The 72089-nt window shown below is 45.6% G+C and overlaps 1 protein-coding gene and 1 long non-coding RNA gene across 4 annotated transcripts; one reads left to right on the forward strand and one right to left on the reverse strand.

Moving 5' to 3' along the window:
• Positions 1–1120: 1120 nt before the first annotated feature.
• RAD23B (RAD23 homolog B, nucleotide excision repair protein) lies at positions 1121–46740 on the reverse strand. 3 transcript variants are annotated; one of them, XM_072859800.1, is made up of 10 exons: positions 46390–46740; positions 24769–24850; positions 21886–21965; positions 19511–19758; positions 15943–15998; positions 11953–12074; positions 7256–7382; positions 5979–6106; positions 5390–5566; positions 1121–3547 (listed from the first exon to the last, which is right to left on the reverse strand). In XM_072859800.1, exons 1-10 carry the CDS (start codon positions 46453–46455, stop codon positions 3434–3436), a joined length of 1200 nt encoding a protein of 399 aa, XP_072715901.1. In that variant the 5' UTR covers positions 46456–46740; the 3' UTR covers positions 1121–3433. The 3 variants fall into 3 exon arrangements, with proteins under 3 accessions (XP_072715901.1, XP_072715902.1, XP_072715900.1); XM_072859799.1 differs by having other exon boundaries at positions 1128–3547; positions 11953–12080; XM_072859801.1 differs by lacking the exon at positions 24769–24850 and having other exon boundaries at positions 1124–3547; positions 11953–12080.
• Positions 46741–47066: 326 nt separating this feature from the next.
• LOC140650642 (uncharacterized) lies at positions 47067–56048 on the forward strand. The gene is made up of 3 exons (XR_012042108.1): positions 47067–47123; positions 47450–47578; positions 54988–56048. It is a non-coding gene; the product is annotated as an uncharacterized lncRNA (long non-coding RNA).
• Positions 56049–72089: the final 16041 nt, after the last annotated feature.

Here is a 72089-nt window from a genome sequence, read left to right on the forward strand (position 1 = left end):
TGGCATCCCAAACCAGGTAAGGAAGAAGAACTAAAAATGTTACTGACAAAGATGTTCTCTCTTCACTCCCACCTTATTGTTTGCATTGAATTATACAGTATTTTCAAGTGCAGAAACTCTAGGTTTGTTTTGTGCATAGACAGAGCTGGGCTTGAAAGAAATTAGCAAAAAAATTTAAACATTAACATGCCTGCCTCCAAATCTCTGTAAAACCAACTGAAATATCCAATGAAACCACAGGTGACAGATCTGCTTACATTATTTGAGGACTTGGCTTTTGTGTCTCCCAGCTTCACTCACTCATGTGCATTCTTGAAGGAAAGCTCAATCCAACACTTCAAAATCAGAGCCACAGTTTGACTTCATGAGTGATTTTCTCTCATTCCTAAAAAGTTCTCGTTGTGTGGTAAGAATAAAGCATATCATCAATCCAATCTCTTGGGTTTGAGCTAGATTCATAAGAGGATTCTGGACAAGGTTAATGCACCATAGCACTAAAATGCAGCTGTATAGAGGACATAAGAATAGACAACTACTGAATTAATATGACTTCAGATTAATTCTTTTAATCCCAATTAAAACTGCATCATGAATAGCTTTTCACTAAGCAGATGCTTAGAAGTTTTACAACAAAGGTAAGGACTCCAGTACCAAAACTTAGGAAGAAATACTTGATTTTCTTAGCTACTGTTTCTTAGCTACTGCCTCACAGGCACAAAGCCGTGAGGAGACTGCTCCCCAAATCCCTAAGAGATCTGCAGCAAACAAGCTGAAAAGCACTCGGTGCAGACAATTCCTGGTAGTACTTGGCAGAAAACGAGACACAGCATACCTAGGCAACTTACACAACTTGTTCAGGTCACACTTACCTTCTCAACACCATATGAGTTCCATATATTCTTCCCTTTTGGCAGCAACTACAAAGAGATACATGATTCTCCCTGGCAAGTATCCCACTATTGAACAGATAACAGTTTTTGCTAGCATATAAGGTCAGACACCTGTTATTCATCAGAAGTCACATAAACACTGTTCCACTGCTGAAAAATGGGAACAGAATTACTAGAAAGACTTCAACCACAGCAGCTATAAACCCCTCAGTCACTCAGTCACAAAGTTACAAATGACCAAAGCAAATAGCTTTTTTACAAAGACCAAGCTCAACAGTCTTTAATTCAAATACATTTATAAGTAAACATTTCGGAATCAAAATTGGAGGGAGTAGACTGAAACACCCACAGACATTCTTGCTTTACTCTCCATGCTCCTAGAGAAGGAATAGTTATTTCTGATAGTGGTTTGATCAGTACAGAAGACTCCCACAAACTAAAAGCTTTTGTCTTAGTCAGGTATTAGCTATGTAGTAAAGTACATTCAAGAAGTCCTTGTATCAATTTGGCATTTTTCAAGTACCTGGCAGCTGGTCCTTTTACAGGTAAAAAATAGCCCCTTTTTGCCTGCAGAGTGTTAAATCAAAATTCACTTCTTCCAGTCCCTAAACATACTAAGAATCCTATTTAGCTTAAGTCTACTGGCTGACTTGGATATTAACGTTAGCTTCTCTAAAATGAAAGCATTATGAAAAACTTATTTTCTCTTTAGCAATATCACACCTCCTACTGATAGATTTGGGTTGTGCTACTGATCACTTAGACATTATACACCTATGAAATTTTAAAAGAATAAAATCAGAATAATTAAAATGCACACTATTTGGAAAAACATCACAGATGTCTAAGGATAGAAAGAAAAAGTAAAAGGCTTTAATATGTTTCACTATTTTGTGCAGATAATTATTTAACAGACTATGGTCAACCAATAAGGAAACAAAATACAAACACAAATGTTTCACTTTTTCTTGCTCTCTTTTCTCAAGACACTTGACTTGTACTTTGAGCTTAAGCAGTAGTTAAGTAGTTAATCCACTGATACACAACCTAAGCAGAAAATAATTTTTAGTTGTACCACTAAATCATTAATATCATTAGTGGTACAACAGCTCAGTGCTGTACCACTAATAATATTTTCTTGGTTATTGTAGAGATAAATTTGTAATCCAGGTAACTGGAACACAGCAGTAAAAACTCAAAATATCCCCAAGCTGTGTTCAGGAAATATTGCACATAATAGCTTTAGATTAAATTAGAATCTGGTTTCATTGCTAGCATTACAATGATGGGAATAATTGTCTCTAAAAGTCAATGTATATTAAAAGAGAGATTGTTACATCTTATGACTAAACAAAATAAATGACAAGTAGGTACCAAGAAGTAAGATTCAAAATTCTATAACCAGAGCTCATTTTCAACAGAAAGGTATGAATGCAGATTCCTTTGGGTTGGAATAACTTGATTGTTTGCTTGATATCTGAAGTTATGAACTTCTTTCCTCATAAAGTGAATAAATAAAAAAAAGTCCTTACTGAACAGAAATAGCTTGATTATTACAATCTACTCAAGAGCAACAGAATGCCAGTATCTTCAGATGCTTACAGCTGTATTGTAGAAGCTGGTTCAACAAAGGTGGGAAGGTAAAATGTGATTTGATAAAGTCTCATTGCAGCGGACAAAAATTAAGCTTGCATTTTGTTTGCTGGCAGAAAAAGAATATTTACAAGAGCGCATATAACAAAACCAAACATGCAATCTATTGCTTTTAAAACTTTTACTGCAACATAACATTGAAGTGAACAGTAATTAGATATCTAGATAATTTTTCCCAAAGAGAAAAGATGTAAACAGGATAATAATTTTACCTGTATGTATATAGCTTCTCAGATCATTTGAGGGGGGCAAAGGAGGGGGTGGTGTTTCTCAATCATCAAGACACTTTTAACTGAAATGGGTTTTCATTTTGAAAAAAAAAAAAAAAAGCCAACATTGTTTTAATCCAGCATTAAACAAAATACTGTGCTTCTTGCGCTACTTTAACACATCTGAAAAAGCAAAATAACTACCCATATTTTGGCATTCATGTTAACATTTGCTCAGATCTTTTAGATTTCACAAAGCTGCTATCCAGTGTTGCCATGAGATAGAGATTGTAGAATCTAGATAGCACAGGCTACTTCCAATACCAATACTAAGTAGAAAGGAACATGAAAAGCAGGGCATTACACTACATTTCTGGAACTAGTACAGTAAGAGTGAAAACCTAGAAGAAGTTAACCTACAGTTTATAGAAGGAACTAATTATCTGCAGAAGCTGATTTTTGGTTGAATATTATTTTACACTGTGTGATTTTCTGCATCTGCCAATTTAAAGCAGACGTACTTGCTGCTTTCTTTGCTTTGTTTTCTACATTCTCTTCTTTCCCCCTCCCCATATACCATACACAAAGCATTTTGAATATAAGCCCAAATATCCCAGACAATCCAGTGAACAAAGTTAGTGTAATGCACTGGTGTGAGCTGTGAAATAAAAAAAGTGTCTCTCAATCTTCATCAAAGTTCTGTTGTAGAAGAAAGTTGGCAGCCAAGTTTTCATTCTTCTCACAAGCAAAATATGCCTGTATCACAAGTCCTTCAGGAAATCCTAATGCCTTTAACTGAAGAAAAGAAACAGATTTAGAAAGTACATTTTGTATATTAAGCTTCTTTGTATGTCTAGTATCTTGAGATGCCACTTAAGCAATTACTGCCTTCTTGAAACAAACATTGCTGCCTAGCTCAATACAGCCTTTAGTGAGCAAAGAATAAGAAGGTATTGACTCTGTCTTTAGTAAACAGAATTCTCACTTGAAAAAGTGGTTTGAATGAGTCTAATGAAGCACCATAAACCATGTCACTTTTCTTTCACTGTAAGTCACTAAAACAGACTTGGGTCACAGTAATGTCAAGAAGTAACAGCACATTGCACTGCTGCAGAAACAGACAATGCCCATTTTAAACTATTAATTATACAAAGCTCAGGATTTTTAACAAAAGTTGCCTGGAACAAAAGCTCCCAGCCTGTGATCACTAGTAGGTAGCCCAACACATCACATTAAGCCATACTTTCAATTGTTCCAACTGGACTTTCACTTTTTAAAAAACTGACTACACATTGCAACCATGAGAAGCAAGTTGAGAGCAATCTGTTTTTCAGAAGTCAAGGAACTAATTAATGTCTGGGACACAACGACAACAGGGGATGAGAATACTCGAGCTTATTACTGTCCCAAGGGAAATGGGTTTAGCCTGCACTTGAAGACATACAGCAATCCAATCTTTGTTTTAGCCAAAGGCAAGTACATACAACCATTTGGAGATTTTCTTAAAATCCCCACAGCACCTGCAAGGCATTTGACATATAGGGCAGATCAAATCTCTGTGAGAAACTATGTCCTGTTATCCTTATCAACCATTCTTAGATTTAATTTCATGCTTACAAACAGCATGAATGTGTCAGCTATAATACTAAGACACCTAAATTTTGAGGTGTGTCTTTCATGGAAAGGGGAAGAAGCGTACAGCTCTCTGTTGGGTTTTGGCACAGGTTGCAGAGCTACTGCTCTACTGCATAAAATGGTTTTAAAAGGAAATGCAGCAGACTAGAGAGGATGATCTGTGAACAAGTACATGGACAAACAGTTTTATTAGACTAATTTTATTAATTGTCAATTTCCTTGAGATCTAGAGAATTGAAACCTATATTAAAATTGTTCTTTTCTGATGATCCTTACATAACCTTTTGCTTTGCCAGTTGAAAAACGTTGTCTTTGATATACAAAAACACTACCACAGTATGACACATGTCTTTGCAATTTGTTCTAAGAAAAATCTCTGAGGCATTGCCATCTATGCAAATTTGTATTTAGTCAGTGTTACACACAGTATTTATGAATGCAATATACCACCCCCAAGTATGTTTTATAGACATGTTTACCTATATTTTTAGAAAGTTATAATTAACTAATTCTCATGGATAGACAAATAACTGGGCTAAGTAGCAACTTCAACTCATCTACTTAATTATGAGAGCTCTTACTATCCAAGTACTTTGCAAACAGTGCTCATGCAGACACACCTTTGTACTGGGAAACCTATCACAGCATGATCTAGAGCAGTACCGTCTGAGGCTTCTGCAAGACGAATTACTGCCTGAGTTCCCATTCCTGAGGGAAACCCTTTCAATTGTCAATTATTACAGACAGCCTCTGATCACTTAAAAGGCTCTGCATCTTCTCAGTAAGGCTGATTCAAGAGATTTTAGACTCAATTGCTATAAAGCAAGAAGAGATGTGATTTGAAACAAGACTACAACAGCTATGAAATATCAAATATAAAATATCAAAAATTATGCAGAACTACTGAGCAAGAACAAAGTTTAAGTTAAGGCATGTCTTAAGCATGCACCAGAGTCAACACCCTACAGCAACAGCCAAGCGACATTTCAAAGAAGGGCTCACCCTTTCTATAGCTTCTTTTTCCTGAGGTGTTACTTGAATGTAGTTCATATGACCATTTCCAGCTTCTGCTGCTCCTCCAGTGCTGGCACCATCATCACTGCCACTTAAACCTTGGTGAGACTCTAGAACTGGCTCATTCAACATATGAATAAAATGTTCCTGGTGTTGGCTTATTTGCTGTGATGCATGGGAGAATAAAATAAATAAATAAATTGAAATAAAGCATGTTTAAGCCTGCCAAAAGGCAAGTAAGAATATTTATTTCCAGTGAATTAAGTAGTCAAAATAATGTGTAAAAAGCGCTTAGAGAAAAATGATTAAATCTAACCATTAGAAATGCAATTTCTTGTTTCAGTTCAATTGCAGTGACCCTTCCCTCTTCCCGATGCCCTTTGCACCTCTTATAAAGAGACTCAGACTCATTTCTAATGTCACAGAAAATATGTTCTGTACAGCAACAACTGCTGAAAAGCCAACAATATAATGTTGTAACTGCTAGTAACACACTATCCCAGTTAACATCAACATAGCCCTTTCTTGTAAAGCTAAATAAAAATTAGCAGCATTATTTTATTGTTTTAAGATTCACCTGCAGTAGCTGAGGGTTTTCCCGTCCAATCTGCTGTAGCAAAGCCGGTAGCAGAGAAGGATTTTGCTGAATTATTTGTCTCATCTGCTGGAACTGAGGCTGATTTCGTAAAAACTCAAGTGGATGTCCTGAAAAATCAATGAGATAACATGTTTTTTTAAAAGTTACCAACATTCTTAATAAAATACATACCTACACTATAACTGTAGATAGAAACAGGACATTAAAGTGGACAATACACACTTCACTGACGAACAGAAGAGCCTGCTTCCTCACACTAACTTACTCTAGCTTTAAGCAAGAGTTCTTTATACTAAGGTTAAACTAGGCATTTTCTTTTCACCCAGCCTTCTCTTAAGATCCAACAGCTTTCTGTCCTTGATCTCCAGCACTTTTCTCTTTATGTCTCATCCCTGAGTAACCTCATTCAGAGACACCTACCCAGCCTACTGTCTTGTCTCTATGCCTACAACAGAGTTCTCTACCTCCTGCAATAGGTCAGTTCTGTCCTTCTCAAGAGAGTCTTGCCTTCCCATATATCCTATACTGTTAGATACTGCCTTGAATGCAGCAGTGTCTAAAGTGCTTTGAAATATCCCATTCCCCCCATTCTCTCTTTACGGATGATGTCACGTGTGCCTGTCACTACTACCTATATGTTTAACATTCTGGCCTCTATGAAGGCTTACATCTTGAACGCCATCTCTGCCACAGCCTAAAACAGACCTTTCCTACTCCTTGACTATGCTCTTTTCATGTATTTATTTCCCTTTAAGACAGAGTTCTCTTCAGCAGGCACCAACCGCTCTGTCCATGTGCTGCACTGCTGAGTGAGGAGTCCTAGATCATGGACAGGTCTCTCAGGTGCTACACCTTGCAGCCTTATGGCAGGTTTCTCCCTTGACAGTTCAACTTCCAAGCAGTAAATGCATTAGTATAGTCCCTGTCGACAGTTAGTTAGCCACAGAAGTAGGAAGCCACAGTTGAAGTGAGCGAAAACACAACCCCCTCCACAGTCTTACATTTAAATCCAGAATACTGAATCAAAGGAATTGTGCAAGTTCACAGCATTTTTATAAACTTCATGTTTTATTCCAGATATACCCACATACAACAAGCCACTTGTTCCAAGCAAGTACACTTGGAATTTCCATGTTACAGCTCTTACCCAATTCACTTTGATCAGTTCACAAGCACCAGGAACTTAAAATTCACTGAAGCAGAGAATGCTTAAGTGCATGTGTTTATCTCATCCTCTCAAATATAACCTTTCTTACCTCCTAATGAACTAGTACTCGTAGACACAGTTGCTACTGCTGCTGCCGCCGCTGCTGAAGACTCAGAGGCACCAGTGCTTCCTGCTTGAGGGGGTTCAGCCGCAGCCTGATTATCTCCAGGTATACCCTAAAGCCACAGTTCACATAATTACCTACAGAATGCTAAAGGATACTTGTTTTACTGCATGTATTATTTAGTTTTCAGAACAAAGGAAAACACATTAATGCTTTCGCTGCAAATACAAAGCAAGATGCTGTGGTAGGTATGCATTTACAACTGGAAGAGAATACTGTGAAAACAGTAATTTATTTTTTTACAAGAAAAATATGTGGTTTGTATAGCGAGGTAGTAAAGCATGCACTGCATCAGTTTAAAATACATTTTACTTCATAAACAAATACTTGCTTTGAATGCTGTTCTAAAATATTTTATATGAGTGAAAAAGTTAAACTAAATATACAGTTACAATATGTTATAGTGTTATGCAAATAAAGTTACATTACGGCAACAGAATTGTAGTACACTATGCTAACAGTGAGATTATAGATGCCATACAATCTGGCAAGAAATTAAGAAGAGATAGAAGAGCATGGCTCTTTGGACCTCTATCCTCAATGCAACAGCCTGACAACTGTCATTTACTGTATCTTAAGTATGAAAAGGCCTGTATGTTATCAAATTTTAGCAGCTTAAAAAAACTAGTTAACTTGCATTTTGTTTATTTTCCATGTGCAAACAACTTTATATAGGAACTAATTGCTCAGGGGGATGAAACCAACAAATCTTAAAAAGAACAATTATAGTAAGTTAGAATGTGGGTTATACAACCAAGACAGACCTTACTCTATTACTTTTCCCCTGCATGGGAATCCTTCAAAATTCCCACCCTAACCATGCTTTCCCCACTGCCACTGAACTCCTGCACCAAATTTGTGCTTTCCATCCTCCTCCCTGAAGCCTAGAAACTTAGGCAGCTTGGCATGGGACAGATACCAAGAAAGATTCCTATATGACTACAAGCCCTGGTGGTACAGGCAAGGGAAATTGCCTGACAGGAACCCAAAACAGGTAGACTCCATGGAGCAGTAAACCTCCTGATACACAAAGAGTAACAGTGGGGGGAGCTATGTTAAACCAAACCCCAAAGGGGCAAGACTATACAAGATCCTTTACCTCACAACACTCATTTTCCAGGGCATCAAAAAATTCTGGTTTTCTGCAGTCTTCCAGAATATTCAATCCAGATAAATCTGAGAAGGCAGAAGCACTAGTATAACTGAATGTATTTCACCTGCCTCAAATGAAGAAGGCACCCTTCAGTTTGGGATCCACAAAGCATAAGGAACAGGGTGGGCAGAAAGAATCACAGAACTTCAGTGTAACCAGACAGTGAAGAGGTTTGGCAAACCTACCACAGAAATCACTGGTACGTAATGTAGATTAAAAATCCTGCTATAACATATTCTTCAGATGATACCTTCATGACTACAGATGAACAAAAAGGACAAATAGACAGCTAATATAAAGGCCACATCTAGAAAGGGAGAACTGGACAGAGCTCCAGGCAAAACTTTGCCTTACCTGTGAGATAAGAAGCACATCAAAGTATAAATCACCTAATTATCAAGTCCCCGTTTAAGCCGCTCAGAGGAATAAATGCAAGTTTTCCCTGTCACACACTTCATTACCATTATATGGCTTGGTCAGCTTGCTACACATCCCTCCCTCCACAGAGGGGGAAGAAAATTCCATTCATGACATAATTCTGAGGTAACTCTCTCTTATCAGTGCCTTACAGAGCACTGCTTAATACCTTTTCCCATCAAATCAGTCATTTCTAGGAAGCTAAGTATAATGTAGGAACTTGGGTTGATCTTATGAAATTACTGGTTGATTTCACCTATTTACAGGCATCTGTTGTCACTGCAATCTCTGCCCAGATGAAACAGCATATGCTTGTTTAAACCTTAAGTTTACTCTTGAATGGAAGCACTCTGGAAACTAGTCCAACCAAATTTACTTAGAAATGATTTGCCATCTTGAACATCATTTTAACTTTTAAATACAAGCTTGAAGTATCAGTCTCCAAATAACCAAGACTGTGTGCAATAGTAATCAGACAAAACTAGTGAGGTGTATGCACCTTGTTCATACAGCTATCCAACAGAATAAAGCATGATATCAATTCACATACAATTAATTTTTAATGTAAACATTGCTTGGACAGCAGAAAGGCCATTTTTGCCTTATGGTGGATTAAACAATTGTTTACTGTTTAATTGAGCACCAGAGCAGTTTTTAGCTGACATTGTTCTCCATAGGGTAATAATCACATCAGGCCCAGCCCAAGGAATGTACACATTTAGAACAGAATAGTTCCAGTTGGAAGGGACCTACAACGATAATCTAGTCCAACTGCCTGACCACTCCAGGGCTGACCAAAAGTTAAAGCATGTTATTAAGGGCATCATACAAATGCCTTAAACACTGACAGACATGGGCATCAACCATCTCTCTAAGAAGCCTGTTCAGTGTTTGACTACCCTCACGGTAAAAAAAAGTTTCCTAAAAATTTCCAAACTAAGAAGAGGTCGTAAACAATGGTCTAGTTGTTGGAGGAAAGACAGGACTACTTCCTAATTAAGGGTTAGGAAATCCTTGGGTCAAAAACAGATCTGAATCTGAATGCCTCCAAAGATTAGTCTGAGGCATAGAAAAAGAAACAGCATAATTTAGAATTGAGATCTCCTTCCATGACCACAGCTCAAGTACATAGGATTACATCTAGATCCTCAGCCATGAAGCCATGACAACTGAACAGCTTGTCATCTGAACCATGGACAACAAGTGGAATCTTCAGGGCTCATTTAAGGAACAGCTACACTTTAAGCATAGATACTCTCTTGACATTTTCTTTCCAACACTTTACAGGCACCTTTGGTGTACTGATTCTTTAAACTGGGACAGTGGTATATAAACTTGCAGCTCTCAAAATCCTAATCCTGCCCTGTAGATTATACAAAAGATAACACTGATGATGGTTTGGAGGCAGAGGGTCAAAGAACAGTGTCATCAATGGACCAGTATTAACTAAAGAGAAGCTTTTTTGATGTAGCAGGATGGTAAGGAACGTATTTAGACCCCAGCAGATCAAGAACATTTGAAAAGACCATTTGCAGCAACAGAATTCTTCTAGAAGGACAACAGAAGTCTGCCAGCTAATATGGTCTCTAAGAACAAGACTGCTCCTCCCCACTCCTTTTTCCAGCAGGAAGAAGAGGAAGAACAAAGAACAGATATTCTCAGTGAAGGGTAACATGAAACAGAAAGGGACCAGCTTATATAACAGAAGGACTCATTTGAGCGTACAACCACTGCACACTCTACATGATTGGCACACGCACAGCAAGCCCAATGCTTACAGGCGGCACTGGATTTATGGTATATGTGCAGACAAAATGAACAGTAAAATCAACTTTTTTAAGGCATGAAAACCAAACGTTTGAGATTGCAGACTTATGGCAGATAGATGGGAGCTACTGCATTCGCCCTTAGGGCAAGACGATATTTATCACCTTCCATTGGCCTAATACTAGAAGAGAACTGAACTTTTTACATTCAGGTACCCAAAACATTTGTTATCTGCTTAAAAACTGCAGGTTACAAAGTCTTGGAATCATTAATGTAAGTAGCAAGCACACCAGTGACTTGTAGTTGTAACTACTGAAGAAAAACTTCATTAACAAAAGTAAAGTTTTATAACTGGAGGTAAAGATGACAGTTTTCTTATCAATCTATCAGAAATTCAATCCACATACATTTTGCAAGGACTGGTTCAAGACATCTGGCTTCAAGATTTTAACAAAGTTCATACTGGGAACAAGAGAAACCACATCAGGGATAAAACGGTATGCTAGAGTGAAAACTAAATGCACTGGAAATACTGATTAAGCAACAAGCTCCCAGACAGATTCTCTGGTGGTTACAATTCACCTGTCAGATTAAAGTATACAATGAGAAGTAATACAAAAAGCCCCTAAAACAACTCACAAGTTTTCCATTAAAGTGAACCTCCTCTTCTATTTCCTCTCACACCAATGAAGTTCATTTCACCCTTCAAACTATATTTATTAAATGAGAAATTGTTCCTTCTCCAAAACACTGCTTTAATTAAAACACTAGTTAAATTAAGTACACTTCAAAAAACTCTCAAACCTTTCTGTTTGGAAAGTATATTATTAAGAACACTGTGCATTATTATTAAAACAATGAACTGGAAGTTAAGAAAACCACCTTTGTGATGTTATAGATACTAAGACAAAAATAGAGCTAATGCTGTCACTAAGATGTGACACAAAATCATTCCTTGAGCCAGCCATTGGCAGTTAAAACTATCACCGTAACTGGACATATTTTACGTACATACACACACAAATCAACAAAGAATAAAAGCAAAGAAGTGACAGAGGTAGTTAGGGATGACTTCAGTATTTCCTAGAACACATTATAACCCTCAAAATCTGAATCTCAGCCTTCCAGATGCTCTCCTTAGAGATGTTGTTCCTCTATGAACATGTACTACTCTCACTGATGGGATAATATTCAAAATAACAAGTAAATCAAAGTTAAAATTATTCTTTAGTGAGGACAAAATAAAAAGTGAAAGAACAAGGTGTAGGTAAAATAAACTGCTCACCATTAAAAGGTATTCCACCGCTCTGTCAGGATTGTTGAAGCTGGCCCTCAGCGCCGCGATTACGTGCTCTCGTTCATAGCCCATTGACATGATCTCAGTCACCATATTCTCATAGGACTGACCTGTCACTAGAAGTAACATGACCACCATTTTAAGGGAATAAGGCAAAAAAGGCACAAAATAGTTTCAATGGATAAATTCATTTCTACCCAAATTTGACTCGTTCATTGAAGAGTAAAGAATAGCTCATATTAAACTTGCCATGGTTCTGTTGCTTTAACTCCAAATATATTCTGGTGGTTTCATTATGCATTTGATTGGAATAGTAAATAGGAATGAACACAATGCAAACTTCTACTGAAAAAAGCAGCACTTGTGATACTTCTGTACTCTTAACTGAAATGATATTCCCTCTCTATGCTTTCATCCAAGGTCAAGGGCATCCTCAAAGCTAATATCAATTCCTGATGTAATCAAGAAAATCCTCCTGCAGTGTAAGTTTGGAAATTAAACTTTCTAGGCAGAAATCTGCCTGTCAAACTGTTAGCCATTGAGGTTTTTCCAAATAAAGACTTTACACTATGCTGTGGTTAGAGAGATGACAAATAGTGATGACCAAGTTATAACTGTATATTGCTACATGCTGGTGATGAGGATCAAAGTCATTTAATCAACTTAACATGGACCAACTCAAGTCAGGCAGAAGACTTAAAGTTATATCTAGGAAAGTCACTCAAGACCTCAATGAGGGTGTGTGAGAACAAGTTACCTCATTTAATTAATGTATATTTGACTAGACATCCATCACATCAAATCCCCCCCCACCTCTTACAGTATAAGTGGACTAAAACTGGCCCACACCTGCAGCCATCAAGACAAAAGAGTACACACACTACATATGGAGAATTTTAAGGACAACTGATCACTACACTAATGGTATCGTAGGGAAAATTATTATCTCTTTTCATAATCCATTTTATTTCCCTTCCATAAAAGCAGACAGCAGGTTTAACAATTCAAAAAAAACACTATTATATTATAAATTGTAATTGAGCAATTGTAATTGACCTTAAAGGTTATCTTCCCATGCAAAAACAGAAAAAAAAAACCCCAAACCCAGGCATTACAATACCATTTCCTTCCTTGGATAAAGGTATTCCTAATCTCAGTGGAACCTCACTACTGACTCTGTAACACTACCAAGTTAGTGGCAGGAGAGTTAAATAATTAAGTCACCATAAAAAACAACAGATTAAAAAAAGTAGAGGAAACAAATACTGCTAGAGCTACTATGTTAAGACAAGTAATTCACAATTAAAAGAACCAAAGAGAATATCAAGTTTTATTCCCTTAGGAAGAAGGTGTTCCAACTCAAGCCAACATTAACACAACCACATTGCTTGATTTTTAAAGAATGCTTCTAACTGATCAGTGGATGTATGACTGAGGGCAATATACTCAAGAACAAATAATAAAACAGCCCTAGCCCAAGGATTGTGCATTATCCATAAAGATAAGTAATGGATTTATGACTGTTGACTAATTTGAGCACTTATTGTTCAGATTTCAAAAGAATAGTGCCAACCTGAGTTTAAGGAATGGTAAGTTCATGTCTTCATATACAACTACAAGATCAATCATTTTACATCTGTCTTTATTTTTTTAAAGACATAAAAAAAAAATCACCTAAACTTCGCTCTAAAGATACATATTTCTGTACATATCTCCAGAGAAGCAAAATTCCAAGCCAACAATTGTCCCAACACAATAATTTTGCTAAACTTACTGCTCATGTTCTTTCTTACACAGCACTAGTTTACCCTTACTATTGCTAAAAAACTAATCAAGGTAAACAACAGACAGAACACCTTTTGATCTCATTAGTTACTACTTAAACATTTCTGTAGTACTCTTTCAATATAAGCTAGGTAGAGACTAGAACAGTATGACAGATTTAGTACAGAAAAAAAACCCCATGCAATAAGGTCAACTTGCTCTGGATGGTCTGCTACATAAGCCATAATTAAAAGCCAAAGAAGGAAACAGAATTACTGTGAATTTAGGCACATGTACTCCATATACAGTCTACTGACACAAGTCGTGCAAAAGTAAGACCAAGAATAATAATTCAAGAATTGCACACCAGCAATGTCATGATATAGAATCAGGCCTATCTCTACGTAGTGCTACTGGGAATGTTTGTGAGGTCAATGCTGAAGTGATTCTGATCTTTGCTTTTGTCTTCCACATAACATTTTAAAGCTGGATTAACTTTCAAATCCATTTCATCACATTCCCCACAATAATCCTTGTCCCATGCCCTAAAGAAAGCTTGGGCTGCTCCAGTGAAAGATATGGTTGCACAGGAACTGCAAGACGTGCAGATCTTCACGTAGCACACAAAGCCACATTGGTTTTCAGTCAGCGTATCTAACTGAAAACAAAAGCAATTCAGTAGAAACCAATCCTTGTTTTTAAAGTGAAGTCAATTATCTTCAGACAATGTAACTGAGAAGCCACAGTAAGAACATGCCTAGGATCCTACTTCGGATGTAAAAACATACTATGTGAATTTGGGCAAGCAAATTCCTTTTAAGACCATTTCTAAAGAAAAAGAACCACAGAGTTCATGCCTATTGCCGCTGAAAATTTTTTGGCATATAACCCTTGCAGTATGCTTACCCGGGAAGTTAAAACTCAATGCCTGTTATTTCCAAACTGTTAGGGACATGTGGGTTTACTGTATCAGATACCAATCAAAGAACTTTCACATAAAATGGGTAGTGAGATGATGCTCTACTGCTACACTTAAAGGAGATTTTTGTTTTCAATTCTGAAGATACTGAATCAAGACCACTAGCTTAATTAAACTTGTTGGTCATTACTGTTAACATGAGTATTTGCAAAGACCATCTCTCAGCCACTAAGGTATAATGAATGGTTAATGAAGCCTGCAGCACCTTTGGTAGCAGCAGTCACTTCAAAAATGTAATAGAACTCAACTGGTTGTCTCCTACAGTATCTATCAGCTGTTTCAGCTCATACATTTCTTCAGCCTAAAACAGTAGGTCATAACATAAGACCTAAGCTGCAGTTACACACACTAAACCTGGTGGCTACCACCAATACACATAAAAAATTACTACTGCTCCTAAATCACCTTGGGTTGGTTAATCACAACACCTGCCTCCGATATATCCACACACCCCTACACAAAAATGTCAGTGAAACTCTTTAATTAGTTTAACTTTTTGTACCAAGTTGCAGCTTAATGTTCACAGAGATAAGACAAAATAAAAAACCCACCTCCCCCTTATTTGTGCCTTAATCTGCTACACTCTAAAAAAAAAAAAATCCCCTCCAAAAAATTTAAGTAGGAGTAAGGAGTTGTGGGTTTGCCTAGTAATTTCCTAGCTACCAGAACTTCCTATTGTTTTTACCCTGTTTATTTCACTGAGAAACAAAGATATTTAAACTGTCAAAAGAAAAGTGAATTGACGATAAGTGTATGGAGGCATTCATTCCTCAACCCAGACAGCAGCAGATTTGGTGAATTTATCTAATCTAAATGTGTCAAAAGACAGTACTGTCAAAGCTGGAACATGAGAATAATAAAGGCAGCCATTTTATCAGACCTGCACACTGGGAAGGCAAAGGTGAAAAGAAAAGTGTATACATATTTACGTCCGGTCTTCTATTCAAGCCACTTCAAACTGAATAGTTAGAAGAGAAATTAAGGCAAACAGGGGAAAAAAACAGGAATGATAAGAATCTTCCTTTTACACAATAAAAATATATGAAGTGAAATATTCTTCAGTGAAGAAGTTCTTGATGCTGGTTCTAAGATACCAACTTCAGGTCTTAGAGAAGAGTACTTTGATTATAACTTTAACAATGACAGATACAGAAGAGAATGTCAACATCTGCTAATCCGTCATTTGTTTCTGCTGCACCAAAATAATGTCTACATTAAAAAAACACTCCACTTACCAAGTGCACTTATAGCATCCTCAAAAAGATTTGATCGAGATGTATCACCTGTTGTACTGTAAGATGAAGACAAGTGCAATGGTAATTACAAAACTTTGGAAAACTTCCTGTTTTTCAAAAAAAACAGCAGCAGGTGTAACTCTAATAGCCCCTTATGTTTCTAAAAAACCAACAAAGCTTTCCAAAGAGCTCTCTTTTGGTCTTATAGTGAGACCTGATTTTACAAATTTACAATGCTACCATTTTTAACACAAGGCCAACCTTCCCCCCTACCCCCCAATAGTTTGGCTCTTGCCCATCTGCTCAGGGATTAGCCATCTGCTTGCTTGAATGCTTTAAAGGGTGGGAGAACAAGGTGGATTTTCAAAAGCACGCAACAGTCTCACTAACTGCTTCCCATAGTCACCAGTTTGACCTCAATGAGGACCCAAGGAGGTCAGTGGTAAGCACTTATTAAAATCTCAGTATCCTACTCTCCCAGGAATATAAACTGCTAATATTTGCAGTTACTCCATCTCAAATTATCAAAGCTGTTAAATTACAGGATTAAAGGCTCACCTCCATGAACACCAAGGAACACAGAGGCACACCACCAGGCAGAGGAACACCAGTTAACACAGTCAGAGGCAAGGGTGCCCCTTTCCTGGCTCCTCCCAGAGCTGCAACTTAAAAGCATCAGCCCCTTGGTCTTGGGGTGACACCCCTGATGGGTCAATGGGAGAGGCTCTCCAGGTCTCTTACAGATCAAGGGCATTACTGAATACAGGGTAGTGTGGCTCATCACAGGGTGCCAAGAAAAAGTGTATGGGGATTGTGCAAGACTTACTATGGGATATCTAGGGGAAGAACCAAAGGCAGGGAAAGGGAAGCATCAAGGCACCCTGCAGATGAAGAGCATGGGTAAAGAGAGCGAAGAGAAAAAGGGCCAGTCACATGTAAACAGCACTTGCCTGGCCATGCCCTGCACCTGTTCACCAGTGGATCCTGCCTTCTAATTAAATTCCATTTCTAACTATTTTTCATGCTGGGGGGTCTCTCTATACTACATGCATGTGTGTGTATAGAAGTCTAAGTGCCCACAACTGGACAGGGAACCATGAGTCACAGTGATCCACCCATCTGCAGAGCCAGCAACTGCAGAGACCAGACACTGTGGAAGACTCAGTGCCAGCAACTGGAGAAGGGGCCGCAGGGGTCCATGTGCCTGCGTTGTTGGCAACCGAAGAGACTAGAGTGCATGCATATTCTGTGTGGACACATACATTGGCGTGTATGTAATCACTAGCAAGCATCAAGCTTGACTACAGTGAGTAGGGTAAGATGCTTGAGAGCCGTGTATTGAATGGCTGTAAGTCAGAATCAGCTGCTGGAGACTGGAGGGTCAGAGAGGAGCTGCTGAAAAGACCGTAACATCTGAGGGTCAGCTACCGATAAGGTCATAAGCCTCAATGAGCTAGTGGAGAGACCTGTTCTTGTGTCCACGAATGAGGCAACTGGGAGACCAAGGCATCTAGGGACTAGCTACCAGGTTCAGTGCATGTCTACAGCCAGTTCCTGGATGGCTCCTCTGTGTGTGCACGTGTACGTACACGTGCAAAGGGAATCTGAGTATCAGCAACTGGAGCAAGGTTGCGGGGCTCAGGCAGTCACATGCCCAGGTACCAAAAACTTGGGAGACTGGGAGATCTTAGGGCCAGCTATCGGAATAGACTGTCTACGGCCACCTACTGGAGAAATTCATATTGTTCATTTGTATGTTTGTACATATGTATTTTGCACTAGTAGGCTTTGCCCCGAGTAGCCAGAGGGGAACAGGATGCGACTGCTGGTGTTGTATGGTTGCTTGAGTGCTGTTTTTTTCCTCCCTGTGTTGACCTATGCAGCGAGCCAGGTATATAGGTATATACATATTGTGTGTATATACTGGGAATACATGTTCAGTCTTGACACTTGATAGACCTCGGGACATGGAGCTGCAGCAGCCTTGCATCTATCAGGCTATCAGAGTCAGCAACTCCTATCAAGCCAGTGAAAGATCATCAGATTAATCTGAATCAGTTTTCAGAAGATGCCACTAAAAACCTAACAAGGTATTTACAGTGATGCATTTTTTTATGTAAGAAAAAATTTGTTCCAACAAGAATGCTTCACTAGTATCTATCACTAGTAAGATTTACAACTAAAAAAGATCAAAGGCGAAACAGGACACCAGCTTGCCCGGCCATGGCTCAATAAATCTTCACCAGCCTTAGTAATTTAGCTTCTAAAGCAAATCAGAAACAAGCAGTACTCACTGAAGGCAGGCGGTAACTACAATGTATTTGTTAAATTATTCTCTTGCTTCCTGTTAAGTATATACACTGAGGCTCCCTTACTGCAGTTTTACAACACTGTAATGTGTACATGGAAAACCTGGAAAGTGCTGTTTCAGTATCAAAGATTTAATCTAATCTTTGAACCTACTGGACAAATTGAGCAGCAAAAAACCCCACCCATTAACATTAAAAAAATGTCTAAGTTATTCAACTGATAAATGAAGCTTCATTTGTGTTCCATTTTAAAAAGATGTCCATTTCTCAGAATTGCAAAATTAAATCATCAATTAGGGTATTTAGTGCAAGAAATTTGTGATGACATTTTCAAGATATTAGGCAATTGTTTCCTTATCATCAAATGAATATTTGAAGGTGTTTAAATACAACCACATCAAAAATTAATGTCTTGTGCACCAGTATTCACATAAATAACACACAAATAATTGAAACCAGTGTATGAAAAATGAAGACTCGATGCTATGCAGCACTTCAAGGGTCATTAAATTACAGTTGACAACATTTTTATCCCACACAATAATTAAGCAACTTAAAGTGAGCAAAAAAAGGCCACAGTATACAACAGGGATGAAACCTCTAACTTCCATTTGACTTTCTTAAAATTAGAGAATTGAGGTTAAAAGCTATCCCAGCTCCCACAACTATCTGCAGATGGGCCAAGGAGCATTCAGAACAAATAAGCTTGTAGCTTTAAGACATTACATGATTAAGAGCAATACTATATCCCACATTTTGGAAGAAGAAGTTCTTTCCAGAAATTAAAAGACTCTTACAGCAATAAAGAACTTACAGTTCAAATCTAACCAACATGAATCAAAACACAATCAGAGGTCTATGAACAGGACAGGACACATCCCTCTCAAGTCTTTATGAGCTTTGTGAACAGATGATCCCCACGCAGCTGAATATCCTCAGTCTGTAATTAAACGTGTGCCACAGTAACTCTGAAATGCCTAACGGGAGCACAAACCCTGTGTCATTTAACTCTCCACTCCACACATTTAATCCCAAGACCACGCTTCCCACAGCAGAAGGTGTAAGCGGGGAGGGGCACTTTTTACCATCAGTAACGTTATACTTGAGCCAGAGAGTGAAGTTACAGTTAAGAAAGAAGAAACATTATGTAGAACAGAGAAAATGATTGGACTAACACTGTAATAGAAAATTTAGCTTAAAATCAAAACTAGAAGCAACAGAAATGGACAGGGAAGCCATTTTTGGAGGCTCATTCATACCTGTCAGTTAATGATGGACTGACAGCAGCTGGTTCCTCAGGTGGTTTTTCTGCTGGCTTCTCTTCTTTAGGAGCACCCACAGGTGCAGATTCACAAGCAGCTGCATCTGGTGCCGGTGGTGGAGGGACAGGAGCTGGCACAGGGGCAGCAGCAGGGATTGGTGCAGTGACTGGAGTGGGAGCTGCCGTTGTTGAGCTTATAGCCGTAGTAGTGTTTGACTGCTGAGTCACTCCAGCTGCTGCTTTGGGCTATAGGAGGACAACAGAATTCAGACACAGTAAAAAGCTCCTAAACCCATGCTTTCTATAGTCAACACATCACGTTCTCTTAAGACCATTTGCATTTGACGCTGCTGCCTCAACATCAAGCACAACATTAAAAGACTGCAAGACATTAAATCTATAATGCCTTTTATTGTGTTTAAACAGGCAACTGACAGTGTCACTAAAGTACTTACTTAGACACCTAAGCAGTGACACTATTTGAGTATGAAGTGAAATGCAAAGATAAGATCTAAGTATTTACAGACCGCACTACTCTAAACGTGATAACAATCTTGTGTTTTACAAAAGCACATTTTTCAGAAGAAAGTAAAACAGTTGTCAAAAGACATCTGACAAGCGTAACAAACATAAGGTTCTCTCACCACCCAAATTTGGAAAAGTGATAAAGACAGAAATCACATTTCATTATGAATGCTCTTTACTGGAAAATGAGATGCTAAAAAATTTAAACTTAACCTGCAACAAGTTTTACTTATGCACTCTTTACATTCAAAGCACTACATAAATAACACTTCACATACTTGAGTTCTGTAGTGAGCACCAAAAATCCAGCAGAATCAAGGACTACCAAACCTACAGCAACAAATTTAAGAGTGGGTAATACTTGCCTACAATTGTGATTTAATCTTCACATCTCTATTGGAAACATGAATTTTGCTCGGATGCAGTATTAAGCTCATTAAATAGAAATTACACTTTTCAGAATGCATGTAACTTCCAGATAAAGTATGGAATTACGTTTTTGAAAGCTGTAGCACTGTAGTCCATTACCTACAAATATCCTTAAGGATTGACAAGGCTGACCCCATCTCTGCCTTATCAAGAGAAATAGTTGAACTTTAACAAAACACAACTACTTATTCAAGGTGAATCACTCTCTGACAATGTTTGCTTAAACTACAAAAAAATATATTTCCTCCTTTTGTCTGAAAGGAAAGGAGAGGTTGAGAATGAATAGCTTCCACCATGATGGGCACAATAAAGATTTTAAGAAGCATTCAAAGAAAAACACTGAAACACGTCTGAGCATCAAAGTTAGCGGTTGTGCTTAAGTGACAGGGCATGCCTTATCCAGAAAAGAATCAAGGAAAGGGAAACTGAGCTTAAAGACTTAGCAAAAAGACCTTAACATGGAAGAAATGCCCAACGCCAAAACACAGGTCCTTTAATATAAGAAGGTATTGCATTGACCAGTTCTTCATGGAGGTCTGTGTTTCTTCTGCTATAAACAAAATGAAAGCTGTACTCTGAAATACTATCTGCACCTGTTTTCTTGTACTGATAAATGCCTTTTCTCCAGGCAAATCACAGACTAGAACACTCTTTGGTCAGGAAGACGGCAATAACAGTTACGTTCAAACAGAGAATCTAATGAGCCAATACCAGACAGAAGTGAAGGGCAACTGAATATAGTTTTTATTTGTCAGGAGGAGGACCTCTAACTCCAAAATTAACTTCATATCTCAAGGCAGAGATGAAGCCAGTTTTACTGAGATCCCAAGAGTCTGGAATGCCTAGAACACCAGTGGCTTGATTCCCGGAAGCAATCTGATGACTGGTTAAGAGGAGAGATACTTCAAATACATGTCACAGTCATTCCCTTTAATTCACCATTGCAGTCATTCAAAACTCAGAGGTCTGTTGATTGGCATATATATCCTTTTTCTACTGGTTTAAGCTGCTGAGCTTGACAAAAGAAACAGCCATGAGTTTTGAAAAGCAACATGGCAAGACTGGAAGAGTTCTGTACAGAGGATTCAGTAACTAACTATCTAGGTTCCCTTCTTCCTTTTAATAATATCCCTGGAAAAATAGCACAGAGACAAGAAACAGTAATATCAGCCACTGGCAAATTTTTTCTTTGATGTAAACATTCAGCACAGAACAGCAACAACAATCAGCGCAGGCAAACTAGGACTGTGTAGCAGTATTTCTTATCTATTCACACAAGCATTTATTTTTACTGTTGACCAAAACTTTCACATGATCAAATTCCACTGGTTTTAATGATAGGCATATACAATCACTCACCATAATGAAAAAAAGAATGAAATGAATGCAATTTTCTTTTAAAAAATAAGGACTACTCACTTTTGTCACCATAACCACCACAAAGCTCTTCTCATCTATTTTGTATTCTTTAAGAGCAGTATCATCATTAAGGATTTTACCTGGCAAATTAAACAGATACAAATTAAGAAGCAGTTATTTACCAGATCATTAGATGATCTAGGGACTCCCTCATATAAACACAGTTCCAAAAAAAACCCACCAAACCCCAAAACATAAAAACACATTTTATGCAGATTTATAAACATTAATAACCCTACAAATTGTTTTGGCTATTAAGCTTTGGCAGTAGACCTACAAGTAATTTTCCTCCTATGTTGTCCACAGTACTAGTTAGCTTGAAGGCTGTTGCCATCAGTGTTGAAGATGCTTCAAATCATTTCAAACGGAAGCGTTAAATCCAGAGAAAGATTTATTGGACCTTTAACACAGATACAAGTAATGTAGAGGAAAGGCTTTAGCATACAATAAGCTTAACTGAATAACTTATTCCCGCTTACACACTCTACACACAGCAAGAATATTCCTTCCTGCTTATCTTCTCTTTGCTCCTCAGATGCAGTAAACTATCTGCAGGTCCCTGCCACAGGCTAAGTTTACCTGCATTAGGTAAGTTTGTGACTTTGCAACTTTTAACAATTTGTTCTTAAAAGAAGGCTAAAGCATCAGAAAAAGCTAGAACCATTCCATATCCTCCACCTTGACAGGATGAAGAAAAAAATGATCAGACAAAACCAGAAACATTAATTTGTTACACTACCACTTTTGATGTTTCATAAGCAGAGATGGTACTGGGGCAAAATAGATTTGCCTCTACAAGAACTCAGAAACACCTTAAACCACATAGACTTTTTTTTTTTTTTTGGATAAGCTGAGTTAGATGCAGTACCACGAATCAGAAAATTAAGTCTGTATTTCAGTGAGTTTTATAGCATCTACTTATACCACAGAATTTTCAGGAAATATTTTATGATTTTAAATGATTCATCTTCTGAAGATGTGCCAAGGACCACTTCCCTATTTCAAGAGGAAAATACACATTTTCATAACCATTCTTAGTGGTAGTGTAATACACCACTGTAACCTAATACTTAACTGTAACCTAGCAGGACACATCCTTACCCTGATGACTGCAAGGAAATGAAGCAATGCATATGCATTATGGCACCTGGAACACAAATGAGGTGGCACTGTCCTACTCTCTACTGGTTCCACCAGTCTTGCAGCTCAAATACTCAAGAACGTATTAACATGTACAGCAGTAGTAGTAACACTGTAGCAGATGGTGCAGCATCTGACTCAGAACCTACACAGGTTTACCTACAATTTTCTGGTTTACAGGCACTTTGGGGAAGCAGCTTGCACAATGTATATATGCAGACATCCTATCTTCCCAGGGCACAGCACTCTCGGGGTTTCTAGAATTTACCCTAATACAGATGACAACACAACACATCTACCTTACCGCTGACTAGCATAACCTTTTTTAAAAAAAAATTTGCAAGCATTTTTAATAACAAATGGTATACTTTTAATCAGGTTCAGTTGGGATATCACTCTGCTTTACCAAACTATGAAAATTCTAAAGCTCATTTTAATTAAAGTAAAAATGTCATCAATACACCCTTGTTGTATCTCTTGTCCAAGAAAAAAATACAATCAATCTTTGGATGGTCTTCTATTCTGAATCTTATTTCCCACATTTCCTACTGCTTGAGAGGATTATACAATGCTGCAGATAAATTCTGGCTTCTGAAAATATTCGAGTCACATCATATGATCTTATGCAACCTGTGATTTTTTTAATCACAGAAACATAACATTAAGAGTGTCATGCAATTATACATATTGCACAAGGCCTTCTGCCTTGTTCATATTTCTTCATTATACATGCGACTTTTACCTTCATGTTCTTGATGGGCATTCCCTTCACTGAAGTACAAGGGACATAACACTTGCTAAGAAACATAGTCCTGAGGAGTCTGTACAAACACAGAGAGACTCCCGACTTCTTTTCCATTAGCATCTTTCTGCTGTGATCAGTGGCTTTAGCTTATTAGAAGTAGAAAAACAATACTGTTTACAAAGCAGTACACTGAAGAAGTAAAAAGACCACCAAAGTTTCTTTCAAGCACAGTTTGAGAGGAAAAAGCACTAGAGGGGGTATTGGAATAGAACTTTTGAAGCTCTGACATGAAGTGAGAACAAAAAACTGGATCTGTGTATTACTGCCAGAATAGATAAGCCAGGTAAAAAACAGCAAAAAAATATTGCCAAAAAAAATTCAAACTATGTTAGCTCAAATAAAGAATTTCATGTCTTTATCTGGCATTAGCTTGCTTTTTGCTAGCACATAATACATGTTTCTAATGACAGCTTAAAAGTATTGAAAGTACCTTTGTATAGTAAGGATTTGGTGGTGGGTTTCTTTTCTTAACACAAAAGAAATAATCTGATTTTTAATTCTCTAAGGTATATACAGGAATGCTTCAGCTATACACAGCATAAACTGAACAAAAGACAAGAGTTAACACAGAACGTGAGATGTGATCTGCTTAAATCCTGAATCCTTGTAACAAAAGCTATTTCTACTTCAGCCAGCATACCCCACCCAGGAATAAAGCTGTTAGCATATCATGCTATAAGAGCAAAGATAACAACAGTCAAACATCTGTTGTTCTGATGTGCATCTGAAAAATTCTGATTCAAAATTACAAGTTCCCTTTGACAACGAGGTTTCCTGTTGGTTTGGTTTTGTGTTTGTTTTTTTTTTTGTTTTTTTTTTTACCTGTTTGCATTTCAGAACTTATGATCTTTAGAAGACTTAACACTTTGACTCAAAGTCAAAGAACAACATTAAAAATAAGGTAGATTCAGACAGAGTATCTTCAGAATATCCATTACCTGCATAGATTAGTTTTTGGCCAGCTACTGGAAAAGCATCTTTCCCCCTTTCTGATTCAATCTTCTCTTTCAGTGCCTTCACCTAAAGCACAGAAACAGTCTTAATGAAAAAAAAAAAAGTTTCACAATACAAACCTAATTAAGTACACTTTGTTCTAAGTTTTAAATACTAAAAAGTAATTTTCAGTCATATATTGATTATGTCAAGTACATCAGTCTTCCAAAGACATCACTGTAACCACTTGCAGAGAAATGTGTTCCCTTCCCAAATAATCTCTTGTTCTTAATCAAATTAGGTAAGTAACTTCTCCATGCGAAGTCTTTTAAGTATGAGTTTACGACACAGTGAAAAATTGAGAATTTGGGAAATAAAATGCTTTTATCTACCAACCCATTTCCCCAAACTGTTCTTTCTCTGAATGCACGGGGTACACATGCTATACACAGCTGACAGCTTTCTTCATCATCATGACTCTTCAGGGAATGCCTTTCTTCTTGGTAAGGTCACCATGACATTCAATTTAACCCACTGGAATGACTTGAAGCCTTGATACGCAAAGACTTGTGCAAACTGTCCAGTTGTTCATTTTAAGTAAGCAGTTTTCAACTCTTTCCCTTCCCCGTAATTTTTGGAGCTTTGTATAGCAATTTTAAGCCTACACATGAAAGCGTTTTGCCTTATTTACTTGCTTACACAGACCACTGACATACAGTCCACACTTTGAAAGCACCACTCAAATGACACCGTGTTAGTTGCTGTGTATCAGAATGCCCATATTCTCCAGAAAGACTGCATAACACTATCCTGAGGAGACAAAGGATGTTCCTGTAGAAGCATTTCTGTACTGATACATTTGAAATCACTTTTAAGACAAACTGCCTGTAAACATTAATTCTTCTTGCCTCCTGACACACACTCCCAATATATGTAAAACAAAGCCAACCAATCTGTTATGAACTTATTACTACAAACTAACTCCATCTTCTAAAGTTTTTTTTTCCTGAATATTCATAAGCTTTTTTCATTAAACACTGCAACTGAGATGCATATACCTAGCTATTTAACCAGCTAAGCATGTGAAAATGTGCTTATCTTGACAGCTTAATTCGACTGGCAACTCCTTGTGCCACAGGTAGCTGTAGTATTACCATTTTTTGTTAAATTTTAAAGCTGTAGCTCACTATTAGGGTTGCTTGAGCTTGAGTAGTAAATACACTGAAACAGTATTTTCAGGTGCTAGATGGTAAATGTTTACTGAGAAGTTGAGCTTTGTGATTCTCAACATAATTAAAATCTGTCATCCACTTCACATGCCAGTCATGCTTCCTGGCTTCACTTTATTCTTCGGCTAATGATGTCTCAGACCTTTGTGTTACCTTTCCCCTTTTCCTTCATTGGTCCCCTTGCTTCTTCTCCCTCTTCCTCTCAGATTTTATCTCCATGTTTCTTTATCAATCTCTTTACCAGGCTAATCCTTTCAGTTTGGATGTTTGGTCCAAAAGGGACAAACCAAACTTTAACACTCAAAGTGGAGCTGCATCTTTTCAGTAGTATACATAAAAAGGAGTGTTTGTTTTACTAGGCTTCATGACACAGCAAAGGAGGCCTGCAGAATCAAACCTCTTCTCTAAGCTTACACCTGATCTAGGTGATTAAATCACTAGCCACACAAGGATATAGAACACAACATATGACTTCCCTCTATGGAACTACAACAAAATAGGAAGCCAACTCTTTTTTTCCTCAGCAGATGGAGGAAGGATGCTCTTGGTATTCTTATTATACCTGCCATCCCAGCACCTGCCAAAAGCTTTAGAATCAGTCTCCAGCCAGCCAGTTGCTTTTCCACAGCAAAACTAACAGCAGCTCACTGCCATCCATAAGTGTTCAGGCAGGGTCAAACCATTACTCATTTTAATAATAGTTTGCTGATAGTGTCATCATTCTCATGCACTTACTTTACAAAAGTTTGTTCTATCCCCGGATTTACATTTATTTTAAAATAACTAAAAATCTAATTTGTGAATGCCTCCCCAATTATTATTTAAGGCTGGAAGTCACTCGCCTTAAACTGAACAGTCTCCTTAGGCCACGGATAAGCCATCAAGGAGTTTTTCCTGAACTTTAAAGTATTAGACACTTCGGGCAACTCCAGTTAAGTGTCCTGCACCCACTAGGGCAAATTAACCCCCTGAATCACATTAAAAGCCTGTTATGTTTTCAAATGCCTACTTTTTAACACATTGCTTACCTATTCATATATCTATGTACTTGTACTAATAACGATGATGTCTCAAAGCTGCTCCTTTCATTCACAGTCACCATATTTGTCAGAGATTTGTAACAAATATTGTAATGTGATCAGCAGGTATAATCTATTTTGAGGGAGAAACTGAAGGCTTGTTTCATGTCCACTGCACTTAATCAGGCTACTGGTTTCAAATGTCTACTCTGTCTTCCTCATGTTTCAGTGTTTGAGTTTTATTCCAGACTACAGTCTTTTTCCTACAAGGAATAAAATCAAAAACTGTTCTCTCAAATAAAAATGTCTGAACAGCTAAATGTGGGAGCTTAGGTCAAGACACACTAAATGCAGTGTTTATTACTACACAATAAATGGATCCATGCGAAGGAGTTAACATATTTATTGTAGTAAAAAACTGACAGTAAAATTCCAATGATCCATTTGCCTTTGCTCTCCACCTCGTGTGCAGTGCTTCCCCATACTAAAATGGGATTGATGTACTGCAGGTGACCGGGGGCACTGCCCTCTTCCAAAACCTTCTGTATAAGTCTGCGACAAATGACAGGGCTATGCTTTCAATTCTTTGGCAGGTGGCACACCTCTCCAGACATATAGGCAAACTGCAGTTTACACGACAGGGCCAAGGGAATAGAGAAAAAAAATGTGTTAGTTATGGTGATGGCTGAACAACAAGCAATATTCATAGAATCATAGAATATTTTGGGTTGGAAGGGACATTTAAAGGACATCTAGTGCAACCCCCCTGCAATGAACAGGGCCATCTTCAACTACATCAGGTGGGTCAGAGCCCCGTCCAACCTGACCCTGAAAGTTTCCAGGGATGGGGCATCTACCACCTCTGTGGGCAACCTGTTCCAGTGTTTCACCATCCTCACTGTAAAAAAATTATTCCTCCTATCTAGTCTGAATCTACCCTCTTTTAGTTTAAAAACATTACCCCTTGTCCTATCACAACAGGCCCTGCTAAAAAGTTTGTCCCCATATTTCATATAAGCCCCCTTTAAGTATTGAAAGGCCACAATAAGCTCTCTCTGGAGCCTTCTCTTCTCCAGGCTCAACAACCCCAATTCTCTCAGCCTGTCCTCACAGGAGAGGTGTTCCATCCCTCTGATCATTTTTGTGGCTCTCCTCTGGACCCGCTCCAACTGGTCCATATCTTTCCTCTACTGAGGCCTCCAGACCTGGATGCAGTACTCCAGGTGGAGTCACACCAGAGTAGAGTAGAGGGGGAGAATCACCTCACTCAACCTGCTGACCACGCTTCTTTTGATGCAGCCCAGGATATGGTTGGCCTTCTGGGCTGAAAGCGCATGGTCAGCTCACGTCCAGCTTTTCATCCACCAGTACTCCCAAGTCCTTCTCTGCAGGGCTGCTCTCAATCCCTTCATCCCCCAGCCTGTATTGATACTGGGGGTTGCCGCGACCCAGGTGCAGGACCCTGCACTTGGCCTTGTTGAACCTCATGAGGTTCACACGGGCCCACTTCTCCAGCTTGTCCAGGACCCTCTGGATGGCATCCTGTCCCTCAGGCGTGTCAACTGAACCACTCAGCTTGGTGTCATCTGCAAACTTGATGAGGGTGTACTCGATCCCACTGTCCATGTCATTGATGAAAGTATTAAACAGTACTGGTCCCAATACGGACCCCTGAGGGACACCACTTGTCACCTATCTCCATCTGGACATTGAGCCGTTGACCACTACTCTCTGGATGCAACCATCCAGCCAATTCCTCATCCACCGAACAGTCCACCCATCAAATCCATCTCTCTCCACTTTAGAGAGAAGGACGTTGTGGGGGACTATGTCAAAGGCCTTACAGAAGTCCAGATAGAGAACATCAGTAGCTCTTCCCTTGTCCACTGATGTAGTCACTTCATCATAGAAGGCCATTAGGTTGATCAGGCAGGACTTGCCCTTGGTGAAGCCATGCTGGCTGTCTCGAATCACCTCCCTGTCCTCCATGTACCTTAGTACAGCTTCCAGGAGGATCTGTTCCATGATCTTCCCAGGCACAGAGCTGAGGCTAACAGGTCGGTAGTTCCCAGGGTCCTCCTTTGTACCCTTTTTAAAACTGGGTGCCATGTTTTCCTTCTTCCAGTCACCAGGGACTTCACCTGACTGCCATGACTTTTCAAATATCATGGAGAGTGGCTTGGCAGCTACATCAGCCAATTCCCTCAGGACTCCGGGATGCATCTCGTCAGGTCCCATAGACTTATGTATGTTAGGTTCCTCAGGTGGTCACAAACCTCATCTCTTACAGTGGGAGGGATTTTGCTCCCCCAATCCTCATCTTGCAGCCCATCCACTTGAGAGGTGTGGGAAGAGAGATTGCCAGTGAAGACTGAGGCAAAGAAGTTGTTGGGTACCCCAGCCTTCTACTCGTCTGTTGTTACCAGTTTGCCAGTCGTATTCATCAGGGGAGTTATGCTTTCTTTGACCTTCCTTTTCTGGCTGACATACCTGTAGAAGCCCTTCTTATTCTTTGCATCCCTTGCCAAGTTCAGCTCCAGCTGTGCCTTGGCCTTCCTGACCCCACCCCTACACAACCAGGCAGCACCTCTGTACTCTTCCCAGGATACCTGTCCCTGATTCCACTGCCTGTGCATCTCCTGCTTGCCCTTTAGTTTGACCAGCAGGTCTCGACTCATCCATGCTGGTCTCTTGCCTTCCTTTCCTGATTTCTTACACGTGAGTATCAAGAGTTCTTGTGCTCTATGGAAAGCGTTCCTGCTCCCTTGTCCCAGGGGGTCCTATTGACTAACTCCTTGAACAGCTGGAATTTTGCTTTCCTAAAATTCAGGGTCCTGACTTTACTCTTTGCCTGACCCACACACCCCTCAGGACTGCAAACTCCACCAGTGCATGATCACTGCAGCCCAGGCTGCCTCCAATCTCAACATCACCAATTAGCTTACTTGCATTGGTGACCATCAGGTCCAGTATCGCATCCCCTCTGGTAGGGCTGTCTATTACCTGGCTTAAGAAGTTATCCTCAATGTGTTCCAGGAGTCTCCTGGATTGCCTATAGTTTGCCGTGCTACTTTTCCAGAAGATGTCGGGGTGGTTGAAGTCCCCCAGGAGGACAACAACCTGCGAGCATGATGCCTCCTCTAGGTGGAGGAAGAAGGCTTTGTCAATAGGCTCCCCTTGATCAGGTGGCCTGTAGTAGACACAAGGTTCCCTTTGCTGCCTTGGTCTCTGATTCTTACGCATAAGCTTTCAACCTGCTCGTGGCTATTCTTCAGAGACAGCTCTTCACAATCTACCCATTTCTTGATGTAGAGGGCAATCCCTCCACCCCTCCTTCCTTGCCTGTCCCTTCTGAACAGCCTGTAGCTATTGATAGCCACACTCCAGACATGGGATTCATCCCACCAAGTTTCAGTGATGGCAACTAGGTCATAGCTTTCTAGCAGCACGGTGGCTTTCAGTTCCTCCTGTTTGTTGCCCATGCTGCATGCATTGGTTTAGAGGCACTTCAGCTGGGCTGTGGGACCTGTCACCTTCTTAGAGGAACACATCTTAATTCCTTTGAGGCATTTCACTGGTGTTTCCCTGTTGCTCCTATTACCTCAGGAGCCCCTGGCTCATCTCCATAAGACTTCAGGTGTGCTGCAGTGTAGCCAGCACATCTCAGAGCAACAGGCTGAGGGCCCTCGCTAGCACCCCATCCCTCTAACCTTGGGGTGTCATCCCACAGCTTGTCACGAGCAAGCCTGATATTATCCCCCTCCCCCTTCAAGTCTAGTTTAAAGCTCTGTCAATGAGCCCTGCTGGCTTGTGAGCAAAGACCCTCTTCCCACTTTGAGAAAGGTGAATTCCATCCAATGCCAGCAGGCCTAGTGCTGTGTCAACCATCCCATTATCAAAAACCCCATAACTGTGGTGGTGACACCAGACATGGAGCCATGTATTAATAGACTGGGCTCATCTGTTTCTTCCAATGTCGCTGCCTGCAACGGGAAGGATAGAGAAAAAAAATTACCTGTGCTCCAGATTCCCTTACCAAGCATCCCAAGGCCCTGAAGTCTCTTGATTACCCTTGGACTATGTGTTGCGGCTTCATCACCACGCACATGGAAGAGCAGTAATGGGCAGTAGTCCGAGGGCCGTACCAAGCTAGGAAGTTTCCTAGTGATGTCCTTAACCCAGGCCCCAGGAGGCAGCAGACTTCCCTAAGAGCAGGGTCTGTCTGGCATATTGGACCCTCTGTTCCCCTCAGAAGGGAGTCACCTACAACTATAACCTGTCTTTTCCTCCTCATGGAGGTGGTTGTGATACAGGAGGTAGGCCTTCCTGACCTTGGCAACACCTCTGGTGTAGATGGACCATCATCCACTGACTGATCTTCCACACCCAGAGCCTCATACCTGTTGTGGAGAGACACCTGGGAAGGTGAGGTGGGCAAGGAAGGGGTTCACCTGCCTCCCTGAGCATAGACTTGCCTCCCTTCACTCCTTTCCTTTATAAGCTACTGACTTCTTCCTGGTGGGGGGAGGATACAGGATCCCCTTGATGTTGGGTTTTTTCTAGCAGCTGTTCCTGTTTCTGTCTCAGGGAGGGCAGAGTGTGGTTCCACCTTTCCATCTCTTTCTCAGACTCCCTGATGCTCCTTAACCTTTCTACTTCCTCTTGTAGCTCTGCCACCAGGCTGAGCAGATCATCCACCTGGTCATACCTCACACAGCTGTTCTCACTACTGCCATCTGTTACCAGTGAAAGGCTCTGGCACTCTCTGCAGCCTGAGACCTGGGTGACTGCATGTTTTCGTGGGAGTTCCGTCTGGGTTGCCACATCCGTTCTGGAGAGTGCAGAGGACATAGCTTTCTGCTGGGTGGATACCATAGCTAAACTCCTTCTGAGAGGGTGATGACCATCAACTTAACTCACCTCTTGAGCTGGTAGGGTGACAACACCCTTCCTGAGCGCCCTTCCGTGTGAATTGTCGCGCAAACTGACTCGCCACGCTCTGTCTGCCCACTCTGTTGGCAGCACTCCTGGTCACTAGCACTGCCTAGGCTGCTTTTATAGCCTAGGGATCTATAGGTGTGGAGTGGCCGCTGTCGCTCTGGCAATGCCCAGGCCCAATGCCCAGACCTTGTCAGGGTCTTCCACGAGAGCTGCCAGCTCCTGGCAGGTCTCTCCACTGCCCTGGCATTTCCCTGCCTCAGGAAAACCCCCTGCACCAAGATCTGCTGCTCCACTGCGGATCAGGCTGGGTCCGGAGCAGCTCCCCTCAGCTTCAAGTTTATACTGTAGTTCTAGCACATCTGGTACTGCCACACTGGAGGGTGGTGTTACCTCATATTCAGACCTCACTAGTATACAGTTAATCTCCAGTCCCCATCAGGTCTTCACACAAGTTAAGACACAGTCGCTGAAGAGTGAATGAATTCATGCAACCGCCCCTTGACTTTCCATTTCTTTGATATGACCACGTATGGGACAAAGAGAATCTCTGTTGGTCCAGTATTGTAATCAGTGCTCCATGTGAGTTGCGGCCAGCACTAATTAAAGTGATACCTTTGAATACTAACGCTTCTAAGAGGTCAGGCAGTTCAGGTATCAAAGGAGTATCATTACTCATTTCCACAGCAGCAGTGCTAAATACTCAGTGTCCTCATGGATCCTTAAAATATCTGTTCCTTAAAAAAGTCAGTGCCCAAGATGCAAAGGTAAGTCCCATTACAACACCATGAGGTTTACAGTCTCCTTTAGTGAGACTGAATTCAGCTTCTCCTACATGCAGCTTCTGCTGGCCTATATAGAGTAGGAGTTAACTCACCTATGAGTTACTGTTATCCTATATACACTATTAATGCACAAGCTCCAGTAGGATTACTGCATGCGCTGCCTGTTAGGCTCCTACCCCAAGCACGAACCCTAAAGTTCCACAAGATTACACCCACGAAAACCAACTCAGCAGCCACAGGCAGTCTCAGCCTCATGGATATTCAAGAGACTGCACTTCAGTTGTAGAACCCCCTTCCACAGTCCAAAAACCCCCTTTGGATCCCACTCCTGACATTTTTATTAATGTTGTGGTTTAGGACAGGACAGACTAAACACATTAATTACTATGCAATAATTGGATCCATGTGAAGGAGTTTGTATTTACTGGTGAAGTAGTTCTTATTAATGCAAATAACACTAGGAAGTTATGTGAAAGCAGTCATCTCTGCTTCCCCTTTGCTTTCTGAGAGGAGCAGCATGCTGAGTTGGTGGTGCAAGCTGCCTTTGCTTGGAGCATGGCAGCTCCAGCTGTGCACGCTTGGTCCCAGGCATCCCTAGAGGCCCTCCACAGCCAGGTGTCACAAACCACAGTGGTACTGAACATAGGAACAAAATACACATTTGCTCCTCCAAGAACAGACACAATCTTTGGGTAAAGCCTGCCAATACCCTGGCCATGACTAGCTTCTTAAAGGAATTAGAAAAAAATGGAAATGCCGAAGACAGAAGGCCATTACAGTTTTCAGTACTGGTCTTCTTTATTCTCTGTACCTGCCATATATGTCAATCAGTTTAAGAACAGATCATATACTAAATTCAAACACAAATTACTTCAGTTCTCAGGCACATTTCTCCAGCTGACAGTCTACAAATATCTAAAACAAATTTAAGTTCAACATAGCTCAGCTAATTCACAGTATTTTGCTAACTATATCCATAGACACACTGCCATTTGCAATGGCAAAGATCATTAACATACGCCTCTCATTTAAATGGACACTCACTCGGCTGTGAACTTTTGCCAAAGATATCTAATGTGTTATGGTGATTGACAGTAACTTAACACATCATGACCTCCAAATTATTAATTAAAAATTCTGTGATGTAGTTCAAGTTGTTCCTATAAAACTGAAAATATACCAAATAGTCAAGTAACTTCCAGAAAATACATTTCAGAACATTGTTTAACTGTTTTACACAGAATAGTAATTTACGTAAGGCAATCTGTCATATCTCAAATTAATTCACTTATGTGATCATACCTATTCAAAAGAGCAAACAAAAAGGACTTCTACTTAAGCCAGCTCTTAACTACTATAGCTTGAATCTGCAAGAGAATGCAGTCAGCTGCAGACATCAGCATTCTCCTGTTAGAGGCAGAAGTTCAAGAAACACTCAGGGTAAAATAAGTTTTTATAAACAGTGCCTGCCTGTTCTTTTGGCTTTCATCACTGCCTAGCCTAAGAGGCCAGAAGCACTTCATTTGCAGAGGATACAATACTAATTCTCAGAATAAAAAAGGAACAGATAACATCAGACACTTCCAATTTAACAGTAACATGCTAGTGGCATAAAATCCCCTCTTGTAGTTCTAAGTGGAGTGACTGAAGACAGCACCCACTAATGAGAAGATACTCATGCCCTTAATTCTGCCACAGAATACATAAGACCACTCCCTAAACAACCTGTGTATCATCACAGTAGTCTGAACGACCTTCATTTAAGCTTAACCTGTAAATGCTCCTTTTTCAAGAAGGAACACCCCCCCCAAAAAAAAGAAAACCCCAACCCAACCCAACCCAACCCAACAAAAAAGGAGAGAGAAGCCCTCTCACTGCTCTTTAGAAAGGCAGCTGCATCTTCCAGCTAGTGGTACAGTGAGCTGCTGAAAAGAGCAAGATCTTAAACTTGGCCTCTAGCAAATTAGGTTGCTGAGAATCTGGACTTCAGCATCACCATCAGTTCAGGGTTATTAAATGAAAATTAATTTCGGGGAAGCACACCCAGCACATTGATCTGTCAAACTTAGAAAGCTGGTTTAAGATATACAGTCAACTTCTGCATCCATAACATTACGACATATTTTTCCCAAAAATACAGATCCATAAACCAAACCTCCAGGCTACCTAGCTTTATTCCACCTGAGCAGAGTTCAAAATATATTTCAGTCCTCAGAGAATCCCATTTTTCTTCTGCCCTAATAAATTTTGCAGCAGAATAAAGGGAACGCATACCTTATGACAACACCTTTAAGAATGAGCATCAATTCGTCTGCAAACATTTACCCTAAAGATTCAGAAACAGCACACTTACACACTACAGTGGCCATCTTACAAGACAAGACAATTTTCTTCTGCCCCCTGTGAATTTAGATACGAAGCTCTCCCTACTATTCAGGGACTGTACTGAACACAATGTCCTCAAGAATAGATGCCATGCGATCTGTTTAATTAGGAGTCAGAGCTGATTGACTCTTAACTGAAAAACTGAGGTCTTCCAGAGAAATACCAGTCCCTAACTGCATCCCAACTTGGCATCCTAAAAACAGGCTGCATCAAACTGCTAGTGCTAAGTTGTCCAGTTGTTCCCTACAGTTATTTTAGCCAGCTAAGCAAGCAGGGCCTGCTGGGTTCCATCTAGGCAAGTACTTCCCATAGCTCAGTACATTGAGCAAACTCCCTCCCTTCCCTCTCACACAACAATTTCCATTTCTCCTACCTTATACACTATGCTAAAAGAGAAGAGAAAAAAAAAAAAGTGAGTTGATTCAAAGACACATTTCATAATTCCTAATTAAAAAAGTGAGCAGTATGCTTCCACCAATTTTAATTTATAATTACACAGGCTGTACAACACAGGAAAGATAAATTTCTGAATTTCTTGAGATCTAGAGAAACTGAATACAAAACTGAAAAGGACCCCTTCTGATATCAAGCCACATACCCACCTTCCACACCACAATCTTCATCAGGAATTTGATCCACCTTCATCTAAAGACAAGTAAGGTAATTTGCTACTTCTACCACAAGGCTGCTACAAAGTTTATTCTGATGTTGGAAGCCTTTTCCTAATTTCCAGGCCAAATTAACTCATAGACTACTAATACTCATTTGCTCTTATTCCGTCGTTATAATTCAAGCATGAATAGCCTTCCCACCTCCCATGGTGCTTACCACTGTAAAACATTTTTACAGCATTATCAAATCTTTCTCCCAGCTTGTGAGCTAAGCTAGCTAGGGCCCTTTAGTTTCCTTTCATATGGGAGTCTCAGTCTCCCATACCCTCCTAGCACCTCTTTCCTCCACCTGCTCTGGTGGAAATTCATCCCCCTTGGGAATAGGTGGCCAGCACATGTAGCAGAGCAGCATCACTACTCATACTGGAAGTTCCAGGATCTATGAGCTTCAAGGCTTCATCTTTTAGTGAATCCAACTCATTAATCTATGCTGCTCATTTGACAGCCATTTCCAAAAGACCGACCCCCAATCAGGCAGCCGAGTACAAACATTAAACTTTGTGTTCTTCAATTCCATCATGTTTCTATTGATTTGTACTCAAAATCATCAAATTCTTATCAAATTAATAAAAGGACTATGAAGAGATGGATCCCAAGTCTAAGTCTGAAAGAGTTTCACTACCAACCTACCTACAGTTGAACTGTTTCTCTTTTTGAGAAGAAACCCTGAGCAGAGGGGTTTTTTAATCTACCTTATAATTCTCTGCCAACCTCCATCTTTTCTGTAATAGACTAATAGGTTTCTCCAAGACTTTGGGAAAGTAATCATTTAGACAAGGAGGAAAGCTTTCAGTCCAAAGGGCTTTTCTCTCCTCCTCCTCCTCCCTGAGGGAGGACATGCTAGTCTAAACACTTCTGTTTAGAATTTAGGCTTAATATTCCCAAGTTTTCCCTCCCACTGCCCTTGAAAATATATTTACTACACATTATACTGCCATACAGACACTGCACAAAGCCAGCTGAGGAAAATGCAGTTGTATCAGACACTAAACCAGCTAATGAAGCAACAAACTGACAAGTGCAACACATTTTACTACCCTTAATCAAACTCCATGATCAGCAACAGATTAATGGCATATATTGTGCCTACTATTGAAGTGTCCAGAGGATAAGAAACTACTTAGCTCATAAGTAAACGCTTTATAGTAGCTTTACTGATAAGAACACATCTGGTTCTAGCTACTTCCTCCTACAAATAATAAAAGCAGATTTTGCTGAAGCAAATTTAGATTTACAGTAATCTCTTATATTGTCTTCCTAAACAGGACACTCATATTTAGTCAGGAGACTACCTCAACAGTTGCACGAACAGATTACTGCCCTACATCGGGTCCCAAAGGCATAACAGATACAGTAATTGAGAAGAACCATAGGAGAGGAAGAGTCTTGTGAATCCAGGCAGGTTTACCAGGTTAGTGAGTGAGTGGGAAAAAAAACCCAAAACATTTGTACTCAACTAAACAAGGCATTTAAAATTATTCCAATATTTAAGAACAGCCTCACAGACAGTATACACCATTCATAAACTTCTGTATTTACTACTTGCATTTACTGTGCTGAAGTTTGTATATAAAGAAAGAAGCAGCATGGTCTGGAAAATAAATAGTCTGGAACTGGCAAGGTACAAATCCAAATTTAGCTCTGACATTTACTTCCTGAGCAATTACCTCTGCCTTTCTAATTTCCTCTCCAAAATTGAGCTTATCTACACTTAGGTGAAGTTTATCAGTCTAGGAGTTGCTGTTATGCGTTGCCCAGACATCAACAAAATGAATTTCTGATCTCAAAGTTGGTCTCTACACACTTCTACCCCACACTTCAAAATTGATCTAAGCCCTGTTTAGAAGAGGAGACACTAGGGCCAGTTTTCTCATGCTAAATAGTGACTAAGAGAGCTGCATACATGCAGCTTTGTACTAACACATGAACACATAAATTTCAATATAAAGCAGTGCTTTAAGCAACAGAAAAAAAAAAGTTCAGCTATCTGCACCTTTCAAAAAAATCAGAAAGATGTGGCTATTGCCAGCTCTAAGTGCTCCCTATGAACCCACAAGGGCTTGTTTTAAGGAGAAAGCTTACATTCTCTAAGTGGTGACTCTTGCGTGGTCATGTTGATTAGCGTAAATCTGAGTCGGAAGATAGGGACAGGAACCAGAATGGAGCCCCCGTAATCCAGGGGGAAATGGTTAGTGACCTGCTACACCACTTAGACACTCACAAGTCTATGGGGCCTGATGAGATCCACCCAAGAGTACTGAAGGAACTGGCAGAAGTGCTAACCAAGCCCCTTTCCATCATTTACCAGCAGCCCTGGCTAACTGGGGAGGTCCCTGCTGACTGGAGATTAGCAAATGTGACACCCATCTACAAGAAGGGCCGGAAGGAGGACCCGGGGAACTACAGGCCTGTTAGCCTGACCTCGGTACCGCGGAAGCTGATGGAGCACATCATCCTGAGTGCCATCACACGGCATGTAGAGGATAACCAAGGGATCAAGCCCAGCCAGCATGGGTTCAGGAAAGGCAGGTCCTGCTTGACCAACCTGATCTCCTTCTATGAGAAGGTGACCTGCCTAGTGGATGAGGGAAAGGCTGTGGTTGTTGTCTACCTAGACTTCAGTAAAGCCTTTGACACTGTTTCCCACAGCATTCTCCTGGAGAAACTGGCTGCTCATGGCTTGGACGGGTGTACTCTTCGCTGGGTTAAGAACTGGCTGGATGGCAGGGCCCAAAGAGTGGTGGTGAATGGAGTTTACTCCAGTTGGCGGCCGGTCACAAGTGGTGTTCCCCAGGGCTCTGTGTTGGGGCCAGTCCTGTTTAATATCTTTATCAATGATCTGGATGAAGGGATCGAGTGCACCCTCAGTCAGTTTGCAGATGACACCAAGTTGGGCGGGAGTGTTGATCTGCTTGAGGGGAGGAAAGCTCTACAGAGGGATCTGGGACAGGCTGGATGAATGGGCTGAGGCTAATTGCATGAGGTTCAACAAGGCTAAGTGCAAGGTCCTGCTCTTGGGCCACAACAACCCCATGCAACGCTACACAGGGAAGAGTGGCTGGAAAGCTGCCTGGCGGAGAAGGACCTGGGGGTGTTGGTCAACAGCCGGCTGAATATGAGCCAGCAGTGTGCCCAGGTGGCCAAGAAAACCAATAGCATCCTGGCTTGTATCAAAAATTACGTAGCTAGCAGGATTAGGGAAGTGATCGTGCCCCTGTACTCAGCACTGGTGAGGCCACACCTCAAATACTGTGTTCAGTTTTGGGCCCCTCACTACAAGAGAGACATTGAGGTGCTGGAGCGTGTCCAGAGAAGGGCAACGAAGCTGGTGAAGGGCCTGGAGCAGAAGTCTTATGAGGAGCGGCTGAGGGAACTGGGGTTGTTTAGCTTGGAGAAAAGGAGGCTGAGGGGAGACCTTATTGCTCTCTACAGCTACCTGAAAGGAGGTTGTAGAGAGGTGGGGGTCAGTCTCTTCTCCCAGGTAACAAGTGATAGGACGAGAGGAAATGGCCTCAAGTTGCACCAGGGGAGGTTTAGACTGGATATGAGGAAATTTTATTTCACTGAAAGGGTTATCAAGCATTGGAACAGGCTGCCCAGTCGCCACCCCTGGAGGTATTTAAAAGACGTTTGGATGAGGTGCTTAGGGACATGGTATAGTGGTGGTCTTGGTAGTGTTACGTTTATGGTTGGACTCGATGACCTTAAAGGTCTTTTCCAACCTATAAGATTCTGTGATTCTGTGATAAACAATCCTCCAGTACCCTTAAGCAGACAATTTTTACAACAAGGATATTTTCCACAAACTGATTTACCAGACGTGTAAAAGCAATATAGTGGTTTGAGTATGAACAAAATTGACAAGACATTTTAAGTAATTATAAAAAGACTCTTAAAAAAACCTTTCCCAATACTGCAGACTGACAAACCAGTTGGAGGGGTAAAACAAGTTTTATTTAGATATGCATTAACGGCCTTGATTTAGATAGATAACCAAATAAAAAACAAGTTGGAAATACAAGGTGTGAAGTTCAGACATTCAAGTTGGAGGGATGGGGACAAGGATTTCAGCCCCAGTTCTGTTCCTTTCCCTGAGCTTAATGTGCCTCTAATAGAAAAACACAGAGAATGACAGCGACAGGGAGAACTAGACTCAGCCTTTAGACCACACTCCAACTCAGTATGCTTATAGCAGCCACAAGCTCTTTCCTCTTCTTTTCTCATTCATTTGATGCTCCCTGTAGTGCAGCATGCAGAGGAGAGCTGCTGAGGCCTCCTGTCTGGCCTTTACAAGGCCTAGATAAGCCACGCTGCACTTCACCATACCCTGTAAAATAAAAAGTGATTTGTTTCAGTGAGTCCACTCCATCAAAGTATCCTGTCTGGAACCGTGACTTTGGTGGGAATACAAACCTTGGTGGGAAAAGACACAGGCAACCATATCCTTCAGTCCTGTAAGTTTACACAGCCCTATAAACTTCCCTTCAGGAAAGTATTTTCCTACGTTTCAGATATACAATGAAAATACTTTCAAAAGGTTTGGCAGTAAACATGCCCTTGTATGCACAAGGGCAGCAATGAAACTGTTAAACAGTAGCATGGTCATTTGCTCATATTATTTGTTAATTAACATGTACTCTCCACTCCCGTAAGTTCCAAAGGGAACACCTTCCAGCCTGTTGTTATCAATATCAAGGACAGGTATCTTTGCTTACCAATCACACCTACAAAATAGACTTTAAATATAAGACACAATTCTGTACAGAGCTATCCGTAAGTGTGTACAACCCATATTTTTAACTTCTTGGTTTACTGGCCACCTTGGGAATGCTGGTCCAAGAAAGTTTGGATTGTTGAGAAACACAGCACATAATATTGAAAAATTATTAAAAGTACAAAGGTAATTTTTTCTTGCTGAAAGCTAAACTGGATAAGAATATTCCAAATAAAGCAGTTGTAAAATTATGGTCATAGAGTCAATGCATTTGAAAAATGGCTAACATGTAAAAACATATTCTAATATGAATAAAATTAGTTGTATTCATAATTTATGCTATCTTAACCTTTCCTTTATTAAAGTTTAAAGAATATGCATCATCCTCCCCAAAGTTATTTGGAAATTATATTAGAACACTCACTAGAATTTAAGGAAAATATTTGTGAATACATGAAAACCTAGCCTTCTTCAGGCAAGAATTAGAACAACTTCCCTTGCTTGAAAAGTCTAACTCTAGCCAGGAAAGAGGGAAAAAGACTAGCTCCCGAAGAAAAGCACTAGCAAAAAAACCCAGACAGTTAATAAAATAAACATGAATTATCAGAGAACATAACTTGAAAATGCTACAGTCTGCAAAGAAAGTCTAAAAATAATGAAAAAAATGCAAACGCTCCCTGATACTCTTATTCTGGTAATCTCCAAAGCTACCATTTTTGCAGAGTCATCTATCAAACCTCAAGCAGCAAGTACAAAGCCCTTCAAATTCACACCTCCTCTGACTGTGCAAGTACATACACTCACCAATAAAATCCTAGGAGATGCAAGAGCAATGTAACAATCCTCTAGAAGAGGAGAAAGATACCTGTTGTAAAATCAAAGAAGAATTAGAGAAAAACATCACGTCTTGAGACAGAAAGACATCTTTAACCTAGAAGAATATTTCTGGATTTTGAACAGGATCATGAGAGCACTTTTCCTCTAACCACTAAGATTATAAACTCTCAGGGAAATATAAAAACAATCCTCTTATCAGCAACTGCTGCAGGATTAACCTACACTGAAACACATGTAGGAAGGAGGTCATCAGAGTAAGTTCATACATCCTCCTAGGTTACAAGTCTCAAAGTCAGATTTTACCATTTCACCCAGCAATATTCTCTGGCTCTTGCAGAACTGTTTCTAAAGTTAATTCTTCTGAAAAATACAATAAACTACAAATTCAGCAAAACTAAAATGACCAAAACTAAATCTATTACTTTTATATCTTCTTATATCACACACACACACAAAAAACTTTCTTAAGAGATGGATGCACTACTACTTACAATTTGTTCACTTATATATCACATTGTGTTAACACTTTTATTCTTCACTAATGCTGCTAGACCAGGAGGTGTTTTTCCAACAGAAACCCAGTTTACCAGGAGAGCTCTAACTAATATGATCAATACCTTTTACAACAACCCATTATTTGTTTCCATGTATCTTTCCTAGTCCCAGACAGAATAAGAATTGATGCAAAGTATGCTTTAAAATTACATAGGCTTTCAATACTCATCTTTTTTTTAGATGCTTTAGTATAGCTCTCAGTATACTGAATAGATACAAACAGATGTAACTAATACAATTTCATGGGTTCACGAATAGTATTTGCTTTCGTATGGGTTCACAAGTCATACTCTATCCATTCAGACAATAGCCTGCACTAATTCAGAAATTTATCACTGCACTCTCTAAGAAGAATTAAAGCAGCTTGTCATTTTATCATAGACGTCCCCCATGTACATAGTAAAAGGTACATCCCTTATATGTACCACCTCATTGTTAAAAAGCCAAAATGTTTTATAACCCCTACAAACCAGAAAATACAAATTCTTTGCTATGACACTGTCTTTTGAAAAATGACGGTAGTATCTCTTTTTCCCTGTAGTATACCTGTTTTATCTGCAAAAATGAAATATATGCCAAACCTCACTTTTTCCTTATTACACACCCTTTGGATCCTGCTTCATTTTTGCTGGAGTGCACTCCTCACACATTTAATACAGCTTTGGTTCGTACCTAGCCTAAATTTCTAAACTTAAAAACGAGAAGCTTCCAGCACCAAAAGGGCATAACGTTAGCATCCAAAAATCCTCATACACATTTAACAAGAAAGCGTAAACATATTAAGGATGCACCAGAACATACAGAAGTTCAAACTTCCACAACTAAGTGTCCTGTTGACATGGTGTTAAACAACCAAGCATTTCCTGGGTGTTCAAACATTGTGGCAGAACAGTGAAATGTGAAAGCCGGTATTATGTGACCCAGAGACTGTGGCCAAAAGACTACTGACATCCTGAATATTCTTTGCACTTGTCCACATTTTGAAAATCAGGTTTTTAGGTTAAGAGCACAGGGAAGCTGAAAAAGAAACAGGACAGACTTACCTTCAACTGGTGTTTCACTTTTTGTGAAAGTGAAGAATGTCTGTTGAGATTTTTTTAAAAGCCTATTTCATGTCTACATAGCAATACCTACAACAGAAGCACTAGGTTTAGAAGCCTACAATGTCATCACTGTCACCTCACACAAGAGATACGGCTACACAGGTCTGCAGCAGTTTCAGAAAGGGCTTATTATTTGCTCCTAACACAACACTTAATGTATTTACTCTCTCACAGACAGTCAACAAACACAAGAAGCAGCTTGTGTAGATAAATGCACGCTTTCATTTATCCTGGTTAAGTCTGAATGCTCAAGCACTGAACTGCCCTGCTCAGAACACTAGAATGATTACAACAGGTAAATCCACCCCTCTACAGAGCACGACAAGTACAACATTGATTCCCATGCACTCCAGAGGTTTTTTGCCCAAAACTTAACAAAAACAGCCATGCCTGCAAAAATTTCTCCATTTGATAATAAGCCTTCTCAAATCATAGGGCCTGAGGCTAAATCTTTTCAACTGTTTTAGTCAGTCAAAATACTTGACAGTCTTCATCCAGCACTTCCACAAACAAGAATACTCCATGCTTCAAGTCTAATTTTTATTCAGTCAAAATACTCAGTGGGCCAATGCTTTAAAACATAACTAAACCAAAACTGAAGTCACATTATTAAAAGCATGTTTTGAACTTTAAAATTCAACTGTCTGATTAAGCAGGGGAAAAAAAAAATCAGTTGCTTATGTAAAAGCTGGAACAAGCCTAATTAGTTATTATGAAGTATGTTGCTTCAAATTCTCACTGGAAGGTTTGTTTAAATATTCCTTACTATTAATGACAGCTTTCAGTTACAAGCATAAACTCTTGTTAGAATACTAACTTGCACTGTAACATCAAGTCTCTTCAGATTAATTTTGTATTGAGAATAAGGGGAGAAATTGCTAGAACCAGAAACTAATTTCAGAAAACCAGAATCCAATATTAGAGCAACAAGTTTCCTGAGCCTATCACAACTAGACAATTTTTGGCCTTGTCACAGTATAAGGCACAGCTCCAAGAAAACAAGCCTACCTCTAGCAGAGAAACACACACATGTAGTAAAGAGTAAAAGTAATGTTTCATGAACTCTGAAAAACAAACGCATGTTTCAAGACATTAGAAAATTTATCTAAGAAACCAGTGCAGTTAGCTAAAATTAGTATTTTTCAAAATCAGACTGAGAACTTTCAAACATATACTTGTGAAACACTTGCTTAATACATTACATTTCAAAGCTTTTTTAAATTTTAATAGATTTGGTTTCTAAATAACGAGAAGAACACTTTTGAGCCTTCAGTAAGTTCTACGATGTACAACACTTTCAACAAGAATTTCTTCATAATTTTCTGAAAAGTAGACCAAGGAAACTTAAATACATTTTTCACCTCCACACCTTTACAGCTAGTATGACCAAGGCTTCACCCTGCTCAGTTTAAAACAAGTTCTCCTCAAATCCTACCCACATTTCCTCTATCTTACCACCCATTCCTAGCCAAAACCTGAAGTATTATGCTCACAAGAAGCATTCTTGTTTCAGTTACTGAGCTACTGTAGCAACTACATTTATAAACAGAGAGTACAGTCTAATTTCCCATAATCCAACTTCTGGCTAATGCATTTTGCTGTCTCATAAGCTGGTGACGGTTTTGACTGGCAACATTCCTTCAGTCCTCTCCCTGATTTTACTTCCCAGGACCTTACCGAATACAGAGAACAGGAGAAAAGATGAAGAGAGAGCTTTTCTCAGCAACAAGTAAAGAATAATGTTTTAAGTCCTTGAAGGTTTCTAACATATGCTTCAGCTAGATATTTGCCATCTCCCTCTGCCACACTGTTCAACCAAATGAACTCTTAGTCCAACTTTAACTGTCGTCCTTTATTTTTCTTAAGATGGAAGTGGAAGAGGGTAAACCAACAGACTTTATAAAAGCAGATGCAATGTTCCATAGTTTCCAGAGTTTCACTGCCTATATGTCATGTGAAAGGCTGCTGCAGGCACACCTTCAGACTCTAAACTCCCCAAATCTTTCAAGAGAAGGCCACAAGAATATCTGGACTCAGCTATCAGAGGCAACCACCCGTTCTCAGGCAAGCGACAAGGCAACTTCCAACCTTGCAAACTCACTTAAGGCCCTTCCTCTCATCTCAGAATGCTGTATTTCCCTGAGGATTTTTCAGCAGACTCCCATGGGCCAACAGAAAACACTCACCTGCAACCAAAACGCGTCCTCTCCCCCCTCCCAGTCTTACAAGTACAGAGATACATAGTGACTGCAACCTGCCAGTAAGGGAGACTAACTCTACTATAAACCTCACCACACACCCAAACGCCTGTACTGCAGGAGACGCCAACATTCACCCCATAGCGCTTAGCAGAATCTCACATGCGCTCCCTCACCTCATAAGTGCAGATTAATCACTGCAGCTCACACTGTAGGCAAAACAATAAAGCCCCCCCACAATCACCCACTTTCATCAAACACAGTATACACTTGCCTAAGCATATAGGGATGCATCTAAAAGCAAACACTCACGAGCTCCTCTCCAGTACACACTCCTGCAGAGAATAGCCCTACAACTCTCCCGACATGTCCTTTCTAGGCAGGAATATGTACAGAACAAGCACCGCATTTTCCCTCTGCTGGACTACCCCCGTCACAAGAGGTCATGACCCACTCCCAATACTCCCTATATAAAACAGCAGAGATTACTACTTTTCCCCATTACCCACTACTCCACGGGTGTGGGCACGCACATTCCCGAAAGGAAAAACTTTAGCTTCTGATAGTCCTCTTGCTCCTCTCCTCTAGAGTACAACGCGAGCTATCCTCCCTTCCACCTTCCGGCATTCCTCTCCAAAACAACGAGGAAAGTCCATCCGCTGGGGGACTGGCCACAACAGTCCCTTTCCTCCAGCTACGAAAAGTCACTCCCACCCAGCAGGAGACCCCTTCTGCACGCCGAGGAAAAGGGGTCACCCCACGACCCCCCGCACGCCCCGGAAAGGGGTCCGCATCACCCCCGCCGCCCCCACGCTGAAGCGCCCCGCTCCTCTCCCCCACGGCGGAGCTCACAACTCTCACACCCCCCTGCCCGGCCCCGTTCCCCCCTCCCGCCCTCCCAACTCCTCCCGGGCGGTCACCACATCGCCCCCACACAACCCCGGCCCCAGGCCCTCACAGAGGCTCCGGCGACCCCTGCGCCCACACAGGCTGCCCGCCCCTCCCCCCGCTGGGGGCTCCGTCCTCCCCGTCCCCATCTCGCCCCGGAGGGAGAGAAAGGGCCCCCTCGGCTCTCCCCACGGCCCCGGCCCGGGCCGCGCTCTCTCCTTCGGGAAGGGGCAGCGAGGCCTGAGCCCGGGAGGGCACGGAGCGCGGCCCTCCCACCACCTCCCGCCCCCACGCGGGCCCGCACCGTCTCCTCGGGGTCGATGTCGATCCGGAAGGTCTGCTGCTGCAGCGTTTTCAGTGTGATCTGCATGGCGGCGGCTGCGGGCCGCCCGTCGCGGTCGCGCTCCAGCCCCCGCGTCCCCCGCGGCGCAGCGGGACAGGCGGGGAAGAGGAGAGGGAGGAAGAGGAGGAGGAGGAGGAGGAGGGGGAGGGGGAGGAGGGGGAGGCGGAGGAGGCGGAGCAACGGCCCGCCCTGTGCCGCGCGGCCCCGGGGCGCCAGTCACGCTCACGGCAGGGCGGCAGGCAGAGCGCAACCCCCGCGGACCAGGCGAGGGCGGGGGGAGCGAAAAGCAACCGCACCGGGGACGGCGGGGGGGGGCGGCAGGAGAGGACGAGGGGACGGCGGGTGCGCGCCGCCGCTCGGCGGGAGGGGGCGGGGCAGGCGGCGTGCGCCTGCGCGGGCTCGCCCCGCCTCTCCCGCCCGCCGAGACGGGAAGGCGCGGGTGCGCATGCGCGGCCGCCCCGGCTAGGTGGCGCCCGCTGGTCTGCCCGCCGCCGCCTCGTCAGCGCCCCGGCCGCCTCGCTCCCGTGGCGCCACCTGAGGCTCCCGTAATGCGCAGGCGCGGGGAGCCGCGCAGCGGGCTCCGGACTCACTGCGCAGGCGCGGCGGGCGGGGGGCGTGGCGCTGTGCGGGTCTGAGGGGGGAGGTACGCCGGAGGGGGCAATAGTGCTGCGTGTGGGAACATGTGTACAGCACTTGTAAGTTATTGGTACAGTTTATTAATACATACCTACCTGTTTATGGGGGCAGGAGGGCCTGAAGGCTGCAGCCTTCTCCTGCAGGGTGGCTGTGGGTGGCGTCGGGTCGTTGAGGCCGTGCGCCCATCTGTCCATCTGGTGGGTCCGCGGTGGCTGGGAGCTGGGGTTGTTCAGCGTCTCCTCGCTGGCACGTGTGTTGTGAGGTGGCTGTGCCGCGGAGTGAGCCAGCTCCTTGCCTCAGCACGCAGAAAGGCGCAGATTGCTCTGTCGGCCCATGTATGTGCAGTGGACAGTAAGTCTGCCCACTTCCCAATCTCTCCCTGCAGCGATGCTATAAGACAGCGGGCCCGTTCCACATGGGTGCAGTTCGTTAGCACTGACTGATGCGCAGACCTCAACTGACACTTCAGGAAAGAAGCTTACCGGTCACCGCAGCAAATGTCCAGTTCAGCATGGTGAAGGACTTTCCTGCAAGAAGTTGATAACACTGTATTGTTACACCTAGGACAAGCTTCTTGAAGACCGAATGTCTCTTCAAAATCGTGACAAGCCTTACGATGCACGTAGTGCAAAAGTTTAGAGTAGTTCTCTGCCATAGTCATTCCAAGCTTTATAACTAACGTTTATAAGTTGTTTCTTTTTCTTAAAGTCTGTGTCATCTTTTCTGCATTATCATTTCCACCTCACTTTGATCCCATGCATACAAACCACAGAAACTGGTGCAGTGGATGGGACAACAGAGTGCCTCAGTTCCTCCAGTGCTGGTTTCAATAGTCAATGCTTACCTTTGATGAGTTATTAACCTCTGTTTCCCCTAGTACTCTTTAGGCAGTGAAGAGAGAGCCCTGCTACAAATAACCTTTAAAGCTGAGCCAGCTATACTGGTAAAAGAGACCCCTGCCCCAGCTCCATATAACCTCTTCCATCAGTAGGTGTGGGATCTCCTAGTGCATTTTCTTTGTAACCAGGTCTGTCTTTCTGCAAAAGAGGATGTTGATGTTAGGCTAACTTAATACTGTAATGTAATTAAACCCCAGATTTCTTAGTATTGCGTAATGCCTTGAGAAGTTCTACTCTGCCAGATCATCAAAGTAATGTTTGTAAGAAAAAACATCTTTTAACTCATTATTACAGTAAGCTTGGTTTCATAACAATTTCTTACCAGCAGCACAGCGGAGCAGGGGCCAGCAGGCTGCATTGCAATACAAAGGGAAAATGGGAGACACCTCTCCCTGCAAGAGTGTATGAATGTGTGTACATGTGTTGCACACACAGCTGGTGGTGCTGCTTCTGTCATCATCCACCTCAGGCTCTGACACACAGCTGCTAGACAGCCAAAGCCTCTTAGGGCTTTCGCAACCAAAAAGAAACTGCTGACTGTTGCTAGTAGGAATCCAGTATTCTTGGCAGCACAGAATAACTTGCTTGCATTGCATGGAGAGCCATTAGAAAAAAAAAAGGCATGAGATAAAATGTCGCTTGCTATTTTTTGCATGAGTGGTTACAATTTAAAATATGCTGCTTCTTCACTTTCACTATTGCCTGATACCAGATCTAATTCTGTACTTTGCAGATAAAATAAAAGGGATGTTTTTAAACTTTTCATTCAGCAGTCCAGCATATGTAAGTGCTGAGCTTCACATGCAAATGAAAGTACCTTGTGCTGAAGGGTTGTGTCAGTTTCACTACTCTTTTCTGCTCAGAATATGTTAAATGTAAACTAGTCATTCTGATTTTTGTGGTTGCTGGTTATAGTATGAAACAGTTCTGCCCAATTTGTGGTGAGGCGAGGGTTCATTTAAGTGGTGGCTGTTTAGCTCTGCTGTGAGGGCTTGTAAAAGCCTCGGCATAACTGGGAATCAACTCCAAAGGCTGTGAACTGCTAAAGATGAAGTTTTTCCTGACTGTTTATTTAAACTTTGAGCAAATAGAATGAGAAGAGAAAGCTGTGATTTTTTTTTTCCCTGCTGAGTGGTATAGGAACTTAGGATGACTCACTGTATGGGGCCTAAATTAAATGAATAAGTTCTTGGTGTTTCCTATAGCTCAGCTCCATAAAATAAGTTATGGCAGAGCTTGACTCTCCAGGTCTTTCTTCAGGCTGCTTCCCATCAGTTGCAGAATTGAGGGTGGTTTTTTTTCCAGACTACTCTGATCTTTTAGTTTCATAGTGCTTCTCCTTGACAGCCAGTGCTTGGGTTTTTCTTATTTTGTGTCTGAAGTATTTTGGGTAATTGCCCTGTGTTCAGAGTGGACTATCATACTTACTGATTTCATTTACAACAGTTTGTGTGCTGACTCAGTGAGTGCACAAACCTCTTCTATGCAAATAGAAAAACTTATATTGATTTGAAAGAGAAGTGAACTGAAGCCCAAAAGTTAGAAAGATATTTTGATGGCAAATGCGTACAGCGATTACTTTTTGATTTTCAGAACTCCTGGATTTTCATTCCCGAGTAACTTGATCTCCCTGGTGCAGTTACTCCAACTTCATACCACCATGGCTTTGTCCTGCTCGGTTCTTTTTGGTTGTCCATGATTCCATGGTAACTGCTGTCTCCCAAACGGAGGTGTATGTTTTCATGTCTTACAAGTTACTAGGCAAAGCTATTAATTACAGCTGGCTCTTGCAGAGGGGGAAGAAAACACAATGAAACCAAAATGTGGTACGGAAGATAACTGGAAAGTATTTATGCTTCCGGTACACTTTTCCCTGTGGCCAGTTTCCTTATGTAACCCTGGTGCTTCTGGAAGCTGGAAAGATGTGCACATTTAAACCACACAGAGATAGGGACATGAGTCAGTGCTGTTCCCTTTCTGACTGAAAGAGTTATCCAAAGGTTAGGATCTTGCTGGTAGTTCATTAGAGTGCGTATACATGCTGTGGAGCCCACAGTAGCTAGCAGCTGGAGTCTGTGACCTCCTAGGTCTCTCTTGGTAATGTTACATTTAACAGAAGGAGAATCTGACAGCTGAGCCAGTAAACAGGTGTGATGCAAGCCTGCTTATGTACAGTGAATGTGCAAGGACCTGATTCTCTCAGCTGCTGGTGGCCCTGTAAAAGCAGTTTTGCTGTCTTTGGTAACAGACCACAGTCCTTATGCAAACTTTGTGAGGCCAGAGGACCGGGGTCTATCGTGCTTGTTGACTTGTGAGAACTTTGTGAAAAAAAGCTTTGTAATGGTGTCTTGTGTTAGGATGTGCAATTCAAGTATAAGGTAACACCAAAGGTCTTGAAAACGTGGGTGTGGGCTAAAAGAGCATCCCCAAGGCTATAAAAAATTCACTAGTAGTCAGCAGTCAGGAAGAAGTACAGCCTTGAGAATGAGAACAACTGTATCATAGAGAGAAAAAAGAGGAAGAAGCTAAGCAAAAAAAAAGGTTGAGCAACAGGATAACATGCCTGACAACCTGGAAAAGTAACACCTTCAAGCCTCACGCTGTGTGAAGTCCATCAGGCAGAGGCCTAAGGCTAAGACCCTGGTTAGAGAGTCAAACATCTTAGGATAAGATCTCACCACTGAGTGAATCTTCTCACTACACATACCAGTTCAAAGCTGTGAGCACGCTCCTGGCTTCAAGGACCCAGACTGTTATGGACCCTTAGACAAGACAGCATTGTCCAGGGCTGTGCACATGCCTGTGTGTTTTCACCTCAGATTATGTGTGTTTCACTTCTTCAACTACCAAAAAAATCCCTATTGCATGTTACTACAGTTTGTCTAGTTCCTCTTGGTAAAAGGCTCTGCCGTTTCTCTGGCAAACATCGAGACAAATACTTGCATCAGTCAGTGTTCGTCCTCAGTCAGTGCATTCAGTCTCTGCACTAACTTGCAGTAAGTGCCTACATCCTGTTGCCTGGGACATCCCACTGTCTTAGATACCTGCATGTTATTAAGTCTGCCAATTATTATTAGTGTTGCCACAATTTTTACAAGTCCTACCCAGATATTAGGACCGATGGCAGATACAGAATTTGAGGGTTGTTCTCACCCCAAAGAACTGGCAATCTAAGGAAGCAATGAATGAAATGGTGCATGCAAGAAAGCAGCACATTCATAGCAGAAGTTATGTTTCAGACCTTTTGGAGGCGAGTGCTGACTTTTCAAAACCGAGTGAGAAGCAACAGGGACAGTAGCATGGCCTGCACAAGGCCCTGAAGGTGGAGAAAGCAGCTTGTATCGGCTATGCTGAGCCGGGGGGAGATATGCAGAGGGCAGTACTCCAGGTGGATGCCTGTGAGGCTGGATACCAGTAGATGAGCAGCAGCAGAGATATGGGAGGAAGAGGCAAGATTTGGAGCTTGTGATGGTGGTTAGGAAGAACTGTTGCTTAGGTAGGTGTGTAGAAGGACTCCAGAAGGGCAGCGCAGTCTGGAGAGGCTTTGGATCAAATGGAGCACACACTGGTGATGGAGAGGTGAGGGAAAGTAGCAGAGTGACTGGCAGGCGGTAACATGAAGAGCTCCCTCCTTACCCTTAATGAAAGGCAGCATTTACACCTTTCACAAGTGACCTATCCCAGAAAAATATTTCGCAAGCAGGCATTTTCCACTGGCTGTTGACATTAAATGCACATGAATTAGTGTGAGGTGTCCCAGGATGTAGTGTTTATTTTTCTGTTAGGGTGAGATTTTCCATTGAGTTGACTGGTCTCCGTTCCACATGCCTTTATGCAGAGCTCCCGTGCACTTTCTCTGTAACACGTATTAGCAGAGAATGCCAGTGCACCTTCCGGGAAGGCTGAACCAGCTGCAAGCATGTCTCTGGAGTAGGTGAACTGGTACTCAGATTCCATTTTGCAGTAATTGATACAGTGTAAATTAATTCACCCTTAATCTAATTCTGCATGCACTCAGGAGCTTTATCTGTCTCCTGTTGGCAGCATTATTTCTTTCACTGCAGGAATAATTTGGAGGTTTACTTGAGGTATGAAACTGCTACCAGCCTTCCACAGTCATTCTCATTTATTGTGCAAGACAACACTGAAGCAGCTTCACACTGTGTTTGTCATGATAGTAAAGAGCAGCTGCTCAGGTTAATCACCTTACTAGACCATGAGGTATTAAGCAGTGACCATGGGAGCAGCGGTAACTTGCAGCAAGGTAGTTGTCACCATTTCAGCCACTACCAGCTGCAGGCAGAAGAAGGGTCTGGATGTTACTTTTTGTTGGCTTTATCAGTGACCTCTCATGTCTGCATGCCTCAAGGTCTGAAAAAAGTCATCAAAAGGGACTGGAGCCTTCAGACTTGGAGAAATCCCACTCCAAAGCAGTGGTACTCCCTTGGATGAGGGAAATAATTGTGTGCATTTTCAGCACCACACCCAGAACCATGGAAATTCCCATTAGAGTTTCCATCAGCACTTGGACACTATGGATGCTAGCACTGGAGTCTGCCCAGAAGCACCTGTAGTTCATACACACTAACATAAAGTTAGTATGAGATCAAAATTAAACCCAGCCTTTAGTGGTAAAAGGGGACTGAAATTTATTTTAAGTAGGAATTCACACTTGGGGTCTTTTATTTTGAGAGCGATTGCTTTTTTGTTGTTAACCTTTTAGCTTGATTGGCACTCAAACAGCTGCCAAGAATACTGGGAATTCACTATAAAATAACAGCGTGGCAAGTGCATTAGACTATCATCTTGACAGGCTTATATATTTATTACACTGATTATGTGGGTGTAGTAATTGTATTAGGAATATCTAGAGGATATTTCTCATCTGTAAAATCAGTACCAGGCATGGGGAAACCCACAAAAGATTTCTCATCTGACTCTAATCTGCAAATTTTCCTTAAACATATCATAAATTTTCTCCTTCAGTAACAACCTTTGATTTTCCGCCCTCCCCCATACAGAGATTTACGTGCAGTAACTATACTAAGTACATTAACTTCCTAATTTAAAATCACTGTGAATTCATTTTACCCCATTTATTAAGGAAGCAAGGGACAAGGGGTGGGGAGAGGAGTCTCAATTCAGGGAGTGGCTGCAAGGCATGCGACCTCTTGGAGCTATTTCTAGAGCATTGCTTCTGAGAGTTCAGCTTCATGCCAGCACTGTGCCTGCAGTTAGAATCTAACCCCTTCGTACATATTTTTGTTTGTTTGTTTATAGGCTCTCTTGCAGTCATATCGGTGTCATTTTGCTACTCTAGGATATGAGGTTTGCCAAGGAAGGCCATGTGGGAGCTTGCAGTTGAATACCAGGCTGCATACTGCATGTTGTGCAAAGCATTTTAAAGCAGAGGTCATCTTCCAGGCTTGTAACAGGCTACTGACTCTGGAAGCTTAGCCCGTCAGTGTCAGTGCCTGGAAGAGGCTATTGACTGGGCATTGGAATTAAACTCTGTAACTCTGTGTATGCATAAAGACTACTTGTCAGTGAGCAGAGGAAGGTATTGAATTCTGTATGCTTCAAGAGAGTTTATTTGGAAATGCACAAATCTTTTTATCCGTGAAAACTTTCATTATTTAATCACTGGTTTCTTTGGAGTGCTAGACAGTTGAAAGGGAAGGGAATAAATATGATTTGGGTTTGACAATTGCCAGTGTGTGTCTCTGACAGTTATCTGATGGCTGGGTCTGTTAGCAGGAAGGGCTGTTGTTGCTGTAGGGGGATTTTACAGTGTTTCAGAGTGCAGACTCTTTGCCAACTATTTTAATATTTAGGCTTTGTTTGAGCTTCTGTCCTGTCTTTGTCCCTGCCTGTGCTGTAATAACAAGCACAAATGGAAGCCGGAAGCTGCATATTGGCCTTCTGTAGTTCTGCAGAGCTGCTATGGAAAGGCCAGACATCTGAATATTTCCAAAGCAAGGCCAATTATTGCATGAGATGTTAGAATGGCAAATAATACAGTCAGCCAGGGAAGCCTATTGCTATTTCTGCGATTTGACAATGTCACAGTGTCTTCCCAACTTCAGGGGTGGACTGAGCAGTTGCAGAATGGATTGCTGAGTGCACTATGAAAAGCTCACAGGGAAATGACATCAGAAATTGGCAACAATTAATCTGGAGCATTGATTCCAAGAATAATGTTTATCTGAAAAATAATGAATCAAATCCTACAGGTCCAACTGGGCCTACTGTGAATAAATTAGATCAGTTTATTTTTCTATGAGTCATTAATCATATTACAGTCATCATCATGGTTATCTGAAAATATTTAATAAAAATGCAGTTAAAACTAATTTAAACAAATTTGGCCTCAATTCTACTGCCCCACACACAGACTACTCTTTTGCAGCATGGTGTGAGGAATTAGACACCAAAATCAATCCTTCTATGGAGACCTGACTGTGGATTTATGCATTACTTGATTCTGAGCATGCACTTCCCAACACTTTGCTTTTAATCCTGACGGCCAGATAAAAGAGAACAATATGCTATGCTCTGAGGCTTTTGTCACAGTGTTCATAGCTTGTACAGGCCATCTGCTGTGGAGTAATGTAGCTGCTGCCGTACATTGCTTTCCTAGTATATGCGTAACCTGACAGCTGGAGAGTGTGAGCCCTCTGGATTCATCAGGAATTCACTTGTATGTGTAGCTACTCTGTCCACATAAAGCCATATGTAAAATAATAATAACTCCTAGGTCACAGAGACTACAGAAGCATTGTAGTTTGCAGGGACGTGGGTAGTTTCTAGTCCAAAATTCTACTTGGAGTGGGGTCAAGAATGGATTCAAACCCTGGTGCTCAGAGCTTTGTCCAGCCAGACTTTGAAAACCTCCAAGGACAGAGATCCCACAGCCTCTCTGGCTCCTGCTACAGTACTTAATTATTCTCATTTTTTTCCCCTTCTAGCCATGCTGAACCTCTCTACTTTCAGCTGATGTCACTGTCTCTTGCTCTCCTGCCAGGCACCACTGGGAAGAGCCTGTCCCCATCCCCTTGATCCCATCCCCATCGACAGCGGGATGTGCTGCGAGGTGCTCCAAACCCTTCTCTACTGCATGCTGAACCAGCCCCAGCCCCACAGATGCTCCTCTCACGGTGAGCACGTCAGTCCCAGTTCCCTGAGTCACTCTGGTTTGTCAATGTATCTCCTGTCTGGAACCCCAAACAGGATGTAGTGCCCAGATGAGACGTGATGGGTGCTGAGCAGAGGGGTGACACCTACCCGCTACCCACCCTGGATAGGAGAGAAAATAGGAGAAAATCCCTGAGAGCAACACGAGTGCTGCCTGTGACCATCTGCGGGAGGAAGCAGAGGAGCCCAGAGGGCTCGCCAGCAGGGCTGGGCTGTGGGGACTTTGTCCTGCAGCCTCCCAGGGAGGCACGAGGCGTTATCCAATGAACCCTCTGGCCGCGTGTGCCTGGAGACGTCTGCCCCAGCCGGAGCCACCTGACAGGGCCCTGGGAAGACAGGGCCGAGGCCCCTCGGTGACTTGGTGTGAAACACCCATGCCGAGCACAAGACAAGAGGTGGGGCGATGGAGTGGGCAGTGGCGTTGCGGTAACCCCAGACACGCGTGCTGGGGCTGCAGCGCTGCCAGGGCGAGCGCCATGGGCGAGGATCACCCACTGTCGTGTCCCCTAGCGATGGACGGTGATGTCACCTAGCGATGGAATATGATGTGTCCCCGAGCAATGGATTGTGACCACGCGCCCCTTGCTGCTCATATCCGGGCGCCGAGTCTCACCCAGCCGGCTCGTGGCAGCACTCCAGCTGAGCGAGGTCGCGAGGTTTGCAGTGGTGTGCAAGGCCATTGTTGGTGCTGGTGTCGTGCTCGGGCAGTCGTTCACTGCAGCTCTCGGTGCCCGACCCCAGAGCCGTCGGAGGATTTTCCCCGGCCCTGCCAGCTTCAGGCAGCCGGGGCAGCCAGGAGGCGCGCTCGCAGCAGCAGAGGTGAGCTGGGAGGGGAAACCTGGCCCTGGGGCGGGGAGCTGGCAGGGTTTCCTTCTTGAGGGACCTGGGCAATTCTTCCAGCCCTCCCCGGGCCAGCCAATGACCGTGGCCTCGGTTCCTCTTCTAGCGCGACACCCGCTGCTGCAGCGCCACAGAGAGGGAGCAGCTCGACATCGCCAGCTCCGCCCAGCCCACCGCAGCGAGTGGAGAGCATGGCCGCGGAGCTGGACGACCGCTGTCCGATATGCCTGGACAGCTGGGAGGAGGCCAGCTACGTGATGCCGTGCCTCCACCAGTTCTGTTACGCCTGCATCCTGCGGTGGGCTGAGAGCAAGCCCGAGTGCCCCTCTGCAAGAGGAGGGTGACCTCCATCGTGCACTCGGTGCGGGGGGACGATGACTTCCAGGAACATGTCATCCCACCGCCTGCAGCACCATCAGCCGTGGTCCAGCTGAGAGGAGGAGATCCCGGACAGCCAGCCGCCCACAATCTCCATCGCCCTGCAGCATCCCAGCCATCAGCTGCGGGGCTGGTGCCCAGGGCTCCTGTGGGCGGCCTCCATCCCCACGTCTGGGCGTTCCTCTTGCGAGAGGACCGAGCTCTCCTCCGGCCCGTGATGCTCTGGCTGCGCCAGGAGCTGCGGCTGATCGTCGGGGGTGACCGCTGGGCAACAGCAGCAGCCCAGAGGCTCGTCCTGTCCAGCCTGCAGCTCTTTGGGCTGGACGAGGACATGCTGTTCCGGATGCTGCAGGCTGCGCTGGGCCCGCACGTGAGGAGCTTTGTGCGCGAGCTCGTTGGCATCATCGTGGAGCGGTGCAGCAGGGAGGCCCGACGTCGCATGGGCCTGGAGGACGCCCGTGCTGCCGAGGAGCGGGAGGGCAGCCCCGCAGCTGCCCCTGGCCCCGCTGTCTCCCGAGGGGGGTCTCCTGCCTCCAGCCCAGCCCCCTGCAGCAGCCCTGACAGATCTGGGGCAGAAGAGCTCCCCAGCACCTCATCGGCTGCCCTTCGTGGGAGTCCTGGCAGCCCTCTCTCTGCCCCTGTTCCTGCCTATGGGGAGCCAGAAGAGATGCAGGAGGACCCAGAGGAGGCTGTGCCCGGGCCCTCCAGTCCCAGCCAGGGCAGCGAACGCTCCCCTGGGGGGCCGCGGCGAGCCCCGAAGAGGAGGGCTGGCAGCCCTGAGGCCGCTTCACCTCCAAACAAGAGGCCACCCCGCCAGCAACAGTAGGAGGGTGCCCCAGGAGCTGGCGAAACCAGGGCCGGGCCAGCAGCTGGGGCACCTGCCAGCCTCCAAGGGGACCGGGAGACTGTCATCATTAGTCCAGCTCTGGTGATCAAATAATACAATAAAAGTATGAAAACTACAGAAGTAGCCTTGGTATTTCTAACAGTGTAGTTGGCGTTGCTATCCCCACCCGCGCTGGTTTCTCATGTGGCCAGAAATGGCTACCAAGAGGACTCGGTCCATACTTTCCCCAGGGGCAGCAGCGAGGATGACTGCCCTGGAGTCCTTCAGATCATCCTCTTGCCTTTTTGAAAGATGGGGTGCAACCCTTGTGGGGTTAATGCGTCCCACAAACGGTCTTGTAGTTGTACGGCATATAATTTCAAGGATTCGGGCAAGCCTCGAATCAGGGGAGTCATTCTACCAGGATTAACAATTAACTGCATCGGGGAAGGCTGTTGAGGGACTAGACGCCTATCGTGCATTAATTGAAGGCAAGCAGCTTTCTGCAGACTTTCGGTTAAATGGTTTATAGTCGGGGTCTCGATACATGCTGGATCCCCCTTTCCAAGGGGCCTAAACTCCCTGCCCAATAGGCAGCTCGCTGAGTCAACGACCACGGCTCCCGCGGATCGTCCGTAGTCAGGTAAACCCCTGGCCCCCAGTACCCCTGGGCCTCATCTTCCCACAGCAAAACTCCATCGCCACCGGTCCGTGCCATTCTCCATACGTACTCCGTCTCCGTTTCCTGAGCGAGCCTGGTGTATTTTTCTTGGCTTTTCGGCATTTCGGTTGCCGAGCGTGGCACCGTCCGGGTACTCACTAGTGAGACTCCTCCACCCCGGCCGGTGGTGGTTTCGGTCCTCATTAAAGGCCTCATTACTGCTTCCTCGTTCTCGAGGTAAAATATTTTGCGACTACTCTCCAGTTCTTTAGTCGCGTAGAAGGACCCAGGATTCTGTTTCTCGGCTGACTGCGCCAAACTTGTGAATCCCGGTTCGCTACCCGGGACAGAATCAAAATCTATTCGATCGGGAGATCCTTGTTTCCCTTCCTCTAGTTCGGGCCGCAAAATCTTTTCTCGGTCCAACGCATCTGACAGAGCCGCGTGGAGTCGCTGAGTGGTGCTCCGTGCAGCAGTTAGCTGGCTCTGCAGGATTCTTACTTGTTCTTGCAAAGGTTTTGCCATTTTGTCATCGGCTTGCTCAATTTGGTGCCTTTCCTTCTGGCCTGCCACTAGCGCTGCTGCTAACACAGCACACGCTGCGGCCTTTCCCTTTCCTGGCCGTACCTTTTGTTCTTTCCTAAGGGTCGTAATTCTGTCCGCCACAGCTCTTGGATCATGCCAACTAGTATGGGCCCACGCCATTCCTGGTGGGGAAGGGCATGCCTTATGCTCTCTCAGTTTTTCAGTAACTGGGGAGCAGTCAAGCGCCAGCATCTCCCGGGCAGCCATGGCTTGCCACTGCTCGGACCTCTCCCGGCTTATTGCTGAGGGCTCTCTTTGCAGCTCTCCCTGCCCGTACTCACCGGGTGGAGCATGGGTATCCCTTAGGGCCTCCCAACAGTGAGGGGATCCTGCCTGTGCTGCCAAATTAATATGTCACGTCCCACCTGTGGGGAGGGGGAAGTAAAATCGTGATGCCGAATATGTCACGTTAAGGACGTGAGCGTGGCGTGTGGCTAAGGGAGAAGAGGTGGCCCTCCCGTTGAGTCACGAGGTTCAGAAAGGATCTCCTTCCTTTCTAAACTCCTTCCCAGAGAGGAGTCTAGGTGCAGCTGGATCCAGTCCTAGTCTCAGACTTGGTCAACGGTTTACGCCTAAGGGTCACGAGGACGATAAGGGTAGCCACGCAGCAGAGCCAGCGTCTGCCTGCCAGACCCCTCTCAACCCCACTCGGGAGCGACTCAGATTCGCAAGTCTCCTCAGTGCGGATTAAGGTGAAACAACACTCAAGGTCCATAAGCAAACATCGACTTTACTAAGAACGAGAAACTTCTATACGAACAATATTCTTCTAGAGCTGTTGGCAGTCGCACGATTATATCGACCTGAGCTGTGCGGCTTTGCTGTAAGTAAGGTAGGCCTTTTGTTAACAAACCCTGAGAGGAAAGGGGGAGAGAAAGAGAAAGAGGGAAAGAGAGAAAGAGATTTAGGTAGAAATATCGCCAGGCCTGGGTCCAGCATTGGTCCTGCCAACGGGGGTGTTCGGTGTAGAAGAAGCCCCCGAGCCCCTGCGCGTGCCCCTATTTATTCTTCTCTCTTTCCGGCCTCAGGAGTGGTTGAGACTCCTCTTTTCAGTGGCGTTGCACCGTTGTGTCGATTACCGCCCGACTGGAGGACGGGAGCTGAAGGAGTCTTCTCCCCGTCAGATGCAGCAAGACGAAGCGGGCCGGGCTGTCAGTGCAGTCCCGTCTGGGTCGCCAAAACTGTTATGCCACAAGCGTGAGGTCGTTTACGCGGTGTGCAAGGCGCCAATACACACAGAGGGCAGAGGCATTTCATTTCATGTCTGTGCAGAGATGGGTGCTAGGTGGTCATTCCACACCGCTATCACAGAGTTCGGTACAAGATTTATGCGGTCGCGTTATACGTACGCATAAGTAACCACACAAAGCCGTTTTCCATTGGTCTACACCTCTCCCATTGCAACTTAGAGCTACAGCGCTACTTTAATATTCTGCGCATGCTTGCGGGAAGCGGGGGGGCAGCCTTCTTTGGTCTTTAATTGAGGCGGTGGTCGTGATCTCCCCCTGCCGCCTTTACCCTTCCCCTAGTTACTGCGGGTTTCTTTCTTGACTTCCTATTTCTTCGGCGCTCCTCCAGTCTTCAGCGCCTTCTAGGGTGGGATGTTCCCCTTTTATCAGTCCTTGTTGCAGTTTCTTCTTTGAGGGTGAGTGATTAACGAGGCCCTGCACGTTCCCCTTCCACTGATTAGCGCTGCCCATTAGGAGTGGGCAGTGGCGTTGCGGTAACCCCAGACACGCGTGCTGGGGCTGCAGCGCTGCCAGGGCGAGCGCCATGGGCGAGGATCACCCACTGTCGTGTCCCCTAGCGATGGACGGTGATGTCACCTAGCGATGGAATATGATGTGTCCCCGAGCAATGGATTGTGACCACGCGCCCCTTGCTGCTCATATCCGGGCGCCGAGTCTCACCCAGCCGGCTCGTGGCAGCACTCCAGCTGAGCGAGGTCGCGAGGTTTGCAGTGGTGTGCAAGGCCATTGTTGGTGCTGGTGTCGTGCTCGGGCAGTCGTTCACTGCAGCTCTCGGTGCCCGACCCCAGAGCCGTCGGAGGATTTTCCCCGGCCCTGCCAGCTTCAGGCAGCCGGGGCAGCCAGGAGGCGCGCTCGCAGCAGCAGAGGTGAGCTGGGAGGGGAAACCTGGCCCTGGGGCGGGGAGCTGGCAGGGTTTCCTTCTTGAGGGACCTGGGCAATTCTTCCAGCCCTCCCCGGGCCAGCCAATGACCGTGGCCTCGGTTCCTCTTCTAGCGCGACACCCGCTGCTGCAGCGCCACAGAGAGGGAGCAGCTCGACATCGCCAGCTCCCCCCAGCCCACCGCAGCGAGTGGAGAGCATGGCCGCGGAGCTGGACGACCGCTGTCCGATATGCCTGGACAGCTGGGAGGAGGCCAGCTACGTGATGCCGTGCCTCCACCAGTTCTGTTACGCCTGCATCCTGCGGTGGGCTGAGAGCAAGCCCGAGTGCCCCCTCTGCAAGAGGAGGGTGACCTCCATCGTGCACTCGGTGCCGGGGACGATGACTTCCAGGAACATGTCATCCCACCGCCTGCAGCACCATCAGCCGTGGTCCAGCTGAGAGGAGGAGATCCCGGACAGCCAGCCGCCCACAATCTCCATCGCCCTGCAGCATCCCAGCCATCAGCTGCGGGGCTGGTGCCCAGGGCTCCTGTGGGCGGCCTCCATCCCCACGTCTGGGCGTTCCTCTTGCGAGAGGACCGAGCTCTCCTCCGGCCCGTGATGCTCTGGCTGCGCCAGGAGCTGCGGCTGATCGTCGGGGGTGACCGCTGGGCAACAGCAGCAGCCCAGAGGCTCGTCCTGTCCAGCCTGCAGCTCTTTGGGCTGGACGAGGACATGCTGTTCCGGATGCTGCAGGCTGCGCTGGGCCCGCACGTGAGGAGCTTTGTGCGCGAGCTCGTTGGCATCATCGTGGAGCGGTGCAGCAGGGAGGCCCGACGTCGCATGGGCCTGGAGGACGCCCGTGCTGCCGAGGAGCGGGAGGGCAGCCCCGCAGCTGCCCCTGGCCCCGCTGTCTCCCGAGGGGGTCTCCTGCCTCCAGCCCAGCCCCTGCAGCAGCCCTGACAGATCTGGGGCAGAAGAGCTCCCCAGCACCTCATCGGCTGCCCTTCGTGGGAGTCCTGGCAGCCCTCTCTCTGCCCCTGTTCCTGCCTATGGGGAGCCAGAAGAGATGCAGGAGGACCCAGAGGAGGCTGTGCCCGGGCCCTCCAGTCCCAGCCAGGGCAGCGAACGCTCCCCTGGGGGGCCGCGGCGAGCCCCGAAGAGGAGGGCTGGCAGCCCTGAGGCCGCTTCACCTCCAAACAAGAGGCCACCCCGCCAGCAACAGTAGGAGGGTGCCCCAGGAGCTGGCGAAACCAGGGCCGGGCCAGCAGCTGGGGCACCTGCCAGCCTCCAAGGGGACCGGGAGACTGTCATCATTAGTCCAGCTCTGGTGATCAAATAATACAATAAAAGTATGAAAACTACAGAAGTAGCCTTGGTATTTCTAACAGCGTAGTTGGCGTTGCTATCCCCACCCGCGCTGGTTTCTCATGTGGCCAGAAATGGCTACCAAGAGGACTCGGTCCATACTTTCCCCAGGGGCAGCAGCGAGGATGACTGCCCTGGAGTCCTTCAGATCATCCTCTTGCCTTTTTGAAAGATGGGGTGCAACCCTTGTGGGGTTAATGCGTCCCACAAACGGTCTTGTAGTTGTACGGCATATAATTTCAAGGATTCGGGCAAGCCTCGAATCAGGGGAGTCATTCTACCAGGATTAACAATTAACTGCATCGGGGAAGGCTGTTGAGGGACTAGACGCCTATCGTGCATTAATTGAAGGCAAGCAGCTTTCTGCAGACTTTCGGTTAAATGGTTTATAGTCGGGGTCTCGATACATGCTGGATCCCCCCTTTCCAAGGGGCCTAAACTCCCTGCCCAATAGGCAGCTCGCTGAGTCAACGACCACGGCTCCCGCGGATCGTCCGTAGTCAGGTAAACCCCTGGCCCCCAGTACCCCTGGGCCTCATCTTCCCACAGCAAAACTCCATCGCCACCGGTCCGTGCCATTCTCCATACGTACTCCGTCTCCGTTTCCTGAGCGAGCCTGGTGTATTTTTCTTGGCTTTTCGGCATTTCGGTTGCCGAGCGTGGCACCGTCCGGGTACTCACTAGTGAGACTCCTCCACCCCGGCCGGTGGTGGTTTCGGTCCTCATTAAAGGCCTCATTACTGCTTCCTCGTTCTCGAGGTAAAATATTTTGCGACTACTCTCCAGTTCTTTAGTCGCGTAGAAGGACCCAGGATTCTGTTTCTCGGCTGACTGCGCCAAACTTGTGAATCCCGGTTCGCTACCCGGGACAGAATCAAAATCTATTCGATCGGGAGATCCTTGTTTCCCTTCCTCTAGTTCGGGCCGCAAAATCTTTTCTCGGTCCAACGCATCTGACAGAGCCGCGTGGAGTCGCTGAGTGGTGCTCCGTGCAGCAGTTAGCTGGCTCTGCAGGATTCTTACTTGTTCTTGCAAAGGTTTTGCCATTTTGTCATCGGCTTGCTCAATTTGGTGCCTTTCCTTCTGGCCTGCCACTAGCGCTGCTGCTAACACAGCACACGCTGTGGCCTTTCCCTTTCCTGGCCGTACCTTTTGTTCTTTCCTAAGGGTCGTAATTCTGTCCGCCACAGCTCTTGGATCATGCCAACTAGTATGGGCCCACGCCATTCCTGGTGGGGAAGGGCATGCCTTATGCTCTCTCAGTTTTTCAGTAACTGGGGAGCAGTCAAGCACCAGCATCTCCCGGGCAGCCATGGCTTGCCACTGCTCGGACCTCTCCCGGCTTATTGCTGAGGGCTCTCTTTGCAGCTCTCCCTGCCCGTACTCACCGGGTGGAGCATGGGTATCCCTTAGGGCCTCCCAACAGTGAGGGGATCCTGCCTGTGCTGCCAAATTAATATGTCACGTCCCACCTGTGGGGAGGGGGAAGTAAAATCGTGATGCCGAATATGTCACGTTAAGGACGTGAGCGTGGCGTGTGGCTAAGGGAGAAGAGGTGGCCCTCCCGTTGAGTCACGAGGTTCAGAAAGGATCTCCTTCCTTTCTAAACTCCTTCCCAGAGAGGAGTCTAGGTGCAGCTGGATCCAGTCCTAGTCTCAGACTTGGTCAACGGTTTACGCCTAAGGGTCACGAGGACGATAAGGGTAGCCACGCAGCAGAGCCAGCGTCTGCCTGCCAGACCCCTCTCAACCCCACTCGGGAGCGACTCAGATTCGCAAGTCTCCTCAGTGCGGATTAAGGTGAAACAACACTCAAGGTCCATAAGCAAACATCGACTTTACTAAGAACGAGAAACTTCTATACGAACAATATTCTTCTAGAGCTGTTGGCAGTCGCACGATTATATCGACCTGAGCTGTGCGGCTTTGCTGTAAGTAAGGTAGGCCTTTTGTTAACAAACCCTGAGAGGAAAGGGGGAGAGAAAGAGAAAGAGGGAAAGAGAGAAAGAGATTTAGGTAGAAATATCGCCAGGCCTGGGTCCAGCATTGGTCCTGCCAACGGGGGTGTTCGGTGTAGAAGAAGCCCCCGAGCCCCTGCGCGTGCCCCTATTTATTCTTCTCTCTTTCCGGCCTCAGGAGTGGTTGAGACTCCTCTTTTCAGTGGCGTTGCACCGTTGTGTCGATTACCGCCCGACTGGAGGACGGGAGCTGAAGGAGTCTTCTCCCCGTCAGATGCAGCAAGACGAAGCGGGCCGGGCTGTCAGTGCAGTCCCGTCTGGGTCGCCAAAACTGTTATGCCACAAGCGTGAGGTCGTTTACGCGGTGTGCAAGGCGCCAATACACACAGAGGGCAGAGGCATTTCATTTCATGTCTGTGCAGAGATGGGTGCTAGGTGGTCATTCCACACCGCTATCACAGAGTTCGGTACAAGATTTATGCGGTCGCGTTATACGTACGCATAAGTAACCACACAAAGCCGTTTTCCATTGGTCTACACCTCTCCCATTGCAACTTAGAGCTACAGCGCTACTTTAATATTCTGCGCATGCTTGTGGGAAGCGGGGGGGCAGCCTTCTTTGGTCTTTAATTGAGGCGGTGGTCGTGATCTCCCCCTGCCGCCTTTACCCTTCCCCTAGTTACTGCGGGTTTTTTCTTGACTTCCTATTTCTTCGGCGCTCCTCCAGTCTTCAGCGCCTTCTAGGGTGGGATGTTCCCCTTTTATCAGTCCTTGTTGCAGTTTCTTCTTTGAGGGTGAGTGATTAACGAGGCCCTGCACGTTCCCCTTCCACTGATTAGCGCTGCCCATTAGGAGTGGGCAGTGGCGTTGCGGTAACCCCAGACACGCGTGCTGGGGCTGCAGCGCTGCCAGGGCGAGCGCCATGGGCGAGGATCACCCACTGTCGTGTCCCCTAGCGATGGACGGTGATGTCACCTAGCGATGGAATATGATGTGTCCCCGAGCAATGGATTGTGACCACGCGCCCCTTGCTGCTCATATCCGGGCGCCGAGTCTCACCCAGCCGGCTCGTGGCAGCACTCCAGCTGAGCGAGGTCGCGAGGTTTGCAGTGGTGTGCAAGGCCATTGTTGGTGCTGGTGTCGTGCTCGGGCAGTCGTTCACTGCAGCTCTCGGTGCCCGACCCCAGAGCCGTCGGAGGATTTTCCCCGGCCCTGCCAGCTTCAGGCAGCCGGGGCAGCCAGGAGGCGCGCTCGCAGCAGCAGAGGTGAGCTGGGAGGGGAAACCTGGCCCTGGGGCGGGGAGCTGGCAGGGTTTCCTTCTTGAGGGACCTGGGCAATTCTTCCAGCCCTCCCGGGCCAGCCAATGACCGTGGCCTCGGTTCCTCTTCTAGCGCGACACCCGCTGCTGCAGCGCCACAGAGAGGGAGCAGCCCGACATCGCCAGCGCGCCCCAGCCCCCCGCAGCGAGTGGAGAGCATGGCCGCGGAGCTGGACGACCGCTGTCCGATATGCCTGGACAGCTGGGAGGAGGCCAGCTACGTGATGCCGTGCCTCCACCAGTTCTGTTACGCCTGCATCCTGCGGTGGGCTGAGAGCAAGCCCGAGTGCCCCTCTGCAAGAGGAGGGTGACCTCCATCGTGCACTCGGTGCGGGGGACGATGACTTCCAGGAACATGTCATCCCACCGCCTGCAGCACCATCAGCCGTGGTCCAGCTGAGAGGAGGAGATCCCGGACAGCCAGCCGCCCACAATCTCCATCGCCCTGCAGCATCCCAGCCATCAGCTGCGGGGCTGGTGCCCAGGGCTCCTGTGGGCGGCCTCCATCCCCACGTCTGGGCGTTCCTCTTGCGAGAGGACCGAGCTCTCCTCCGGCCCGTGATGCTCTGGCTGCGCCAGGAGCTGCGGCTGATCGTCGGGGGTGACCGCTGGGCAACAGCAGCAGCCCAGAGGCTCGTCCTGTCCAGCCTGCAGCTCTTTGGGCTGGACGAGGACATGCTGTTCCGGATGCTGCAGGCTGCGCTGGGCCCGCACGTGAGGAGCTTTGTGCGCGAGCTCGTTGGCATCATCGTGGAGCGGTGCAGCAGGGAGGCCCGACGTCGCATGGGCCTGGAGGACGCCCGTGCTGCCGAGGAGCGGGAGGGCAGCCCCGCAGCTGCCCCTGGCCCCGCTGTCTCCCGAGGGGGTCTCCTGCCTCCAGCCCAGCCCCTGCAGCAGCCCTGACAGATCTGGGGCAGAAGAGCTCCCCAGCACCTCATCGGCTGCCCTTCGTGGGAGTCCTGGCAGCCCTCTCTCTGCCCCTGTTCCTGCCTATGGGGAGCCAGAAGAGATGCAGGAGGACCCAGAGGAGGCTGTGCCCGGGCCCTCCAGTCCCAGCCAGGGCAGCGAACGCTCCCCTGGGGGGCCGCGGCGAGCCCCGAAGAGGAGGGCTGGCAGCCCTGAGGCCGCTTCACCTCCAAACAAGAGGCCACCCCGCCAGCAACAGTAGGAGGGTGCCCCAGGAGCTGGCGAAACCAGGGCCGGGCCAGCAGCTGGGGCACCTGCCAGCCTCCAAGGGGACCGGGAGACTGTCATCATTAGTCCAGCTCTGGTGATCAAATAATACAATAAAAGTATGAAAACTACAGAAGTAGCCTTGGTATTTCTAACAGCGTAGTTGGCGTTGCTATCCCCACCCGCGCTGGTTTCTCATGTGGCCAGAAATGGCTACCAAGAGGACTCGGTCCATACTTTCCCCAGGGGCAGCAGCGAGGATGACTGCCCTGGAGTCCTTCAGATCATCCTCTTGCCTTTTGAAAGATGGGGTGCAACCCTTGTGGGGTTAATGCGTCCCACAAACGGTCTTGTAGTTGTACGGCATATAATTTCAAGGATTCGGGCAAGCCTCGAATCAGGGGAGTCATTCTACCAGGATTAACAATTAACTGCATCGGGGAAGGCTGTTGAGGGACTAGACGCCTATCGTGCATTAATTGAAGGCAAGCAGCTTTCTGCAGACTTTCGGTTAAATGGTTTATAGTCGGGGTCTCGATACATGCTGGATCCCCCTTTCCAAGGGGCCTAAACTCCCTGCCCAATAGGCAGCTCGCTGAGTCAACGACCACGGCTCCCGCGGATCGTCCGTAGTCAGGTAAACCCCTGGCCCCCAGTACCCCTGGGCCTCATCTTCCCACAGCAAAACTCCATCGCCACCGGTCCGTGCCATTCTCCATACGTACTCCGTCTCCGTTTCCTGAGCGAGCCTGGTGTATTTTTCTTGGCTTTTCGGCATTTCGGTTGCCGAGCGTGGCACCGTCCGGGTACTCACTAGTGAGACTCCTCCACCCCGGCCGGTGGTGGTTTCGGTCCTCATTAAAGGCCTCATTACTGCTTCCTCGTTCTCGAGGTAAAATATTTTGCGACTACTCTCCAGTTCTTTAGTCGCGTAGAAGGACCCAGGATTCTGTTTCTCGGCTGACTGCGCCAAACTTGTGAATCCCGGTTCGCTACCCGGGACAGAATCAAAATCTATTCGATCGGGAGATCCTTGTTTCCCTTCCTCTAGTTCGGGCCGCAAAATCTTTTCTCGGTCCAACGCATCTGACAGAGCCGCGTGGAGTCGCTGAGTGGTGCTCCGTGCAGCAGTTAGCTGGCTCTGCAGGATTCTTACTTGTTCTTGCAAAGGTTTTGCCATTTTGTCATCGGCTTGCTCAATTTGGTGCCTTTCCTTCTGGCCTGCCACTAGCGCTGCTGCTAACACAGCACACGCTGCGGCCTTTCCCTTTCCTGGCCGTACCTTTTGTTCTTTCCTAAGGGTCGTAATTCTGTCCGCCACAGCTCTTGGATCATGCCAACTAGTATGGGCCCACGCCATTCCTGGTGGGGAAGGGCATGCCTTATGCTCTCTCAGTTTTTCAGTAACTGGGGAGCAGTCAAGCGCCAGCATCTCCCGGGCAGCCATGGCTTGCCACTGCTCGGACCTCTCCCGGCTTATTGCTGAGGGCTCTCTTTGCAGCTCTCCCTGCCCGTACTCACCGGGTGGAGCATGGGTATCCCTTAGGGCCTCCCAACAGTGAGGGGATCCTGCCTGTGCTGCCAAATTAATATGTCACGTCCCACCTGTGGGGAGGGGGAAGTAAAATCGTGATGCCGAATATGTCACGTTAAGGACGTGAGCGTGGCGTGTGGCTAAGGGAGAAGAGGTGGCCCTCCCGTTGAGTCACGAGGTTCAGAAAGGATCTCCTTCCTTTCTAAACTCCTTCCCAGAGAGGAGTCTAGGTGCAGCTGGATCCAGTCCTAGTCTCAGACTTGGTCAACGGTTTACGCCTAAGGGTCACGAGGACGATAAGGGTAGCCACGCAGCAGAGCCAGCGTCTGCCTGCCAGACCCCTCTCAACCCCACTCGGGAGCGACTCAGATTCGCAAGTCTCCTCAGTGCGGATTAAGGTGAAACAACACTCAAGGTCCATAAGCAAACATCGACTTTACTAAGAACGAGAAACTTCTATACGAACAATATTCTTCTAGAGCTGTTGGCAGTCGCACGATTATATCGACCTGAGCTGTGCGGCTTTGCTGTAAGTAAGGTAGGCCTTTTGTTAACAAACCCTGAGAGGAAAGGGGGAGAGAAAGAGAAAGAGGGAAAGAGAGAAAGAGATTTAGGTAGAAATATCGCCAGGCCTGGGTCCAGCATTGGTCCTGCCAACGGGGGTGTTCGGTGTAGAAGAAGCCCCCGAGCCCTGCGCGTGCCCCTATTTATTCTTCTCTCTTTCCGGCCTCAGGAGTGGTTGAGACTCCTCTTTTCAGTGGCGTTGCACCGTTGTGTCGATTACCGCCCGACTGGAGGACGGGAGCTGAAGGAGTCTTCTCCCCGTCAGATGCAGCAAGACGAAGCGGGCCGGGCTGTCAGTGCAGTCCCGTCTGGGTCGCCAAAACTGTTATGCCACAAGCGTGAGGTCGTTTACGCGGTGTGCAAGGCGCCAATACACACAGAGGGCAGAGGCATTTCATTTCATGTCTGTGCAGAGATGGGTGCTAGGTGGTCATTCCACACCGCTATCACAGAGTTCGGTACAAGATTTATGCGGTCGCGTTATACGTACGCATAAGTAACCACACAAAGCCGTTTTCCATTGGTCTACACCTCTCCCATTGCAACTTAGAGCTACAGCGCTACTTTAATATTCTGCGCATGCTTGCGGGAAGCGGGGGGGCAGCCTTCTTTGGTCTTTAATTGAGGCGGTGGTCGTGATCTCCCCCTGCCGCCTTTACCCTTCCCCTAGTTACTGCGGGTTTTTTTCTTGACTTCCTATTTCTTCGGCGCTCCTCCAGTCTTCAGCGCCTTCTAGGGTGGGATGTTCCCCTTTTATCAGTCCTTGTTGCAGTTTCTTCTTTGAGGGTGAGTGATTAACGAGGCCCTGCACGTTCCCCTTCCACTGATTAGCGCTGCCCATTAGGAGTGGGCAGTGGCGTTGCGGTAACCCCAGACACGCGTGCTGGGGCTGCAGCGCTGCCAGGGCGAGCGCCATGGGCGAGGATCACCCACTGTCGTGTCCCCTAGCGATGGACGGTGATGTCACCTAGCGATGGAATATGATGTGTCCCCGAGCAATGGATTGTGACCACGCGCCCCTTGCTGCTCATATCCGGGCGCCGAGTCTCACCCAGCCGGCTCGTGGCAGCACTCCAGCTGAGCGAGGTCGCGAGGTTTGCAGTGGTGTGCAAGGCCATTGTTGGTGCTGGTGTCGTGCTCGGGCAGTCGTTCACTGCAGCTCTCGGTGCCCGACCCCAGAGCCGTCGGAGGATTTTCCCCGGCCCTGCCAGCTTCAGGCAGCCGGGGCAGCCAGGAGGCGCGCTCGCAGCAGCAGAGGTGAGCTGGGAGGGGAAACCTGGCCCTGGGGCGGGGAGCTGGCAGGGTTTCCTTCTTGAGGGACCTGGGCAATTCTTCCAGCCCTCCCCGGGCCAGCCAATGACCGTGGCCTCGGTTCCTCTTCTAGCGCGACACCCGCTGCTGCAGCGCCACAGAGAGGGAGCAGCTCGACATCGCCAGCTCCCCCAGCCCACCGCAGCGAGTGGAGAGCATGGCCGCGGAGCTGGACGACCGCTGTCCGATATGCCTGGACAGCTGGGAGGAGGCCAGCTACGTGATGCCGTGCCTCCACCAGTTCTGTTACGCCTGCATCCTGCGGTGGGCTGAGAGCAAGCCCGAGTGCCCCTCTGCAAGAGGAGGGTGACCTCCATCGTGCACTCGGTGCGGGGGACGATGACTTCCAGGAACATGTCATCCCACCGCCTGCAGCACCATCAGCCGTGGTCCAGCTGAGAGGAGGAGATCCCGGACAGCCAGCCGCCCACAATCTCCATCGCCCTGCAGCATCCCAGCCATCAGCTGCGGGGCTGGTGCCCAGGGCTCCTGTGGGCGGCCTCCATCCCCACGTCTGGGCGTTCCTCTTGCGAGAGGACCGAGCTCTCCTCCGGCCCGTGATGCTCTGGCTGCGCCAGGAGCTGCGGCTGATCGTCGGGGTGACCGCTGGGCAACAGCAGCAGCCCAGAGGCTCGTCCTGTCCAGCCTGCAGCTCTTTGGGCTGGACGAGGACATGCTGTTCCGGATGCTGCAGGCTGCGCTGGGCCCGCACGTGAGGAGCTTTGTGCGCGAGCTCGTTGGCATCATCGTGGAGCGGTGCAGCAGGGAGGCCCGACGTCGCATGGGCCTGGAGGACGCCCGTGCTGCCGAGGAGCGGGAGGGCAGCCCCGCAGCTGCCCCTGGCCCCGCTGTCTCCCGAGGGGGTCTCCTGCCTCCAGCCCAGCCCCTGCAGCAGCCCTGACAGATCTGGGGCAGAAGAGCTCCCCAGCACCTCATCGGCTGCCCTTCGTGGGAGTCCTGGCAGCCCTCTCTCTGCCCCTGTTCCTGCCTATGGGGAGCCAGAAGAGATGCAGGAGGACCCAGAGGAGGCTGTGCCCGGGCCCTCCAGTCCCAGCCAGGGCAGCGAACGCTCCCCTGGGGGGCCGCGGCGAGCCCCGAAGAGGAGGGCTGGCAGCCCTGAGGCCGCTTCACCTCCAAACAAGAGGCCACCCCGCCAGCAACAGTAGGAGGGTGCCCCAGGAGCTGGCGAAACCAGGGCCGGGCCAGCAGCTGGGGCACCTGCCAGCCTCCAAGGGGACCGGGAGACTGTCATCATTAGTCCAGCTCTGGTGATCAAATAATACAATAAAAGTATGAAAACTACAGAAGTAGCCTTGGTATTTCTAACAGCGTAGTTGGCGTTGCTATCCCCACCCGCGCTGGTTTCTCATGTGGCCAGAAATGGCTACCAAGAGGACTCGGTCCATACTTTCCCCAGGGGCAGCAGCGAGGATGACTGCCCTGGAGTCCTTCAGATCATCCTCTTGCCTTTTGAAAGATGGGGTGCAACCCTTGTGGGGTTAATGCGTCCCACAAACGGTCTTGTAGTTGTACGGCATATAATTTCAAGGATTCGGGCAAGCCTCGAATCAGGGGAGTCATTCTACCAGGATTAACAATTAACTGCATCGGGGAAGGCTGTTGAGGGACTAGACGCCTATCGTGCATTAATTGAAGGCAAGCAGCTTTCTGCAGACTTTCGGTTAAATGGTTTATAGTCGGGGTCTCGATACATGCTGGATCCCCCCTTTCCAAGGGCCTAAACTCCCTGCCCAATAGGCAGCTCGCTGAGTCAACGACCACGGCTCCCGCGGATCGTCCGTAGTCAGGTAAACCCCTGGCCCCCAGTACCCCTGGGCCTCATCTTCCCACAGCAAAACTCCATCGCCACCGGTCCGTGCCATTCTCCATACGTACTCCGTCTCCGTTTCCTGAGCGAGCCTGGTGTATTTTTCTTGGCTTTTCGGCATTTCGGTTGCCGAGCGTGGCACCGTCCGGGTACTCACTAGTGAGACTCCTCCACCCCGGCCGGTGGTGGTTTCGGTCCTCATTAAAGGCCTCATTACTGCTTCCTCGTTCTCGAGGTAAAATATTTTGCGACTACTCTCCAGTTCTTTAGTCGCGTAGAAGGACCCAGGATTCTGTTTCTCGGCTGACTGCGCCAAACTTGTGAATCCCGGTTCGCTACCCGGGACAGAATCAAAATCTATTCGATCGGGAGATCCTTGTTTCCCTTCCTCTAGTTCGGGCCGCAAAATCTTTTCTCGGTCCAACGCATCTGACAGAGCCGCGTGGAGTCGCTGAGTGGTGCTCCGTGCAGCAGTTAG

This window comes from Ciconia boyciana, chromosome 4 (assembly GCF_034638445.1).
Source record: "Ciconia boyciana chromosome 4, ASM3463844v1, whole genome shotgun sequence".
In the NCBI taxonomy this organism is placed as follows: domain Eukaryota; kingdom Metazoa; phylum Chordata; class Aves; order Ciconiiformes; family Ciconiidae; genus Ciconia; species Ciconia boyciana.

Bases quoted from the DNA above. Each gene is read 5' to 3' on its own strand.
- RAD23B (XM_072859799.1), bottom strand. From the start codon at position 46,455: ATGCAGATCACACTGAAAACGCTGCAGCAGCAGACCTTCCGGATCGAC. The intron at 24,851-46,389 runs GTGCGGGCCCGC...TCTGTGCTTTAG, and splicing joins ACATCGACCCCGAGGAGACG to GTGAAGGCACTGAAAGAGAA. The intron at 3,548-5,389 runs GTGAGCCCTTCT...TCTTTTCTTCAG, and splicing joins AAAAAGAAGCTATAGAAAGG to TTAAAGGCATTAGGATTTCC.